The following is a 72,089-nucleotide window of genomic DNA, read 5'->3' on the forward strand; positions in this document are numbered from 1 at the left end:
CGGATCTGAACTTAAGCTCTCATAAGGAGCTTTTGTCTACCCTCGCATGGCCTATCTGCTTACAAAGATAACCATGGAATCATTCTTAAGTGACTACGCATCAGGATATGGATAACAACTTATGAGTTGGCGCCCAAAAAACGAGAAATGAATTCAAACCAAGTAAAAAAACAAACCACGGAAGAAAGTTAAGTTGCAACAAAAAAAGCACCATAGGTACCAACGACTATTGGAGATGGCAATAACGGCAGCGGTGAATTGCTCAAAAACCCGTTCCAAAGGAGCTCAAGGTTGGCATATTCATCACCAGGCACGGAAAGAACCAGGTTGACATGACCGTGCATGCAGCAGAAGAAATATATCGAGCCATCGGCGATAAAGTCAAAGAACTAGCCGAATGGATGGATCGCCGGTTAGAATGCCAGAGCATGTAGCAACCGAAAAACTGGAGATGGTTAAATCTTGATGAAATCACCATAAAAGAAGAAGTACATGAGGTGATAACAAAACAGTTCAAGGAACTTGACGTACCTCCCTCAACGATTCTGGGTCTACGAAAAGCATTCGAAGGAACAGAAACAGCGACGCTAAGAGTAACGCCGGATACCGCTACCAAGCTGCTTGAAGCAAACAAAATCCGAATAGGCCTTGTAATTTGTCGCATACGAGAGGGAGTTGCAAAAGCCCAGCTGACTACACTAGCGTCTGCTTTAAATGCGGCAACAATGAACATTAGGCCAAAAACTGCACACAAGCAGCAAACTGCATAATATGCAGGAAAAAAAAATGTAAGTGACACATGCGATGACCAGCAACAAGTGCCCAGAATACCAGAGAGCTCTGAAAGAAATACGCCAGAAATGAAGATCTTACAACTTAACCTTAACGACTGCGAAAGCGCCCAAGACCTACTCATGCAGTCTATATAGGAACACAAAATAGACGTTGCTGTACTCAGTGGCCAAGAAGGCAATGGCTGGGTCTCTGATAATACTGGCAAGTCGTCAATCTATTAAAGACCATAGACCTGTGGAAGAAGCTGGTGATTTTAACCATTGGACTGTGAGCTGGGGATGCCCGCAAACAAGTCCAAGAGGTCAAGCCCTTTTGGAAACTCTCGCCATGTTAGACATAGTCCTTATGAACACAGGGAACTAGCAGACATTCCAAAAGGCAGGAACGGGATCGATAATAGACCTTACCTTGTTCGCTCCACGAAATGGTTTGTTAGCCAGCATTATACCCGGAGTGACCATCTCGCGATAATTGCGAAATAAAGAAACATGGCGAAACAAAGCTGCATACGATGCGAGATACAGGGTCGACTCAATGGAGGCTGAGGTTATCGAAGTCATGCTGGCAGATGTAACACCCACTGGTTATGCAACTGGGAAGGCTACGCAAGCTATGAAGCACTTAACAAAAGCATGCGACGCAGCATATCTAAAACAAGGCATATCAGTGAACCCGTTTACTGTTGGAAAGCGGACATTGTGGAACTGCGTAGCGAGTGCAACAGAGCAAGGCGGGTTTATCAACGTTCTAGGGGCACGCACAGTTTCCAAGAGAACCAGCTTCAGTATAAACAAAAAAGGAAGGCCCTGAAAAAGGCAATTAAAGGGAGTAAACGACAATGTTTCCTCCAACTATTTGACGAAGTCGATAGTAACCCTTAGGGACTCGGGTATAGGCTAGTCATGAAAAAACTGAAAGTTTTCAAGCCACTCCCAAAAACGTGCCCGGCCACACTGCGTAATGTAGTTGAAACATTGTTCCCAGCACAAGATGCTCTCCGAGCCTACGATTTGGAAAAATGTTGCGATGGGGACCAAAATATGCAGTTTACAGACAAAGACGAGCTCCTGATGATCACTAAACGGATCAAAACAATAAAGTTCCTGACCCAGAAGGAGTCCCCAACGAAGCACTAAAAGTGGCAATTCGAAGCCATACCAACATTTTTGTAGATCTCTACAATACATGCCGAAAAGAAGGCACATTTCCAAATCGGTGGAAGTCACAGAAACTGGTGCTGATTCCAAAAGGATCTAAGCCCGCGGAAGATCCTACAGGCTACCGCCCCCTTTGCATGCTCGACACCGCAGGCAAAATTCAGGACCGGTTAACCGCTAATCGTCTGGAGGCTGCCATTGATGACGCAGGTGGTCTATCATCCTCGCAATTCGGATTTCGCAAGGCTCTCTCAACCACAGGTGCTGTAGCTGCGGTTAAAATCATTGCGCAGTAGGCAATCGAAGGAACTCGGTGGTTATATGGTAGCAAGGAATACTGCCTAATGGCAACGCTAGACGTAAAGAATGCCTTCAATACCGCGAACCGGAACCAGATCCTGATTGCGCTTGATTGCTTCCAGTTTCCCACGTATATACGAAATATTATCCTCAGTTATTTCACTGGCAGAACCCTTCGCTGTAATACCGATGCTGGTGTTAGGGAATATAAAATAACTGGCGGAGTTCCACAAGGCTCAGTCCTGGGCCCCTTGTGTGGAATATTGTGTATGACGGAGTCTTACGTCTCAGTTTACCCCAGGGTAAAAAAATTATAGGGTTTGCTGACGATATCGCTGTTGTAGTCGTAGCCAAAATACTCCACCAAGCTGAAGCAACCTGCAACCAGGTTGTCGGCATGGTAAATGAATGGCTGCGCAAGAACGGTCTAACTCTTGCGGATCATAAGACGGAAGCAGTGCTCATTAGCAACAGGAAGAATGTGGAGTCGGCACATATAATCGTGGGCGAAAATACCATAGGATTGAAGCCGTTCATTAAATATCTGGGCGGAAGCAACTAATTGCAGCTCATATGTGAGTTGTATGAAATCAGTGTATTGACTGAGTGCCCTCAGAGTGTGCGGCGCGTTTAGAACGGTATCAGAAGACGCCATTATGGTTATTGCAGGATACCAATAAATTTAATGGAAAAAGAGTACGCTGATGTTTACCAAAACAAAGCTACTTCAGAACTACAGACAATACGCAAGGAAGCAAGAGAGCGTAGCTTGCGTTCATGGCAGGGAAATTGGAGTTCGTCCCTGAACGGACGTTGGACGTACCTCCCTTAATAGCCAAATGAGTTAACCGTAATCATGGACAATTAGACTATTATCTGACCCAATTACTGAGGGGACATGGGTGTTTTAAGTCCCATCTATATAGGTTTAAGCACGAAGACGACCCGTACTGTTCTCATTGTGCACCAGCTGTAGAAGACGCAGAACATGTTTTCTTTGTCTGTCCGCGGTTTGTGTTCGAAAGGGAGGAATTAAACACTAGGGTGGGGAAGCCAATTTCGGCTGATAACCTAGTGGATATTATGTTAGAGTCGGAAGAACATTGGTCCGCTGTATGTAATATGGCAAAACTAGTAGTCTCCAAACTGCGTCGCGCTGAACAACAGCGCAGATGTTCATGATGAGGCAATAGGCCGCGAAGTCATGCCTAACGGTTGTCCCGCGGAGGGAGGGAAACAGAGCTGGGATTGGTTTTTAGTGGGTGAGTCGAAAGGCGAGCCCCACACTTTTCGGCTTTCAATGCTTTGTGCCACCTCAACAAAAAAAACAAAAAAAAAACATACACACACACGTGCACGCGCTCGATAGTGCGAAATTTGGTTGTGTTTCAGAAGGCTCTCGCTTTAAGAACCCTCAACGGTCAACTTAAGTGAAGATTTTTATCCGCGAATAGTGCGAAAGTGTAGATTCGTCTTGGCAAAAGAACGTTCACGTTACATGGGACACACAAAGAAAGTAAGTGCTTAAAAACAAAAAATAAAAAGCGATTTGAAACTTTTGAAAAAATTGCCCGCGAACCACGAAACAGTTGTTTAGTATTCAGCAACTCAGCGATCCACTTTTGGAGGGGTGTGTTCAAACTATCACCCTCACTTGGCTAAACGAAAGGTGGCGCTGTGAACTTAGCAACGGGTGGATCAGCTTCTTAAAAATGGAAAGTACTCCATCGGTAACCGGTTTGGAATACGTCGGAGAGGACATTCTAAATCCGTTTGAACGACGACCGCATTTAACACATTCTCCTGTGTGCTTAACTTCTTTCAATACTGCGCCCGCTCTAGGTATCACGGCCGCACTGGACACTGAAGTTGAAACAGAAAACGATGAAAATGCTTTCCTGTGCCTCGGTCACCTTATAAATGATCTGAAGGATATCATTGGCAGTGGCAAGCGCTCCATAAACCAAAATCTCAGAGATTTAGTGAAGGCGATTGCAGTTTCCTCCGATCAGGTAGCAGGAGAGATCGGAAAAGCTAAACCTCGTACAAAAGATACGAAGTATGCGCAGACGACTTCTTCTCTTGGAATAACTGCACAGCAAGCTACAAAGCGGACCCATGTACGAACACCGGGTGAGGTACTACTAATACAAGGACCATCTAGGAAGGAGAATGAAGTTCCTAAATCTATTGTCCATGTCTCATAAAAGACATCTATTTCAAATATGGAGGGGAAAAAAGCAACGGAGGGCGCATGCACAACGGTAAATAAACGGCAGCGCAAAAGGAATAAACCTGCTCGTCCTGACGCCATCATTGTCAGAAGCACGGACGAATGTTCTTATGCCGAGATTCTGAAGACAGTCAAAAATGAAGATTCTCTTAACCCTAGAAAACTAAACCTTTTTTTTAACGCTTAGAACTAAAGCTCGCCTATCAGGCTACTTTTTAAAAAAACAAAATTCTCCTCTAATTTTTTTTAAGTTTTTGTATTGAAAAACATTTTATTTTTTCAGAGTCGGAGCGTTTAACTATAATATAAAAAAAATATTTCATCAAATTGTTTTTATAAGCCAATTATGTACTTACTAAATTAACACTTAAATTTTTTTTTTGCAAGGATATCATTTAGAAAAAATTTTATAATTTTTTTTCCTTTAAAACAAAAACATAAAATTCATATTTTTCTTATAGCTATTTGTACTAAGTTTCATAAAAATAAAGAATTTCAAATATATTATTAACATTTTGTTTTGTACATAAAAATTAATTCAGACCTTTTTTCTTATATCACATGTAGCAATTTGGGGATCTATGTTCCAGGCAGTATGTTCTATTGCATTTTGCACAATAATAAACACTCATACGTTTCTTGCTTGATGGACAGTAATTGCACATTGATCTTTTCCCTTTCTTTATTTGTGGTTCAGAGTTTTCTTGCTGCTCTTCGGAGCTATGAATGGAGTCGGTTATTGCTTCACGAACACGTTTTTGCATAGATGGTCTTTCTTGAAGTCTCATTGAGAGCCAGTCACAGCACAAATCCTTACTAAGATCTTTCATGAAATCCCTTTAGCTAATTGGCTTTATTTGTTTTTGGTCACAGTTTGAAACATAGAGAATATAACTATTCAATACTGCTATATTTATCATACCGTAAAACATACATAATGGCCAACGCCTGGTTTTGCGGCTGCAGCTGGCATGACAACACATCTGATCAAAAGTGTCAACAGCACCTTTATTATAGGATTCAATAATTACAGGTTTTTTTGATAGTGAGTTAAGTGTGGGTTCGTCGTGCATAGTTGATATTAAAAAAACAGTTTTATGAGGCTTTGCTTTATAGCTAACAAGACTTAACTTATCATAGAAACCGAACATGGATGTTCCAATACGACGGGATATATTATGCTTGAACTCATCTGGAATTTCTTTTTTGTTAGTTTTGATTGTTCCAATTAAAGTTAACTTATAAGGATCCGCTAATAGCTGTTCTGCTAATGGTATGGAAGTGAACCAATTGTCTACAGTTATGTTTCTATTTGTTCCATGTATAGTTCTAGTGAGAAGCTTACAATAATAAGAACCTAACGGTTCGCCAGCTACTGTATTAAAATTTTTTCCCAAATATGGTGAAGCATCACACATATATTTAGTTCTGACATCGCAGACTAACACAATTTTTATTCCGTATTTAGCTGGTTTGTTTGGTATGTACATTCGGAATGGACATCGACCTCTAAATGCTAGTAGCTGTTCGTCTATTGTCACATATGACCCCGGTTTAAAGTTATCTTTACATTGCTGAATAAAAATCTCCCATATGTTTCGAATGGGAGCAAATTTATCGGTCTTTCTTCTATTTTCTCGTGTGTTCCGATCATCAAAATGAAGGCAATTTATAAGAAATCTGAAACGTTCCATACTCATTGTAGCAACATTTTTAGATCCGCAGAGCAAAGGATCAAAAAGCTCTTTAGTTGACAAATGGTTGTTCTTTAGTGCACCACTTAAAACCAAAATTCCAAGGAGAGCGCGAAGATCTTCTGTTCTAGTTAATGATGTGGTTGTGGTTTGTTTTTTGTAATTATTGGATTTAACTTTAATGTCTTCGTTGGTATAAAGAAGAATTTCTTCAATTGTATTTGGTGTGAAAAAATTTTCAAAACAATCTAAAGGCTTTGTAACAACCCTAAATTCTCTTTTTGATCCGGGTAAAATATGAACAATATTCCTCGCTGGAGTTCTACTTGAGCTTCGTTTTGTAGAAGACGGTTCAGTCGACCAAATGAAATTGTTCTTACCTCTTACAATAGCTTCGGAAGGCTTGATTATTAAAGAGTCATTAGGTTGGTCATTACTTTGTGGTACGTCTATAGGTGAAACTGCAACAGGAGTCAATTCTTGATTGCCTACAATTACAATATATTTTCCACTTCATCTTCAGATTCAATTTGAAAGTTTGGATCAATTAGACTATCGTCTGAATCGAAATCCTTTTCTAAATTGTCCTCTATTTCGCTTCCATTTAGCGACAGCTCCTCCAGCCATTTTTCTATTTGGGAGTCAGAAGTACACATCTCTAAACGGAAAAGCCATTAACATTATAGCTACTGTCGAAAAAAAAGGAAATATTTACAAATAATATGTAGTCAAAAAAATACCTTTAATACTAAACCTCGCCTCTCAGGCAACACGAATTAATATATCTCAGTAACAAAAAAACTTTGCGCAATGAACGTTCGCCGACAAACTCACACAAGAGACTTCTATAATGGTTTGAAAGCTCGTGCTGCCACTTGCATTCAATCATAATGAAATACGTAAAACTGACAATCTTTGCGCCTCAGAGGAGGGGTTTAGTTTTCTAGGGTTAAAGGGATGAACGGGCTAGTTAAAAAAATCCGCAAAACTGCGAATGGCGATCTACTGTTCCAGTTGACTAAGCCATCTGACGTGAACACGGCGAAACTACAAGCAACGGTATGTCTTGTTCTCTCTTAGGAAAGGCGGAGGTTAAATCGTTAACGGAAGAATCACTTCTCGAGATTCACGATGTTGATGAAGTAGCTACGCCCGAAGAGGTTCGCGTAGCAATAAACTCCGAACTCCTCAACCTCAACGTAGAGCCCTCGCAGATTCGCTCGATACGGAAGGCATATGGCGGTACGCAAACGGCAGTTGCTTCACTGCCTTCTGAGGCCGCCAAAAAGTTATTAGAAGTGGGTAAAATTCGCATTGGCTGGGTAGTTTGCCGTATTGGTCAGAAAATCCAACCTAGACGCTGCTTTAAATGACTAGATTTCGAGCATATATCAAAAAATTGCATCAACGGAACCGATCTCCAAGAAGTATCCTTTAAAGGTCATGTAGCAAAAACATGCACAAATACTACAAAGTGCTTATTATGTGAAAAAAGCGCTTCGAAAGATTAAACAGTTAGGAGATTGCCACAACTAAATCTCAACCATTGCGAAGCCGCACAAGATCTCTTGTCGCAAACAATTGCAGAACTCAAGGTTGATGTAGCCATATAGCGAACCGTATAGGGTAAGGTCAGCCAACTGGACGCAAGACGCTTGCAAAAAGGCTGCTATATGGTCCTACGGACGACATTCCTTACATCTAGAGAGCGTAGTAAAAGAAAGAAGCTTCGTTTGTGGCAAGATCTCGGATATATTTATATATAGCTTTTACATACCTCCAAGCACCCTTTTAGACGAGTTTGAGGAGATAGTAGGGAAAACCGCCTTCGATGCAATGTTAAGACAGCGATATATTTTTGCAAGCGATTTCAATGCATGGGCTATGGAGTGGGGCTCACAGCGGACTACACCAAAGGGCAGAGCACTTCTTGAAGCATTTGCATGCCTGGATATTGTTTTAGTGAACAGCGGCGGGGAACATAACTTCTTCAGAAATGGCTTTGGTTCAATAATAGACATCACGTTCGTCAGCGCTAACATCTACAGAGGGTCTAAATGGAAGCTTAGTGAGTGCTATACTCAAAGTGATCACTCAGCAATAATATGTGAGATTGACTTAAACGAATGCAAACTTCAAAAACAGCAATTAAGTTTGAAGTATCCAGGATGGAAAACCGGCACCTTAGGTATGCTTAAAGAGATGTTGCCAACAAGCGAATATACGGGATGCGCGAACGACATGGCATCCAAAATTATGGGTGATATTCGTAGAGCCTGCGGATTGTCAATGTCTCGACGACAGCAAATAAACACGTTCCTGTCTACTGGTTGAACGAGAGTATTCATTCTTTCAGGAAAGCTGCGCGACGTCAACTCAAGACAGCAATAAAGGAAAGCAAGCGAAAAAGCTTCCTTGAGCTCTGCGATGATGCTGAAAACAATCCTTGGGGGACAGCATACAAGGTGGTGAGCAAGAAAATGAAGTCTGCTAAGGAATCCATACCAACATGCACGATTTTCCTGAATGAAGTGGTAAACACACTTTTCCCCAAGCAAAGGAAGTTAGTTTCTTCAAACTCGAAGCCAATCGCCCATCAGTTTCCAAGAATCTCAGCCGACGAGGTTCTTCAAGCAGTGAATAGAATCGAAAATAATAAGTCTCCTGCCCCAGACGGGGTGCCTAACCAAGTACTAAAACTGGCCTTTGCCCAGACAACATCGAATTTCGTACGCCTATTCAATACATGCCTCGCGGAGGGAACGTTCCCATCGATATGGAAGCGACAAAGGCTGGTTCTACTGCCCAAACCCGGCAAACTTCCCATGGAACCGTCTAGCTTCAGATCGATTTGCCTGCTCGACTCGGCAGGTAAAGTACTGGAGAGAATAATCTACAACTGCCTCGAGAACGAGATCGATTCTGCCAGAGGAATATCGGACAACCAGTTTGGTTTCAGAAAAGGAACGTCCACCGTTGACGCTGTGAATACCACCAAAAAAATTGCACAACAGGCAATAAGTGGTACCCAATGGCTCGAAGTTGACAAAGAGTACTGCTTAATAGTAACCTTGGATGTAAGAAATGCATTCAACACCGCAAACTGGGTCAAAATACTGGACTCACTGGACGAGATCGGAGTATCCCCCTACTTGTGAGCAATGATACGAAGCTACTTCGAAGACCGCGTACTGGATTACCGCACAGCAGTAGGCAGAAAGAGTTATAAGGTTTCAGTCGGGGTCCTTCAAGGTTCAGTCCTTGGACCACTACTCTGGAAGATCATGTACGATGGTGTTTTGCGCCTCAATATACCCAATGGTGCCAACATTATCGGATTTGCGGAATATATCGCAGTAGTTATTACGGCGAAGAGACTGAGCGACATCGGCGAAAAAGCAAATCGGACAATAGCGTCCGTTAATTCATGGCTGGTGCGAAACGGTCTTCAACTCGCCGATCAAAAAACGGAGTCCGTTCTCATATCGAGCCGGAAAAAAGTAGAAGTGGTAACTATACAAGTTGGTAATCACAGCATCACGACAGTACCAGAAGTTAAATATCTGGGAATAGTGATAGACACGAGGTTGTAGTTAAAAATCACCTTGAGCATGCGACGAAGAAAGCATCAGTAACTGTAGCAGCCTTATCGCGAATAATGCTAACCGCCAGCGGCCCAAAACAACGGCGACGCAAACTTCTAGCAGGCGTGGTGAAGAACCAACTATTATATGGTGTTCCTGCTTGGCACATGGCTACGCAACATCCTTCCTACTTCCGCGGTATAAAGACAACGTATCGCTTATGTGCGCTTTGAGTCTGTTCCGCCTTTAAAACGGTTTCAGAAGAAGCAGCGCTAGTTATCGCTGGAATGTATCGAATAGAGGTACTGGCAAACGAAGCTGCAGTATTGGTTGACAGTGAAACGCAACGCATCGTAGCACGGGAAACTAGTACCCAAACTTGTCAGCAAAAATGGGACAATACAACGAAGGGTCGCTGGACGCATCACTGCATTCCAGACGTGCGAAGCTGGATTGAAAGGAACCATGGAGAAGCGGATTTTTATCTGACGCAATTTTTAACCGGGCATGGATGATTCAAAGCATACCTCCATCGGTTCAGACATGAATCGGATCCCACTTGCGATTACTGTGTGGTAAAAGCGATAGAAGACGTTCACCACGTATTCTTCGAATGTAAGCGTTTTTATGGCTCTAGATCGAAGCTTCAGGGCATATTTGGAGGAAACTACGACCCAGATACTTTCGTGCAATCCATGCTACAATGCAGGGAGAAATGGATGGCTGCATGCGATGTCATAGCTGGTTGGTTGGTTGGTTAGAGTGGTGATTCATCCAGAATCCAACTAGCGCTTCCGCACCATTTTGTTGCCACATCCTCGTTACCAAATTGTTTAACAGTTATTTGCAGCAGGACTATATCCAGTCTGTGCGGTTTAGGAACCTTATTAGGTTGTTGACGTCTAAGCCAGACAGCTGCTCGAGACTCTCGAACAGCGGTTTGCCCAGGGTTGACATTCTGTCCTTCCATAGGGCAGGACATTCACAGAGAAAATGGAAGATTGTTTCTTTTTTCTCCGGTTGTTTACAACTATGACAGTATGTGTTGTGAGGGATGCCCATTTTGGCGGCTTGTTCTCCGATAGACCAGAAGCCAGTTATGACTGCCGTAAGTCTACAGGTGTCCCGTCGTTTCATGTTTATTAATGTCGACGATTGCTTGAGGTTGTAGGTGGGCCATAACGCTCTGCTGATTTTGCATTTCGTCTGGTCTCTCCATCTACACTCTGCAATTCGAAGGTATTTTAGGGAAATTGCATTCTTGACCGCACCTAGTGGGGTGAGTACTGGTACTGCAAGAGCGCTATTCATGGCAGATCCCCCTCTTGCCAGTTCATCAGCTTTTTCGTTACCTTATATGTTCCGGTGTCCCGGTACCCAAATTAAGGTTACTCTATGGTTTTCACTCAAGTTGGTGAGGCTATTCCTACTTTGCTCCACCACTTTAGAGGTTGTTATAGTCGCATCCAGTGCCTGGATTGCAGCTTGGCTATCCGAAAGAATAGCGATATTGCCCTTGAAAGAGAAATCTGCGATTAGTAACCTACAGGCTTCCCCAATTGCTAGTACTTCCGCTTGGAAGATGCTACTGGTATTAGGGAGACGCACAGATTTTTCAATTCCAAGTCTCTGAGAATATATACCAGCTCCGACACCACAATCCATTTTACTGCCATCTCTATAGACTGTGGTATCGAAGGTGTTTAGAGAGAATCCCTTATTCCATTCTTTTTTAGATGGAAATAGTGTGGCAAAATTCCTATTGAACGTTACCATCGGGACGATGTAGTCAGTCCTCACCGAGGTTAACTGAGTTTGTCGCAATAATAGACTAGCGTGACCATAAGTTTTTTCTTTCCAGCGACCCGCTTCATTTAACCTAAATGCACTCATGGTTGCCGTCTTCTTGATATGTAGATCTACCGGAATAACGTGTGTCAGTGCATTGAGAGCCTCTCTAGGACATGATCTGATTGCACCGACCGTTATTGCACAGGCTGATCTTTGTATTCTGCCGAGTAATTTGGTATTGTACTCTCTCTCCAGAGCTTTCCACCAAACTACCGAGCCATACGTTAAAATTGGCCGTATAACCGCCTTATACAACCATAATGTATGCTTAGGTTGAAGACCCCATCTTCTTCCAAGCATACGTTTGCAGGCATATAAAGAAATTTCTTCTTTCCTTACCCGTTCTTCGACGTTTAACTTCCAGCTAAGTTTGGAGTCCAGAATTACTCCTAAGTACTTTGCACTGGTTGATAGTGACAGAGTTTGTCCGTTGATGTTTGGTAGGGTGAAAGTTGGTACCTTGTATCTAGTGGTGAAAAGCATAAGTTCTGTTTTACGCGGGTTTAAACTTAGCCCACATCCTGTGGCCCAAGAGTTAAGCTCGCCTAACTTCCTTTGGATGATCCCACTGATCGTATTTGGACACAGTCCCGACACCATTAGCACCACATCATCAGCGTACGCCACCACTTTTACCCCACCTCCGTTAAGTTTTATTAAGATTTTGCTGATCACACATAGCCAAAGAAGTGGAGATAATACTCCCCCTTGTGGAGTGCCCCCGTGGACCTTCTTGGTTATGTTGATATTGCCCATATTAGCTTTGATGATCCTGGTTTCTAGCATGGAGATGACCCAGTTTCTAACGCAACTGTCCACCTCCAGGTATATCAACGCTCGTTGGATGGCATCTGTCCTAACATTGTTAAAGGCGCCTTCTATATCCAAGAATGCCGCCAAGTTATAATGTTTGCTCTCTAGAGAGCCCTCTATAGTTCGGATTACCTCGTGAAGCGCTGTCTCCGTAGATTTGCCTTTAAGGTATGCGTGTTGTGCAATTGATATACCAGAGCTCTCCAAAGAGCTTCTGAGGTGCATATCCAAAAGTCTTTCAAAGGTTTTTAACAGGAAAGACGAAAGACTGATTGGCCTGAAGTCCTTCGCTGATTCATGTCCTCTTCTACCTACTTTTGGTATGAATACGACCTTGACTAGTTTCCAGCTATCTGGAATATGGCCTAAGTTTAAACACGCTTTAAAAATTTCCTCTAACCATGGTAGGATACAGTCCAACTTTTTCTTTGGTAATAATTTCATTTGCAAGATGCTGTGGATTATATTGGCTCCGCCTAATATTTCCCCTCTCACTTTCGTAAGCGCTGCATCCCGGAAAATGCGTGTTTAGCAGAAGCTCTAGCGATTCCTCTGCTGTAGCAGTCCAAGTTCCATCAGGTTTCTTGACCCAAGAAGCCATTGAGTGGTCTTTGGAAAGAACGCGGCTGAGCCTAGCAGAATCCCTGGTGGATTCGATTGACGAGCAAAATTCCCTCCAGCTCTCTTTTTTGGCGGCCCTGATTGCCTTTTTGTACTGTCTCCGACTTTCTCTGTACAATTCCCAATTTCCCGTCGAGTAGCTGAGGTTAAACGTTGATCTAGATTTTTCCCTTAGTTCTAACAGCTCACTGCTCCACCAAGGAGGGTGAGTTTTTTGCTAAATTTTATGGGGCAGGACGTTTTGTAGGCCCTACTAAATGCCTTTTCCAGTGTTATGACCCTACTCTCAAGGTTTTCCGTGAGAGTGATTTGAGGGATAGGAATCTCTCCTAACCTATTGTTTACTGCATTTTTGAACCTCTTCCAGTTGGTTCTCAAAGGATTTCGATACGGTAGGGGTGGATCTACCTTAAGATCCAAATCGTAGAGTATCCAACTGTGATCAGAGAAGGACCTTTTATTGGATACCCTCCAATTATCTACCCTAACTGAGCTATTTTCAGACATTAGAGTAACATCAATCACTTCCTCCCATCCTCTAAAGTACTCCGTACTAGGAAAGGTGAAAGTGGGTGTGTTACCCCTGTTACATACCGATAAGTTAGTATTAATAATAAAATTATATAAAGACTCACCTCGGTCGTTTGTCTCAGAGCTTCCCCACAACGCATGCCTCGCGTTGGCGTCGCATCCGAGTAGCAGGGTTTTGTTTCTGGTTCCTTCAAGCACAAGCCCACAAGCCTCCTCGGGCGGTGCTGGCCGATCATGTGCCATATAGATGGATGCAAGTGTGATGCTGACACCGTCAGCAGCTTCCACCTCAACGGCCGTCACATCCTGTGAACTGTATGATGGGATTAAAAATATGTTTAAGTGTTTTTTGGCTACAATACATGATCTAGGATTACCTTGAGTACGCTTATAGTACAGATTGTAGTTTCTTCCAGGGAACCCCTTCACCTCGTTGCTCCGCACCCAGGGTTCCTGGATTAAGGCTATGTCAACGTTCTCCTCCCCTAGGAGAACGGTTAGGTTGTCCGTTGCAGTTTGCGAATGCTGCAGGTTAATTTGGACAACCTTTAAAACCGTTTTTTATTGGTTTGCTTCCGCAGGTTCGGCGTCATTTAACTGCATGCCAGTCAGCAGTTCGCTGGTGCCGTCAACCTCATCCTGCTCCTCCTCCGGATTCGCTGAACGGAATATCTTCAGCTGGGCCTTCCGTATGCCAAACCGAAGTTTATTTTCCACTTTTTGCAGTGGTTCAAGGCTCTCATCTGTAATTTGAAGGAGGAACGACACGCTGTGCTTTTGCGGAGCCTCCGCTTTGATGATCGACCAATCGGCCATCGGCACTGCGCGGTTGTGAACCTGGAGATAGGGAATTAACTGATTGGCTTCAAACTCCATGTTTGGTATCCAGATGCGAGCCCTCGGCCTTCGTGGTATCTCGCTAGCTGGAATGAGCTTGAGCCTCAAGCCATCCCAGCTGTTCTGGATTTCACCAATCGCTTTTGTCAGGAAATGCAATGAGTACTGGTCATCGCATTTGATTACCCGGCAACCGCGAACCACTTCCACCGAGTCGAAACCTGGCGATTGACCCTCCGGGTTCGCCATGACATGGTCGACGATTATGCGAGACAACCGAGCCTCAATCTCCGACCATTTTTCCAGCACAGGTTTGCCGCGGTTGGAAGTTTCGTCCACCAGTGCCATTTGAAGATGGTCCCTTGCCACCTCACTGAATTGTTTCGTAAGTTTGGGGACAACCGCACCCTGATCTGAGATCTTGTGCTTCTTTGTTGCCCTTTTGTTTTCGTCTTGCGAACGGTTACGTTTTTTGGCCTCTGTCTTTCGGGCGGTTTGGAATACCAGATATTCGTCCACCACCTTTTGACACCTTGCCCTGTCAGCCTCATCTTTGGGATGAGCTTTACCTTCGGTCTCGTTCTTATGAATCCTGTCAAGGATAGCGAGAGACCTCTGGTAGAGCTTGTACCTTGATGGGCCTTTATTAGCGCGCTTTTGCCCCATGGCTTTAGCGGATGTTGTAGGTTCATTTATTGTTGTTGGCGTGCTGTGGCCCACAGCTTTACCCTCAACTGCTTCCTGGCTGGAGGCCAGGAGCTCATCCTCCGTGGAGGATCCGATCCCCAGTTTGTCATGGGTAACCGATTGTTTGTCCTGTCGCTTAGTTTGTGTGTCCGTTTGTCTGTCTTGTGCTGTCAGTGCGTCCGTTTGTCCTTCCGTCACTTTGTCCGTCTGTTTCTCGCCGCCATCCGATTTTTGTTTTTTTGTTTGTTTCATTGTTCTGGTTCGTACGGTCACCTGCCCCGCCCAAGGGGCTGCGCATGTCGCCATGCGCGGTGACCAAAGAGGAATTAGGGGAAATAACCGGTCGACCATGGCAGCGCCCCATACCATGGCAAGGCCACCGTTACAACCTGAGGCGGCCTGATATCAGGAGGGCTCCGTTCAAAGACAGCCTTGTTTAGTCCCCCGGCTGCCAAACCCACCCAATAGGCACGGGTCGCATCACACCTTGGGTTAAGGGAGTTTTTTTAACGAAGTTTACGTCTTCGGCCTGTGTGGTTCGCGGGAGACCAACTCTCCTACCTTCCATATCTGGGAGGTGTTCCCCTATCCACCACCTGGGGACGCGCCCTCTAGGGATAACAGGCTCCCACAAGGGGATGTCATAGCAGAGACCATGAAAAAACTAAGGACCCTCGAAAGACTACGGGGAAGGACCGGCGCCTAATTCGCCCTTCCCCCCACAATGTAATACTTGCCGGTTTTTCCGTGGGGTGCGGAGTTTCGACGAAACAACAGGCTTGTCCTGGTTTCAAAGGGCCACTTAAGGGTAGCGCGCTACCACAACGCCCATGAAAAAAACACGCATGCACACACGCCCACTTCAAAGAATGAGTTTGGAGTCTTTAAATACTGCGGAATTGACGAAACGCGGGGTCTCAATTCTTTCGATAAATCAAATCCGACCGTGCAACCTCCATAACGCTAATGCCGGCGGTTGACTATAAAAAATCATAATTGCTTCAATCAGTGCTCAGTATTGTTACTGAACAAAATTATTTTGCAAATTAAAAAAAAAAAATTTAGTACAAATAATTTCAAATTTCAAATTTTTTTTTTTTTAATTTAATAAGATACTAATGCGAAAATGCGAAAAAAGTTGCAAAAAAAATGTTTTTTCAATTCTATGTAATAATGTTTAGCCAATCTTTAAAACCAATGCAGTTGTTCCTTTAATTCTTTTGTAGAATTTTGATCAATCGGTCCGGAAAAATGGCTTAATGGATCAATTGAAAAATTTACAGAGTTATTAGTGGAACATTAAATTGTAAAAATCCCTGAAAACGTGGGTCCCCACATTAATATTTGTAGGTGAGCGATAGATTTTCTGAAAAACCGTAAAAAGGCGTTTCTTTGTGTTAACTTCGAACCAACGTTAGGGGGCGTCCATAAATTACGTGAGGTGTTTTTTTTAATTTTCTGTACCTTCCCTCCCCCCCTGGAGAGATGTCGTAAGATTTTATTCAACCCCCTCCCCCATCCCCCAATCTCACGTGAGATTTTTTAAAATGTGGGTTTCTTATGTAAACGTGTTGAATTGTTATTGTAAAAAGAAAAAAAAATTGTTTCGTGCTTTTATTTACGACTAGTTAAGACTAGTAATCAATATTGCTGAGAGTTATAAGTGTAATAAAAAGTTAACAATAGAAGACTTAAATCGTAACTACTGCGATTAAAAAAAGCATATCTACTCTAATTCAGTACATGGAGAATCATGCGCGGTTTCCAGAGAGACTATTGGGACCAACATGTCCATATGATTTTTAGTAAAATCATCTGCTCCTTCAACTTCGTTCTGATCTAGCCATTCTAAGCCGTTGACGCTTGCGCACAGTAACTCATTAGCTCGTCTTGTGACAATCCGTGAGGGTCGCACTTTGCGGAACATACGCGCTTGTTTAGCTGGTGCAATGTGAGCTGCTCTGCAGCTCTTGTAATAGATGCGAAGTAAATACCGCATGTACTGCAGCATCTTTTCTCTAAATCATCACGTATACTTGGGCAATAGAGATCATAAGGCGTGCTGATGAAGGCATTCAGGGGTTGAATCGGTAGGCGTATTAGAAATGGAGCAAATGACTTTCCGTCATGTTCTTTAAAGTCCGGAATTGTCAAACGTCCATCAACCTGAGTGATAGGGTATGGAGGTGGCAGAAAACGGTCGTGAAGAATCATATGCAGGTCACTCCGGCGTGGGCTGCAGCACTTCTGGTCATCGCATTTCACAACCTAAAAAAAAATTAAAAACAATTTCCCTTTGTAACTCTTAATAAAAATTTGTTGACATTCGCGCTCGTTAAAAAACTAAAAAATTAAATAGGCACGCATAAAAATTGTATATGAATCAACTGCAATGTACCTGGAGTAAATATTGGCTCTCTCTAACGTGCTCAGTGTACCATTCTTCGGCTGGCAGGTCTGGAACGCTGGAAGTGTCATTATTCGGGTCTATATATTTAGCGACTACTTCGTGTCCGTCAATGCACACTGCAGACCATATTTCAGCCAAAATATCCCCTGCCTTTTTGAAATTATCCTTTTCCAGACTTCATGAATAACGTCATTGAAACAACAATTTTGAATGGAAAATACTCTGGTGAAGACGTTTTAATACCGCGAATACCAATGATACCATCGGAACTCAAACGTCTTCAATTTCCTGTTCGCCTTGCATTTGCGATTACTATTAATAAGTCACAAGGCCAAACTGTATCAATTTGTGGTATTGATTTAGAATACCCATGTTTTTCTCATGGCCAACTTTATGTTTCATGCTCAAGAGTTGGTAAGCCAGCGGTATTGTTCATTTATTCAACAACGCATGGAAAAACGAAGAATATTGTAGGTATACCAAAGAGCATTGCAATAAAAAAGTAATAAAGTAAATCACTCGAACGTTTTTTAATTTCTACTACTATTCAAAACTTCTTTCATTACTATTCATGCGCGAGAATTTTTATAAAAAACACACAGTATTTTTCGGCTTAATTTAATTAGTTAATCTAGATTTTTTAAAGACGACCAGCGGAACGGGCGGGTTTTCGCAAGTTTGGTATAAAACAAATATGGTGGTTTGACAGTAGTAATGTATAACGTCGAAGTATGAATGAAATTATTTTCTTTAGACTGAATTAGTGAATGATCTCAATCATACTACGATTACACTTAAGATTAAATCTTAAGCATGTACAATCTGGATAATGGACCAAAATAGTATAATTTTTTTTTCTTTTAATCAGAAAAAAAATTGCGTGATATTTGCCGGGACCCCCCCTCTCTCCTCCGTAAGATTAGATGAGATTTGACCCGACCCCCTCCTCCCTTAAACATCTCACGTAATTTATGAACGCCCCCTTAGGGGAAAAAGGGTAAATCAGGATCTTCTAGGATATTTCTTCAACTCTCTAAAACCATTGTCTCATTTATTGTGGGGTTATAAGTTGCTGAGACATCAATGATCAAAGATAAGATGTTTTTTTTCGTAAAATGCAGATATCTCAAAGAGAAATGATCATAGCGAGAATTCAAAAAGAGCAAATTGATGATAAATAATCAGGCTAGTTGACTGTATGGCTAGTTTTAGTCGGAAAAATTTTGCCAAGCCCGTGCAATCAAAAACAAAAAGCAAAAAATTTCGAAAATTTGTGTGTCGCCCTTTAACTAACGATTTCAAAATAAGCGTTAAGTAAAAAAAATTTTGCTGCAAGACCTTAAAACTAGAAATTTAAAGCTTCAAATTGCTTTTCGTCAGAACTACGTGCGACCATTTTTCACCGAGATACAATTTTTCAAAAATCACTAAGAAATTTAATTTTTGTGAGAAGTGTACATAAACATACTTGCATGCATATACTATACATACACAGATTGGTTTTGGTACAGCCTACCGAATCAATTGCTGATAACTGTAGGGCAATCATAGTGCAAACCAAAATTATTTTAGTAATGTTGTAGGGCGAAATCATACGTTGATAATCACCGCATACAACAAAAAAAAGAGAAAAATAAAATAATAATAAAAATAATCGTTCTTTGAATTTAACAATTCTGCGGAATCGTTAAAATGCTGCAAAACGACAAAACTGCAAAGTACATACATACATTTGCGATATACATATTGCTTTTGTCAATCTGTTCTCGCTAACGGTGCAGCAGAGCCGACGAATTCTGGCGACACCGTGTTTATACCGACGCCGCATTTGCAAAGTGTGTGTGTATTGTTGTTGTTCGTTAAGCGACAACGCCGAAATGCCCGGCGCCACCGATCCGCTAAGCAAAGCTGCAACGGGCAGACGACGCTAGCACAGGAAACAGCCTTTTACTATGCGTTCATTTGCGAAAGTGATCTCGAGTGAAAAAGACATAGTTCAATTTAAAGTGTGTCTAAATTTTTTGTGACACTAAATATTTTAAAACTTATGCAGTTGCCAAAAGAAATTGACAACAACGTACAAGTGATACCTGCAAATTTACATTATAATTTAGAAACACCCACACGTTACATCAATCACGTTGTAACGTTCAGTTCATTTATTTCAATATCAAATGACAAGAAGATCTATATTCCGACCAACCACAACAAGAACACCTGCCAGACGAATTCCAAAGCAAATAAATTAAAATCCGGTTTGCCCACCGAACGAAAGCGCAGTTGATTCTAGCAACGCCTCGGAATCACTTTCCACTACTATATCGACTTCAAACGGGACGCCTACAATAAGCAGCATGGTAAACATCCCAACATCTTTAAGTCCAACTGACATCCTTGCTTTCATCAAAGAACTACCTACCTTTGACGGAACCCCTAATCAACTGCAAGGCTTCATGGTTAATGTAGAAGAAGTGATCACATTGGTTAATGGAATCGACCAAACACCATACAGCTCTCTTCTACTAAGAGCCATCAGGAATAAAATCGTGTGAAGAGCTAATGACGCTTTAAAACTGTCCGACATTAGACTCATCTGGGATGACATCAAGGCCAATCTGATTCAACATTATTGTAACAAGAAAAGTGAAGCTATCCTTATTCACGATTTGCAACACTTTCCTGATAGCTTATCTTTAAGGCAACTTTTTTAAGGTATTTTAAAAATAAGATCTCAATTAACAGACATTTTACAAAACGCTAACTGACTGAAAACGCTAAGCTGTATGACGAAATCTGCTTGAATACCTTTTTAATTAAATTGCGATAACCTCTTAAAACTTTAGTAAAATCCAAAAATCCGCAAAATATCAAGGAAGCCTGTGAACATTGCCGTGTAGAAAAGACTTTCTATTCGCAAAAAACCAAATATTAGCCGAAATATTAGAGCACAGATAACACCATATTAAAGACCCCAAAATATATAATACCCACCAAACAATTAAATACGACCCTAATTATGAATATTTACAAAACTTACATTTTTTTCTTTCAAAATTATATCAAGAGGTAAAAGAAATGTTACATACAAATACCAAAATCAATCATGATAAGCTTAATGAAGCTAGGAAATCCGCAGCACCCTTATCCACCAATGATAGCATATTTAGGAAAGAAAATCGTAGAAATAAGTTAACACCAAGATCCTCCAAACATAAAGTTTTAGAAAATAATAGGTACACTTAGCACCACACGCTCACAAAAAACCCATAAACCTAAAATAAGACGTACAACAGAATAATAATTATTATAATATTTGGTTTCAATATACATATGTGACGCATTCTACATAAACTCATTGTTAACAAAATATGATATACATATATCCTTTTTTATTGTGTTGGTTTCACTAGGACCGCTAATTATGCCCAATCCATGCAAACAAAAATCAGAGGTATTCACCTGGACAACCCGTTCCTAACCATCCGTTTCATTTTGGGGAGGCAGGAGTTACCTGGAACGGGACTCAACAACACACAAACACCTATAGATTGATTCTTTGTAAAAACAAGCAAGCACATACATATACATAAATGTAAGAAACTGAAAACAGTGTACTTGCACCACAGCTACCCATATTTTTCAGCCCACATGATAACGAATTATTCTCACACTTTGCAAAAATGAGTCACGCAACATGTTTGATTGGAAAGGGGGTGCCAGTACTGGCGTACAAAATAATTTATGTTCGAGATTGTGACTCTATGTTATTAGTTACTCAATGCTTCAACCAAATCAAATCTGTCCCAGAGAAATAATTCATTTCCAGGCACTCAGGAAGATGGCATATGCAAATACAAATATGTGAATTCATATATCATACATATGCGGCTGCACGCACTTGACATTCACACAAATGCCCAAGTAATCCAGTGCACCTTCATGGGCACAGCATTGTGCCAAAAATAATGAATTATGAAGCATCAACAATATTTCTTCTTAATTTACTTAAACTTATTTTTTGGTTTTTACTTTGGTTTTAAGAAGTAGAACATTATTATTCGATAAGTGAATTTTAATGTTCAAGAAGAAAAGTGTTTAATTAATTTTAGATATAAAACATATTTTAGAAAAATATTAGTTCAACTATTAAATATCAATCAATTTTAAATATTTGTAACTTTGGGCTTCATTCGAAAGCTGAATGTATGCACAGTAACTTCCAAATAAGCCGCGTTCTGATTCCAGTGTAAGGTTCTAACTAAGTTTAAATAAGTGTCAGTTTCTAACTAGCATATACATATGTAAGTTTTTGTGCACCTCTTATCAATTTAAAAGATAACATACTAATTAACTATCTGCCTGTTATCAGAGAACAAACAATAATTGTTTCGAAATTTTCTAGTATTGAAATGTTCGGGACAGACCGTTTTTATAAGCTATTTGTTGCTGTCCTCTGCATTTTACTGTACGCAAACGCACGCACTTGACGAACAGCAGCTGCGCAGAGAACGTTAATGTATAGAGAAGTCTCAATGACAGGAACGTATGGAATTTCGAGGGGTACTCGTTTTGCGCGCGGAATTCACCACAAACATATTATCCACCAAAAGTTAACAGAAATATACTCAACTGGTCAAATTAAACACTAGTTGAGTAAAATTCGTTTGTATGAAGGAAGAAATAATGTTCACGCTGTAGACTAGCTACAGGCACTTTATCATAGAAAGCAAATACATATGCTAAGTTCAATAGTGACTTAGAAAGAGCAAACTATCCCAAAATATATGTCTGTCTGTTGTAACTTTGTTGAATATTCCTTCAACTAAATCGAAATCCTCTATAGGAAACGCTTCATTACCAGGCACACAGGAATATGCAAATGTAAATATGTATCTAAATTTATATACATATGTGCAAATATATATGCTGTGTGTATGTTTGTGCACTGCCCATATCGCGCATTCATAGGCACAGCGCACATTCATAGACACAGCATTGTATGAACAGTAACCTTCAAATATGTACAGGAACCTTCAAATATTCTGATTTCAGAGTAAGTTTCTTACCTTGCAGATATATGCATATGTTTTGTGCATTGTTTACCAATTGAAGAACTACATACATAAAGTAATATACTAATTAACTATTTGCCTACTAGCAGTTAACATAAAATAATTATTTCGAAATTTTTGTCCTAGTATTGAAATGTCTGTTCTTCGATCGAATCTACCAGAGATTCTGCGAGGCTCAGCCGTATCTTGTCCAAAAATCATTCAATGTCTTCTTGGGTCAAGTCCAGATGGCACTTGGACTTCTACGGTAGAGGAGTCTCTAGAACTTCTCTTAAATACTCATTTTCCGGGATGTAGCGCTCACGATAGCGATGTTGGGAGAATTCGGCGGAGCCACTATGACCCACAGCATCTTGCGGATGTAATAGTCACAAAAGAGAAGGTTGTATGGGCAATCAAATCGTTTTCACCTTTTTAATCTCCAGGCCCTGACGGGATTTTTCCCAAGATGTTACAGGAAACTCTTGATAATATTCTGCCATGGCTAATGGAAATTTTCAAAGCGTGCCTAAACTTAGGTTATATTCCAAATAGCTGGAAACCTGTTAGAGTCAACTTCATACCAAAGGTGGGCAGAAGGGGATATGAAACAGCGAAGGACTTTAGGCCTAGTCTGTCGTCCTTCGTTCTAAAAATATTTGAACGGCTTTTAGACATACACATTAGAACCTCGCTGGAGAGCTCCAATATATCAATTGCACAACATGCTTACCTCAAAGGCAAATCGACGGAGACAGCGCTTCACGAGGTTATCCGAACAATAGAGGGGTCCCTAGCAAGCAAACAGTACACTATGGCAGCTTTTCTTAACATAGAAGGCGCATTTAATAACGTTAGCACTGATGTTATCCAACGGGCGTTAATAGACTTAGGGGTGGGAAATTGGATCATCTCTATGCTAGAAACCAGGATAATTAGAGCTATTGCTCATAATATCAACATAACAAAAAGAGTCCACAGGGGCACTCCACTGGGGGCAGTATTATCTCCACTCCGCTGGTTATGTGTTATTAGTAAAATCTTAACAAAACTTAATGGAGGAGGGGTAAAAGTGGCGTATGCTGATGATGTGGTGTTAATGGCATCAGGACTGTGTCCCAATACGATCAGTGGGATCATTCAAAGGGCGCTAAGCGAGCTTAACTCTTGGGCTACAGGCTGAGGCCTAAGTTTAAACGCGCGTAAAACAGAACTCATGCTATTTACGACCAGATATAAGGTACAAATTTTTACTCCACCAAGCATTAACGATCAAACAATCTCACTTTGACCCAGTGAAAAGTACTTAGGGGTAATTCTGGACTCCAAACTTAGCTGGAAATTAAACATTGAAGAACGGGTAAAGAAAGCGAAAACGCTTTATATGCCTGTAAACGTATGCTGGGAAGAAGATGGGGTCTTCAACCCAAGTATACATTATGGTTGTATAAGACGGTTATACGACCAATTTTAATGTATGGCTCTGTAGTTTGGTGGAAAGCTCTAGAGAGAGAATACAACATCAAATTACTTAGCAGAATACAAAGATCAGCCTGTGCAATAACAGTCGGTGCGATCATACTATGTTCTAGGGAGGCCCTGAACGCTCTAACACACGTTATTCCGGTAGATCTACATATCAAGAAGATGGCAACAATGAGTGCATTTAGGTTAAATTAAGCGGGTCGCTGGAAGGAAAAAGCTCGTGGCCATGCTAGTCTATTACTGCGACAAACCCAGTATACCTCGAAGAGTACTGACTACATCGTCCCGACAGTGACATTCTCGGAAAGAATGTGAAAAGGGATTCTCACTAAACAAGTTCGACACTACAGTCTATACAGATGGCAATAAAATGGATTGTGGTCTTGGAGCTGGTATAAGAATATACATAGACTTAAAATTGAAAGATCTGTGCGTCTCCCTAATGCTTGCAGTGTCTTTCAGGCGGAAGTACTGGCAATTGGGGGAGCTTGTAGGCTACTAATCGCAGATCCCTCTTTTAAGGGCAGTATCGCTTATCTTTCGGATAGCCAAGCTGCAATCCAGGCACTCGGTTCAGCTACAACAACCTCTAAAGATGTGGAACAAAGCAGGAATAACCTCACCACCTTGAGCGAAAACCATAAAGTTACCTTAATCTGTGTCCCGGGACATCGGAGCATCGAAGGTAATGAAAAAGCGGATGAACTGGCAAGAAGGGGATCTGCCATGAATAACGCTCTTGCAGAATCGGTATTCAAGAGTGCAATTTCCCTAAAATACCTTCGAATCGCGGATTGTAGATGGAGAGACCAGACGAAATGCAAAATTAGCAGAACGTTATGGCCCACCTACAACCTCAAACAATCCTCAATATTGTTAAACATGAAACGCCTGGAGACTAACGGCAGTCATAACTGGCTTTTGGTCTGTGGGAGAATAAGCAGCCAAAATGGGCATTCCTCACAACACATACTGTCACAGTTGTAAACAACCGGAGAAAAAGGAAACAATTTTCCATTTCCTCTGCGAATGCACTGCCCTATGGAAGGACAGAATGTTAACCCTGGGTAAACCGCTGTTCGAGAATCTGGAACAGCTGTCTGGCTTAGATGTCAACAACCTGATAAGGTTCCTGAACCGCGCAGACTGGATATAGTCATGCTGTAAATAACTGTTAAACAAGTTGGCAACGAGGATGTGGCAACAAAATGGTGCGGAAGCGCTAGTTGGATTCTGGAAGAATCACCACTTAAACCAACCAACCAACCATTGAAATGTCCGACACAGAACTTTTTTATAAGCTACTTATGTAGTTTTCTGCAATTCACTGTATGCTCATGCGCGCACTTGACGCACAGCAGCTGAGGTTGTCGAGCATTTAGAAAGACATATTTACATACATACATATATTGATGTATACGTATGTACGAAGCCGCGGGCACTCGACTTGACAAAAATTCAAGATTTACCAAATATTTGCAAATAATTCTATGCGAAATATTCCAATATTGACTATTTTCGAATGGTCGAGAAAATTGGCATATGGGCGGCTCGTTTTATGAATAAAAGTACCTTGCTCGTAGAAATATGAGCTCGAATGTATCAATGAATTTTTTGATGATTAGTTTTTGTTGAAACTGTTCAGCGCCGCCGCGACTATTTTAGACTGTACAGCACCATGGCAACTGGAATGATGGCCGCTACGTCTGCGCCTATGAATGCATTTTGTTCTTTTAGTCGCTAGGCATAGAATTTTAGCTTTGAACGACATACGCATTTTGAGAAATAAAGTGAGTGTCCTGTGTGTGCGGTTGTATGTACATGCATAGGTGTATATTAATAAGCATTGTTTTGCTGGAAGTTCAGAACACAAATATGAACGTACATAGGCTAGGCCATGATTCTAGTTGCCATAGTATAGCCAGAGAATGTTAATGCAATGAGAAGGTGCAAATGTTACTGTAAGCTTTTTTTAGTACAATTGAGATCTGAAAGATTTGTAATAAGGTCATTTAGCACACCGAGTTTATAGACACCTCACTGACTTTTGCCCACACAAAAATTAGAAACACCACACATCTTTCACCTCAACACACAACACATTTCTCACCTCGACATTAAACCAATTAAATTTGTACTATTTTCGTATTTTTGAAATAATAAGCGAATACGTAAAATTTATTACATAATTTTTTTTTTTTTCAATTACATTAAAAAAAAAAAAACGATTTTAAAAAATAAAATTTATAAAAAAAAGTTTGCACCGGGAATTGAACTCGAGTCTAACATGTGGCGAGGAAAAATAGGCGGTGCGTTTATTTCTTCGACTGCTTATTTTTTGACCATTTTGTTACTTTTGAAATGATAAGCGGATACATAAAATTTATTAAACATTTTTTTACGATTACATTAAAAAAAAACACATTTAAAAAAAAAAAAAAAATTGGCGCCGAGAATTGATGCCGAGTCACATGGGGAGGATAAATACGCAGTGCGTTTATTTCTGCGCCTGCGTTGTGAACCAAGGTTTTGTGCATGCGCGCGACGCGAATTAATTTTAATAAAGTTCTGAAAGTAATTCATGAAGTTTTTCATTACATACATTCATAAATGAACGTATACTCTATATCAGAGGTGGCCAAACGGTCGATCGCGACTATTAGACCAGTCGATCGTGGCAAGTCAAAAAAATATAAATACAATATACATACGTGGAACAGACTGCGCAACACTGCTGCACGCATTAAAGGTGGTAAACTATCGACACTATCGATGGTTGAGCACTATCGAGTCGACCTACTATTGATAGTTCTGCACTACTGATAGTGTTCGCTAGTGCCAAAAGAAAAAAAATACCAGTCTAACGGTTAGACGCGATAGAAGTGAAACCTTCCGTAAAACAAACTGAGAGAGAATAAGACGAAAGCAGCATTAGGAGCGGGATAATTATAGGTTCATTATAATATTGCTATAAAGTTCATATTTTATTTTCTTCATTTTATTATTATTCATCCTCAATGTTTTCAATTTCAACAAATGATACGAGTGGCTTATGATAGATAAAATATGATACAAATGCTTTGGTTTCGATGTTGTCAACATATCTTTGAAATACCGCGTCAATGGTTGTTTTTGATCGTGTTGTCGATTCAGTGCGATTGTTACACATTTTTAAATTGAATGTTGTATTGAGAACGTCAATTAAATGAACCGCTGTGTCCAATGCAAAATTTACGTTAAAATCGCCACTTAAAATCATTGGAACTTTATTGTAATCTTTTCTAAGTATCCGCGATACTTCTGGTGTATACTTTATTAAATTTTCGTGAATGAATTCCGTGATGCTATTTATTGATTTTTTTTCTGTCGATACTCACGACACTTTTCTGTATTATTTTTCGGCATAATTGCGGTAAATATTTAAAAATGAAAATATTTACGAATATAAAAATACACACGCGGTCCCCCCCAGCAAAACCTGCGTGACCGAAACTCTAACACAATTACATTTTTTTGAATGTTACAAACACATATGCACGCAGGTTTTGCTGGGGCGTGACCGAAACTCTAACACAATTACACATATGCACTCGTATTTGTTTGAAAATCGACTTTTTCTTTGGTTCTCCGTCACCTTTGGAAAATGTGTAAACAGTAAGCAAACTTATTCATATATTTTTCCTCATTTTTGCATCAGTAAAATTAAACAAACGCCGTAGCCGAATGGGTTGGTGCGTGACTACTATTCAGAATTCACAGAGAGAACGTCAGTTCGAATCTCGGTGAAAACACCAAAATTAAGGAAAACTATTTTTCTAATAGCGCTCACCCCTCAGCAGGCAATGGCAAAACACCGAGTGTATTTCTGCCATGAAAAAAAGCTCCTCATAAACATATTATAAAATAAAATAAAATAACTGTATAAAAAACTTTTTTTTTTGTGATTCGAACCAAGAATTTTGGATCGGAAGCTCACATTGCTAGCCGCTCGGCTATCGCGCCATGCTGTCGGCGCTGGCCTAAAAGTTATTTAGTTCGTCGCTACGTTTATATGTAATATTCGTAGCCAAGAGTGTCGCTTTTTTCGTTTTACTTCTTCTCAAATCACTGCCAACGATTCTAAAGAAGTTTTCACTTCAAAAATTTCAACAATTTGTAAACATCAAGGATTATGTTGAGAAACATACTACTTACAATTTCATTCCTGACAAGTACACGGCAAAAATTAAGGCAGTGGTATCAGACTTCGAAATTCGCTTTAGTGATTTCAAAAAAATTGAGAAGTTGGTCGAATTCATCAGTTATCCGTTTAATAATTCCATTGATCATAGTGATATCTATAAAATAGCTACAAAATTTGCAGATACATTTCAAGTGGACCACATGATACTTCAAAACGAAATTATAACTCTGCGCTGCGACATATTTCTAAAAGCAAGATCATGCTCAGGTCTAGATTTCTGGGCAGTGGTTTCCAACGAAAAATATCCAAATTTGAAGAAATGTGTTGAACAATTGCATTCGTGTTTTGGTTCAACATATTTATGTGAGTCAACATTTTCGTACTTAAAACAAACAAAAAATAAACATCGTTCTCGCTTGACAGACGCTCATACATTAGACTCTTTAAGGTTGGCAATTTCCAACTACAAACCTGATTTTGCTAATCTAGTAGAAGATGCTCAGACCCAATGCTCACACGAATGCTCAACTAAATAAGTAGTTTTTTAGAGTAATTTTTATGTTTTTCTTCTTAATAAAATAAAAAGACTACATAATTGTGTACTGAACTATGGTGTTTTATTAAGGTTTAAAAGAAGTATGTAATTGGTAGATCCCACAGGGTGTCGTCAGTGAACAGTAGATCTTGGGTCTAATCAAGTTGGCCATCCCTGCTCTATATGTACATAAATGATGGTATATGACAATATACATATGTACATACATAATATGTATGTACATGTCAATAGGAGGTATTTGCATTAAGAAAAAAAAACGGTTTAAGATAAATCAACATGTTTGGTTATGCCGAAAGTAGCGCAGTCAGCGCAACCAACATAAACGCGGCACTTGCCCTCTCTCATGCACTCTAACACCTGTATATACATACATACAAACTTTGGGAAATTTCTCTGCGCAGCAATCAAAGAAAGTATATATCTACGCCCAACTGCAGGGCAAAGTCAGTCGCAATTGGATCGTATACCACGTCCCGCAGATTAATTCGAGGCGCCGTGCCGTAATTTTCTATTTACCTTAACTTCGAATATATGTATATACATATGTATATAAAATAAATTGTATTTTTTCGGAATAGCGTGTTTTTGTTTTCGCTTAAAGAACAGTTAACGAAAATGCTCGTTGACTACACATTTTGGTGACCCCGACGTGATCGCGATTAATATAATCCTATTTAAATTCTCGTGGAATAAATCTATTGAAATAAATAAAACAAAAAATAGTTGAAATAAATAAAATAAAAAATAGTTGAAATAAATAAAATAAAAAATACAGTTGAAATAAATAAAGCAAAATACAGTTGAAACAAATAAAAAAAAAATACAGTTGAAATAAATAAAGCAAAATACAGTTGAAGTACAGAAGCACACGTACATAACTAAAGTAGCATATGTACGAACTTAAAAAAACAATAAAAACTCTATTTTCATACGGTATTCCGGTAGTTTTATCTTCCAACGGTATATCCCGCTAACTTCAACCTGCTCATACCGCTAACCTCAAACGGTATATACTGCTAACTTCAACCCGCGCATAAAATTTTAATATATATAGTATAAATATATTATTTTTCGTTAATACGTTTTTAATATTTTGTATGATGGCAACAAACGAAGCTTCTCGGTTGTCACCTGAGGATATGGTGATTTTTTACAAACGTAAGGCGCAATCAATTTATGCACAAGCGCAATCGATTGAACGGGCAATCGAAGGCGAAAAAATTAATTCATTCACCGAAGTAGATTTAAAGGTACGGTTGGAGTGCCTCGAACATATTTCCAGCACGTTTAACTTGGCTCATGACAGCTTAGAGGAGCTCAATTTTGACGAAATCGGCGGAGCACTGCGTTCAAATTTTGAAGAGCTACTCCTTTTACTTCGGTGTCGTATACGGCGTGAGATTCATAAACGTCAATCTCAAATGCCATCCTGTTCAACCATGCGGCACGATCCGGTTTTGGAAGGGCAAACAGTTGTTTTGCAAAGTCGACCTCGTTTGCCTGAGCTCAGACTGCCTACATTCAGTGGAGGATATACGGAATACACAGATTTCTTTTCCTTGTTTTCAACCGTTATAGACAAGGATCCGGACCTCACGGATGTCGAGAAGTTGCAGCACCTGCGTTCAAATCTGAAGGGACCAGCTCTGGATGCAATTCGTTCGTTGGAGATGAGTGGCAACAACTACTCTGTGGCTCTAGATTTGCTTAACAAAAGATTCAATAATAAGCGTCTTATTTTTCAGGCACACATCACTGAGATTATGGGCATCAAAAAGGTGGACACTTCTTCAGCGGTGAAGCTTCGTGAATTATCCGACAAGGTAAATGCAAACCTGCGCGCCCTACGCACCATGGGGACTTCGGAGCAAATAGCGGGGTGTATAATCGTACACACTCTTCTGCAAAAAGTCGACAGCATCACGCAGGCAAATTGGGAGGAAGCTGCGCCGTTAGATCTCATACCCTCATGGGAGCAGTTTACAAGTTTCCTGGAGAAGCGTTGTCAAAGGCTGGAGAATGTAGAACATTCCATGGCAGCGTATACTCGTGGCTCTCAGGTGGGAAAAAATAGTAGAACTATTAACCATGGTAGAAAATCATTTATTGCTACTAACAATACAAACAATTCAACCAATGGCTGTGTTTTTTGCGACAACACAGACCATGCTGTATATTCATGCACCCCTTTTTTAAATTTATCTCCACAACTCCGTCTTAAGGAGGTCAAAAGGCTTGCTTTGTGTTTAAACTGCCTCAGAAAAGGCCATCAGCTTCGAACGTGCAATGCTGGTCTATGTCGTACGTGTGGATCCAAGCACCACAGTCTGCTACATATCGACTCCTCTTCTTCACTAATGTCGTCACAAGGTCCTGCATCTTCAGTGCAAGCATCCTCCCAATTAGCACCTCCAAACACCTCTAAGCTTGTTTCAACTTCAGTCGCACACCACACCTTGGCTGCAATCTCACGAACAACGTCAATTGTCACATCTGCTCAGAATCTCAGTCCTGATGTTGTGCTTCTAGCCACTGCTGTCATCAACGTTAAGAACAGCGCAGGTACATGGGTACCATGTCGTGCACTGCTCGACTCAGGGTCCCAGTTGCATATTATTACGTCTCGTCTTGCTCATCAACTGCAGTTGCGAAAAACCAAGTCATCCACCTACGTATCGGGTCTTGGTAATGCAAACTTCGCCTCTGATGGTTTGACTGTCAATATTAATATTCAGTCTCAAAACTCAGAGTACTCTACCTGCATTACAGCGTTGGTTGCTCCTAACATAACGGACAATCAACCCTCTTTTACTTTGGATATTTCTAAATGGAAAATACCGTCGAACATTTGTTTAGCAGATCGAGGTTTTTTCAAGTCGCAACGAATAGACATGCTTATTGGAGCCAGCCTCTTCTATGATCTCTTATGCATTGGACAAATAAAGTTAGCTCACGGTCTACCGTGCCTACAGAAAACTAGGTTAGGATGGGTTGTAACAGGTGGTGAATCGCAGCGGCAAAGGGGAGCGATATTGGCCGCACAGTCATCACTTGACATAGGTTACGAATCCAATGTTCAAATCGATCAACTAGTACGTAGATTTTGGGAGGTTGAAAGTTGCTGTGAATCTGTCGCCACATACTCCAAGGAAGAGTTCGACTGCGAGGCGCATTTTAAGGCCAATTATTTGCGTTTGTCTACAGGGAACTATTCGGTCCGGCTACCAGCAAAATTTAATATTGACCTCTTGGGTGACTCTTATCAACAAGCGTTTCGTCGTTTTCTTAATCTAGAGCGAAAATTGGACCGCCCCCCACAGCGGAAGGCCCAATATGCAGCATTCATACGGGAGTATTTGAATTTAGGACATATGTCACTGGTTACTAAAAACAATCTGCGGTATTGCAAATACTTTCTGCCACACCACTGTGTTTTGAAGGAAGAGAGCACAACTACAAAACTTCGCGTTGTATTCGATGGCTCTGCAGCTTCATCTTCTGGATACTCGTTGAACGACTTGCTTATGACAGGACCCACCATCCAACCTAAGCTGTTCAACACATTGCTTCGGTTTAGAACCTTTCCAATCGCTTTGACGGGTGACATATGTAAGATGTATCGTTGTGTACGAGTCTCAGAGCCCGATAGTTATCTGCAGTGCATCTTGTGGCGTGACTCCCCACAGCAGCCGGTCAACGTCTTTAAACTTGACACAGTCACTTATGGTACAAGACCAGCTTCATTCCTCTCAATTCGTTCGATGCACCAGTTAGCCATTGATGAACAAACTGTCTACCCCATAGGCTCAAAAATATTAAAGCGCGATTTTTATGTCGATGATCTTATTACAGGCGGTGAGTCCATTCAAGAAGTCAAGGAAATTATGAGTCAAACTACAAAGCTGCTGGCAAAAGGAGGATTCAAGTTAAGAAAGTGGTGCTCCAATAATCCTGAATTGTTGCAGACGATACCACCTGATGATCGAGAAACACTACTTAAGTTCGACGATGGAAGCGATATAACTAAAACACTCGGTTTAACTTGGGATCCTGCATCAGATTGCCTATTGTTCGCGTTCTCACCAATGCAGCCTTCATCAAAACATTGCAAGCGGTCCATTTTGTCAACTATTGCTCGTTTTTATGACCCACTCGGTCTCATCGGCCCTATTATTTCGAAGGCCAAAATCTTTCTTCAACAAATCTGGAAAGAAAGGCTTGACTGGGATGAAAGTTTGCCTTCATCACTACATTCATCGTGGCTTAGTTTGTGTGCAGATTTTGGCCGCATACCGCAAATAAAGTTTCCCCGTTTGTCAATCCAGCAGAATGGCGCCTATGAAATTCATGGTTTTAGTGACGCCAGCATCGAAGCATACGGAGCTTGTCTTTACGTCGTGTCAGTCAGTCAAGGAAGAAACCAGGCGCAACTGCTATGTTCAAAATCTCGTGTAGCGCCCTTAAAAACTCTTACGGTTCCAAGGCTGGAGTTGTGCGGTGCCTCCCTGTTGGCGCAACTCATGCATGAAATAGCTCAAATGAAACTTTTCTCGTGTCGATATTATTGTTGGTCTGATTCGGCGGTGGTGTTATCCTGGATCCGCGACGAACCTTCAAGATTTCAAATCTTTACAGCTAATCGCATAGCCACTATACAGGAGTTGACTGCGGGTATGGAATGGCGCTACGTGCCTACGAAGTTTAACCCAGCTGATATTTTATCCAGAGGTGCAACCTCTAACGACCTCATTAACTCATCTCTATGGCTGCATGGACCGGATTTTTTAGCTCAAGATAAAAACAATTGGCCAAAGCCTTGCAGTCAAGTCAGTCAACTTCCAGAAATGCGCAAAAGGGTGTTATTTGCGACATCTGAGTACGTCGACATAACACTCAGGTGTAAATTCATAAATTCATTTGAAAAATTACAGCATGTCTTTGGTTACATTTATAAGTTCCAAAATCGCTTGCGGCTTTCTGGATTGACTGTTGATTGCATACGCCGTGGCACAAAACTACTCCTGCGCACCATCCAAAGGCTTCACTTCAAAGAGGATCTCAAATTCCTTCAAGCCGGTCAAGGTGTGAAGGCATCTAGTTGCATTGCGTCGCTCTCACCGTTCATCGATAGTTGTGGATTGCTTCGTGTGGGTGGACGACTGAAAAATTCAGCTCTCGACTTCGAGGCGCAGCATCCAGTCATACTGCCGAGGCGTCATCCTGTCACTCAGGCAATCATTATGCATTTTCATAGGCGCAATTTGCACGCGGGTCCTCGTTCCCTACTAGCATACATTCGGCTGCAGTATTGGCCTATTGGCGGACGAAAAACTGTTTCGAACGTTGTCAGCAAATGCACTCTATGCTTTCGAGCTAAACCGCACTTAGCGGAACATATTATGGCTGATCTTCCGGAAGATAGGGTAAACTCATCTTATGCATTTATGGTCACAGGCGTCGATTATTGTGGACCATTCCATTATAAAAACGAAATACGCAACAAGCAGCCCATAAAATGTTACATTTGCATATTCATATGTTTCGCCACGAAAGCTGTGCACTTGGAGCTCGTAGCAGACTTATCAACGAAGGCATTCTTAAATGCACTAAAGCGGTTCATCCTAACGCGTTGTCGCCCCACTCGTATATGGTCGGACAACGCAACCAACTTTGTGGGCGCTAAGAATGAGATGGCAGAATTAAAACGTTTATTCCTGAGCGATAATCATGTGCAAGCAGTTCATGAATTTTGTCTAGCCAATACCATAGAATGGCATTTCATTCCACCTCGCTCTCCACACTTTGGTGGGCTTTGGGAAGCGGCCGTTAAAACTGCGAAATATCATTTTCATCGCTCGGTGGGCTCGTCATTATTAAACTTCGATGAACTGCGCACACTTATTTGCCACATAGCGGCAATTATTAACTCAAGACCTTTGTTTCCACTTTCAGAGAATCCGGCTGATTTAGACGTTCTAACTCCAGCTCACTTCATTGGCACTGCTCCTATCTCTACTTACGTTGAACCAGATGTCACGAAGATTAACTTTAATCGTTTGGATCAATGGCAGCGCGTATCATACTACCAGCAGATATTTTGGGCACGTTGGCGTGAGGAGTACTTAACTACCTTGCAGCAGCGCTCAAAGTGGCGCACACAGAATTTCGAACTCTGCATCAACGACATAGTTTTAGTAAAGGACGAAAATCTGCCTCCTCTCAAGTGGCCCCTAGCAAGAGTCACTGAACTAATATATGGATCAGATCGTGTGGCACGTGTCGCTGTACTAAAGACTGCAAATGGAGTCATCCGAAGAGCCGTCCGAAAGCTATGCCCATTGCCAAAACAGGATGAGGTTGAAAGCCCGAGTCTTCCAACGGGGGGAGGATGTTTGGTTATGCCGAAAGTAGCGCAGTCAGCGCAACCAACATAAACGCGGCACTTGCCCTCTCTCATGCACTCTAACACCTGTATATACATACATACAAACTTTGGGAAATTTCTCTGCGCAGCAATCAAAGAAAGTATATATCTACGCCCAACTGCAGGGCAAAGTCAGTCGCAATTGGATCGTATACCACGTCCCGCAGATTAATTCGAGGCGCCGTGCCGTAATTTTCTATTTACCTTAACTTCGAATATATGTATATACATATGTATATAAAATAAATTGTATTTTTTCGGAATAGCGTGTTTTTGTTTTCGCTTAAAGAACAGTTAACGAAAATGCTCGTTGACTACACACAACACTTATTTTATATTGTATGCCAATTTATAGTTTATGTATTCGACAGCATTTACATACATACATATGTAGGTATGCACATTTGTATATGAAAAACAATAATGCACAAGCGCAAGAACATCATCTTCCTTTCATACATATGTACATATGCCCAAATAACCTTGACTTATGTATGTACACAAGTCACAGCACATCACATTCTTACAAGACAAATACACATACGCACTAGCGAGTTTCTTCCTAACAAGTGCAAAAACAATTCTGCTCTATGTATGTATATATACCGACTTTATGTCCTAGCATATATACATACATACATATATACCTACTTGCCTTCTAAACTTCCTACAAAATAATTGTATTCATATGTTCTACATCCATGCACGTTCATACATTCATGCATATGTATATGCGCGAGCACAGCGCTCCCTTCTTGCTTCCGTGTACTTTTGTCTTTCACCAGTCGATATTCCTAATATTGTTCTTACAAAAACACGATATGTACTTTGATAGACGCAAAAGCAACAGCAAGCGCAACGCCATGGCCGCTTTGCCACCGCACATTCTAAAATGTTCTAGAACACAACAAAAACACATACCTCACATGCGCATGTCGCCCAAAGCTAAAATCTAAGCCTAGCGACTACAAAAACAAAATACATTCGTAGACGCAGTCGCAGCGGCCATGATTCTATCAGCGACGGCGCTGAACAATTTAGAACAAAACAAAAAGTTCATTCATAAGTTAGAGCTCATATTTCAATTTCATTCATAAAACGAGCCGCCCATATGCCAATTTTCGCGACCATTCGAAAATAGTCAATATTGGAATATTTCGCGTGGAATTATTTGCCAATATTTGATAAATCTTAAATTTTTGTCATGTCGAGTGGCCGCGGCTCCGTATGTATGTATGCACCCTTATATGTATGTAAATATGTCTTCTAACTGTGCGACAGTCGCGAGTTAATGCGACTTCCAGCGAATCACACATTGCTGTCCGCAAAGCCGCATATATGTACCTTATGATCAGAAAGTACCGGGAATGTTTAAATAAAACAAAACAGAGTTAAATTTAAGGAAAATTTATATTATCTCCTTCAAAATATGACCCGTCTGAAGGAACACACTCGTGCCAACGCTTAACCCAGTCCTCCAAACACTCCCGGCAGGCCGATTTGTATTCTCTTTGATCAGTGCGATGGCGCGTTATCACCATGCAAAATCTGAGAATTGTTTGCTCACATTTCCGGCGGTTTGCAACACACAGCATCTCTCTAAGGTTTCAAAACGGATAAATAATATTCTCTATTGACTGTCTGGCCCGATGGAAGGTACTCATGGACTATGCCTTGGCAATCGAAGAAAACACTAAACATCACCTTCCCGGTTCTTTTTGCTCATAGGGTATATATATCCCATCTTTTCACTGACGGACAAGAAGACGGTCGCAGTTGTTGTTTTTTGTATGCATACATTTTGCGTTCGTTGAAGGTTTGCATATATTTATATACATATGCGTGTATGCGCGTTTGGCTTTCTGGATGCATCCATGGATATTAGAATATTTTCTCATCAATATGTGTATGTAAGTAGTTCAGATTTGACTGAAGAGATTAAATATAGGAATGCATATTCATATGATTGCGTTTATGGCTGTTTTACATATAAATTAATTCAAAAGAAGTATGAATAATGTTATATAGAAAATAAATTTCTAAATAACAGGTATTAGAAAAACCTTTATACACTATTTTAAATCAATTTCAATTAAACCAAATATAAAAAATGAAATAAAAATATCGAACAAAAAACTGTGCACAGGATTTGAACCTGAGTCATATATGAGACGATGTACTGCATATACAACACGTCTTTCACGATTGCGCTAATCTACAATTATTAATACTCTTTTCTAAATCACTCATTTATTCGATTCGCAGTTTTATATGCACATATTCTGCGTTAGTTGAAAGTTTGTATGCGTAATTATATGAATATGCATGTGTGTATGCGCGTTTGGCTTTCTGGACGGATATTAGAATGATATTTTCTCATCAATATAATTTGGATTTGATGAAATAGATTATAGATATATGTACATATTTTCTGTTTTGATTGATTTATATAAAAGTCAGGTCATATCCAGTATGAACTATTTTATACCGAAAAGAAATTTCCATTTATAAAATACAAAAAAAAACAGTATTTTAAAGAAATTTTAATTAAAATAAACTCAAAAATTTTACCAAACTTTCCTGGTTTGAATTGTAAAAAAAAAAATGTGCAAGAAAAAAATATGACTTCAGGACTTGAACCTGAATTAAATACGTGCCAAAAAACAAAACGAATAATTCCGCCGACTTTAGCTTCTGCACCACAAACTAACTGCCGCGCGGCCTTCTTAATCGCAAATTTATTCGCTTCGATTTCCTTAGTAGTGTGCCGAAAAATCTTATGAACGTCCTCAGTAGTATGGTAAACGCAGAAAATATCTGAATTACTGTCCAAGCGTGGTAAGTAAATATAGAAACCCTCCACTCGCGTGGTAAATATCTGCAATTCCGACCTCTTCAGGAAAGTTGAATTTGAAATGACCTTATTATGAATCTATAAATTAGAACTCGAAAAAAGCTCATTTAACATTTGCTCCTTCTCATTGCATTAACATTCTCTGGTATAGCATATGTATATAAAATTCACAGATTTAAATTTGCATGTGCCATCTTCCTGTGTGCCTGGTAGTGAAGCGTTTTCTGTAAAGAATTTTTTGATTTGATCAATATGATGTGTACATACATATATATGTCAAAACATATACATATGTATATGTATATACGTTATAGGCTAGGGCATCAAGTATGCATACGCACATACAAATACGTACATGCATATGCAAAAGAAATTGTTTTAGCATTTATTAGGCAGGAATTTGATCATTCGGATATTTACTCCCTAATTATTGCATGAAATATAAGGCGATGCGCGTGAGGTAGGTCATGGTTGCTCACATACATGCGTGCAACACTATATTTAATAAAGATGCAATTGCACTTGTCCCATATATGCAAATACGCTTCTTTGAAGTTTTCCTTTATTTATTTCAAAGTTTTTACTATCTAGAATATGCATTCATTCAAATGTATGTCCCATATATGCAAATACGCTTCTTTGAAGTTTTCCTTTATTTATTTCAAAGTTTTTACTATCTAGAATATGCATTCATTCAAATGTATGTATATTATTCCCTGTAATAAAATGTAAATTGAAAAAAATTTCGTTTGCCAAAGGCACAAATAAATGCATATTCAAATGTAAATATGATAAGACGATGCGTCGTGCAAGTGTGTATGCACATACATATGTAACACTATAAGAATTGAAGATCCAATTGAACTTTTGCACAAACATACATAACTAATATAATACATATATTTACATACAAACATATGTCAGTATACCAAAACACTTGTATGCTCTATGAATTAATTTCGGCTCAAAAAATTAGTAAAAATTTTCATCAAATTTGTATAGTTTTAAAATTACTAAAACGCACATACCAAGATGTGAAAGGTCGTTTTATAATGCATTTTTTTAAATTAAATCAAAATATTAAAGTAACTTTGATTTGAAATGTTGGCGCACATAATAAATATTCAGTATGTTTGTTTGAAAATATAAATTGAATAAATTTTCGTTCATCAAGGGAACATAGAAATTCACAATCAAATCCTTTGCAAAATGCTGTCGGCTATTCGTCAATTTGATTTCCTACAGAAGCCAAAAACTGTGCAGAGCCAATATACTAAAGAGAGAAATCGCTGTAAACAGCTCTGTAAAAAGTTTCACTACATCCCGGCGGTGGTTAGACTTCATTTTTGACAATTCACACTATTCGTAGCTCGTGAGACTTCTCTATACATTAACGTTCTCTGAGCTGCGGCTGTCGAGCATTTAGAAGACATATTTACATATATAATGGGTGATTTTTTAGCTATTATCTTTTTAAACAGTTGGTTTTGACAGCTGAAACACGTTCGTGTTTTGTTTCACTATCAAACATCTTCGGTTTGGTCTATAATTTAACCATGAATCGTCCTACAAACGAACCTCGCTTGCAAATCATTGAATTTTATTATAAAAATGCGTGTTCTGTTAAGAAAATTTAAAGTCGAAAAATTGTGTTCAGCGACGAAGCTCATTTTTGGATTAATGGGTACGTAAATAAGCAGAATTGTCGATTTTGGAGTGAAGATCAGCCAGAAGAATTGCAAGAGCTACCAATGTATCCAGAAAAGGTCACAGTTTGGTGCGGTTTATGGTAGGTATCATTGGACCGCACTTCTTCAAAGATGCTGCGAATCGTAACGTAACTGTGAATGGTGAGCGCTACCCTGAAATGATATCCAACTTTTTTTTCCCAAAATGCAAGAGCTTGACTTGCATGACATGTGGTTTCAGCAAGACGGTTCCACAAACCACACAGCACGCGTAACAATGGACTTGTTAGGAAGCGAGTTCGGTGAACATTTTATTTCACGTTCGGGACCTGTCAATCTGCCAATTGGATACCCAGATCATGCGATATAACGCCTTTAGATTATTTTTTGTGGGGCTATGTTAAAGCTCATGTCTATTCAGAAAAGCCTGCTTCAATTAACGCATTGGAAGACAACATTAAAGCATTTATATGTGAGATACCGGCCGAAGCATTGGGAAAATTGGACTAAGCAGATGGAACATTTAAAGCGCAGTCGCAGTCAACATTTGCATGAAATAATCTTCAAACATTAAATTATATGGACTGTACTATCGATTTAAATAAAAATTTCATGCATTTTGCTGAATTTTTCTTGTGTTTTTTTGAAAAACTTTCCTATAGCTCTTAAAAAAGCACCCTTTATATGGGAGCAAACATATATAAGGACCATTCGACATGACAAAAATTCACTATTCACCAAATCTCTCTTTAAGAAATATTCCAGTATTGACTATTTTCATTTGATTTCTTCAATCTTATATATACATTTGTGGCTCGTTTTATGAATGAAGCATTTTGTTTCTAGAAATATGAGCTCGCACTTACCAATGATTTTTTTTTGTTGTGCTGTACAATAGTTGAAACTATTCAGCGCCGCCGTGACTATTTTAGACTATTCAGCGCCTTGGCAAGTAGAATCATGGCCGCTCGGCTGCGCCTATGAGAGTATTTTGTTCTACAGTGCATAGAGCTTTAGCTTTAGGTAAGTCGAGAAGTAGCATTCTCCCTCCCGATGTTTTATAAAAACAAAAAAATCACGGTACTTCGGGATCGGGCGACTAAGCTGGGCTCTAAGCTAGGTTGCGGAAAGCCGTCAGGCATGTAGTAGCAGGTTAGTAGCGAGTAAGTTTTAAACAAAGGAACAATCCCCGACAATAAGGCGTAGGAACAAAGGATGCAGTATAAAAGCTAGCAACTCCGAGACGTTCCTGTGTCCAAGGCGAATTGGCACTGCCTTATTAAATATGTGTCAAAAACTCCACGAGCGATGACAGCTTGCGGCTACCAGGTGAGCGTCTGTTCCCCATGTAGGGGCGGCTGTTTGCTAGTGGATATTAAGACCAAGTCCGGTAAGGTCTTAATTACGATATACTGGGCAATGTTTGGAACATACCTCCACGAGCTGACGGCTGCACTATTCTGTTTCTGTCATTCAGATTAATGATGCAGCTGCCCCCACCCCGTTGAAATATGGCAAATCTCTAAGAACGCTCCTTATTCCGCCGCCATTAAGATAACCATGAAATCATGAATAAGTGACAACGCATCGGGATATGGATAACGGCTTACGATTTGGGGTCCAATAACCATGACAATGAATATCAACATCACAAAACAAAATACGGTATATGAAGCTGTAATAACAGCAACCGTTCCATCTTTGGTTCTATCAACACAGACTTCAGACGCCAGTAACAGCAGCAGGGAGATACTAAAAACCGCTTTCAAAGGAGCTCCAGATTGGCTCACTCGCCTCCTCTGACTGGAAGAGCCAGATCACCGTGTATGCAATACAGCAGTGTCGCAAAGGAGGGTACAACAGAGGAGCTCAATTTCAGCATCAGTGCTAAGATTAAAGAGTTAACGGAGATGATGAGACTCCCAGCGGAACATTAACCAGCCAATGCAGGATCTGGTTATGAGCATTTCTGAACTCCACCGGAAGTTGCTTGCCATCTCCCCACCTTCTCATGTACAGCCTCACGCTTTAAATGAGCAGCCTCCCATAAAGAGATCATGAAACTCACCTATAAAGTCCTCAACTTTGTCAACCACCAACAAAAAACAAAAAATAACAACGAACTTGAGCCAAAGCAAATTATCAAACTACTGGCTAAGCGGCGATACAAAGTCCACAAACAAATTAGCATCTCTTGCTATTGATGACGAAAATGAAAACAACGAAACAAATACACAAGCGAACAGTGGGCAAAACTCCGTTACTAATGCTCAAAATTTAAATAGCGAAAACAATAAAAATATTAATAATAAACCACCACCAATATATGTGCAAGGTGTGGAATGCATCAAGACACTAAAAAATGCTTTAAGTGAAAAAGCAAATAGCAATTTGGTCCTAAAAATCCTAAGAAATAATCAAGTACGAGTACAAGCAAATGACTTAGGAACGTACACTCAAATACATCAAATGCTAAAACAAAAAAGAACAAAACTGCATACTTTCAAACCAAAAAATGAGAGGGGGCTTAAAGTACAATAGTATTACGCAACATGCATCCTTCTGTGGACCAAGAAGAAATAAAGAGTGAATTAAGAGAAAAAGATCATAAAGTCACAAATATATTTAGTATAACACAAAGAACACCAAAAAACCATTACCACTATTTTTTATTGAACTGGAAACAAACACTAATAACAAAGACATTTACGACATAGACAAATTAATGCACTGCATTGTATCGTTTGAGGCGCCACATCATAAACGGATAATTGCACAATGCACGAAATGTCAGAAGTATGGACATACAAAGAATTATTGCACAAGAGACTCAGTATGTGTAAAATGTGCAGGAAAACATTTAAGGGGGGAAGCTGGTCTAGAGCGCAAAAAATGGGCATATTTTATGAATTTATTTTGACTCAACAAAGGAATCAATCGAAAATCTGTGAAATAGGTTTAATAATATAGCTTTCATGGTACAAATACAAAATTTTTCGTCTGAATTAATTTCAAAATGGCCGCTGTCCAGCAGTTCTCCTAAGGCGCCTTTTTTTCTAGTGGGTCCATTGCCGAAGACGTAAACTCCTTAATTTTTGTCCTGGATCAAAAAATAAATTTTTTTTAGTTTCTATATAACAACAGAAAGAGACGTACGTAGGATTTTTTCGATATTTTGTTTTTTCGCGAAATGGTGCACGTTTGAACAAAAAGTTACAATTTTCACTATAAAGAACGACATAAAATTGTTGATTAAAAAAAAAACTATGTAATATAAATAAAAAATCCTACGTACGTCTCCGGAGAAAGGTATTTCGAATGTATTGTCAAAATTTCGTAAGAATCGGTAAAGATTTGTTCGAGTCATGTCTTCGGCCAGTTTAAAAAAAGTGATTTCGAGAAAAACGCGTTTAAAGTTGTAAGTAGCGTTCGGGGCATACCTGCGAGGCACTGCCGTCGAATGAAAAATTTGGGCATTTAGACATTTTTGCTGGCATCCCTCATTTGGTATATTATTTCTAAGACCCTAAAGCACCTTTTAAGACAAAAAAAAAGCTTCCCCCCTTAACAAGCGAATGCAACAATCCAACCATTGGAGGGAAATGCGCACTATGTGGAGGTAATCATACCGCCAATTACAAAGGCTGCGAAATATATAAAGCCATCAAAATTCAACGATTCCCACCTTTACGCAAAAAGGAAGTCCTAACAAACCAAAACACTAACATCACAAAATCAACAGTAATACCAGGTATAAGTTATGCTGATGCAATAGCCTCATCAAATCCACAGGTACTAGAACCAGAACTAACTATCAAACCTCAAAACAACAAAGATATTGATGAACTCAAAGACATGATAAAAACTTTAATCACCCAAATGACTAATATGATGAACATAACTACAATGTTGTTGTAATAAATAACTCGAATGGACGAAAGTAATAAAACAAAAATTCTTCTCTGGAATGCAAATGGACTAACTCGGCAATATTTAGAGCTGAAGTGCTTTTTAATTGACAGAAAAATTGATATTGCGTTAATTGCAGAAACACATTTCACAGACAAAAGTTATTTAAAATTTCCCGGATATAAATTATATGCAACTAATCATCCCGACGGAAAAGCTCATGGAGGAACAGCCATTATCATCAAAACAAACATAAAGCATACTGAACGACTGCCCTATGTTTCACCTCACATCCAAGCAACGTCTGTACAAATTGTTGACAACAATGGACCCATATCAATATCTTCTATCTACTGTCCACCACGACACTTGATAAAGATGGACCAATATGATGATTACTTTAAGACACTAGACAACAGATTCATTGCAGGAGGAGACTTAAACGCAAAGCATACTGACTGGGGTTCAAGGTTGACTAATAAAAAAGGTATATATTTAATTAACGCAATCCATTAAAAAAATTGCAGGTTTATAAGTACGGGTGAACCAACTTACTGGCCTACGGATGTTAAAAAAATTCCAGATTTAATCGACTTCTGTATAACAAAAAATATTAACCATAACCAACTGAAGCTTAACCCAAGTTATGAACTATCTTCTGACCACTCGCCGATAATACTTGACGATACAGAGATAACACCCCAAATATTTACAAAGAGGACTGACAGGGATGAGTATCGAAAACACATCTCCCAACAACTTATTCTAAGTACACTCTTGAAAACACAACTTGACATTGAGCGTAGCATCATACATTTTAATGACATAGTTATTGACGCAGGATTCAGATTCACACCGCAGCAAAAATATAGCGCACAAAACACTTCAAATGACATTTCTATTAAGAACCAAATCAAGGAAAAAAGAAAATTGAGAAAAATATGGCAAACAACCAAATCTCCTGCAGACAAACAGAGGTTAAACTTAGCTACAAAAAATTTGAAGGCTTGCTTATGTGACATAAAATATAAGGAAATTGAAAAATATCTAAAAAATTTAACTCCTACACATGACACAAGTTATTCCTTGTGGAAATGTACAAAACAACTTAAAAACCAGATAAAGCATCAACCCCCACTAACAAATGATAACTACAAATGATGAAAAAGCAGCGACATTTGGGAAATTACTTTGAAAATGTCCTATCGAACGATGAACATAAACAAATTGACACGATTAGTAATTTTAATACTGATAGCATCACAAAACTAAGAAAAACAAGCACACAAGAAGTGATATTATGCATCAAAACTCGAATCAAACATAAAAAAGCACCCGGATATGATATGCTGGCAGGCAAATCACTTACGGAGCTACCAATTGAGGCTTACTTATTTCTTAGAAACGTATTTAATGCAATGTTTCGCTTAATATACTTCCCAAAAGTATGGAAAGTCGGAGAAATCATTGCGCTACCAAAACCGGGTAAAAACCCAACAGCTTTAACTTCATATCGACCTATAAGCCTACTTCCGACTATATCTAAAATTGCAGAAAAACTTTTACATGGCAGAATTACCCCAATACTTGACACGAAAAACATCATTCCAAATCATCAATTCGGTTTTCGAAAAAAACACTCAACTATCCAACAAATACATCGAGTTACACAAAAAATAATTTCAGACATGGAAAATAAACGATATTGCATTGCTGTATTTTTGGACGTCGCAAAAGCTTTTGACAAAGTTTGGCACAAAGGCCTCTTACATAAAATTAGGACAATATTACCACTGGACTATTATTTAATTATCAAGACCGAAGCAATTACTGACCGAAGCTTCTACATTAAATACAATGACAAATACTCACATATACATCCAATAACAGCAGGAGTTCCTCAAGGTAGCGTTCTAGGACCACTGCTATATGTCTTATTTACCTCTGACATACCACTCCCAGACGACACTAATTCTATCATAGCAACATTCGCAGACGACACAATTTTATTGTCATCTGACAAAAAACTCTCAACCGCAACAACAAAATTACAGATGTACACCAACAATGTAAAGAAGTGGTTAGACAAATGGAGTTTAAAAGTAAACGAGGACAAATCTGTACAAGTAATATTTACGACAAGAACAGAGATTGCTGTTAGCCCGATTATGCTCAACAATAAAAATATACAAATTGAAACATCTGCAAAATATTTTGGAATCCATCTGGACTCAAAATTAACTTAGAAATATCACATCAAAAAGAAAATAAAGCTAATAAACAAAAAAATTTCGACAATTGCATTGGCTAATAGGCAGAAATTCTAAGCTAAATATTTCCAACAAACTTTTAGTATACAAGGCGGTCATTAAACCAATCTGGACCTACGGACTTCAAGTGTGGGGAACTGCAAAAAGAACTCACATAAACAAAGTACAGCGACAACAATCAAAAATCTTACGTATAATAACAATGTCCGACAGGTACTCAAAAAATGATGACATCCATACCACGTTCAATATACCATTAATCCACGAAGAAATAAAAGCGATATCAACAAGGTATTTTAACGAAATAAACCAGCACAAAAATAGAGAAGTCAATACACTCTCACAACTTGAAAGAAGAACTTTACGACGTCTGAAGAGAAACGGACCAATTGACCTATCAAATTAAATATTAATTCTCGTATGCTAAAATAACTGTTCTATATAAAATGTAATTGTTTTCCTAAAATGTAATCGCTTTATTCGTCTTGGCACTGGCCATGATGAAATATATTTAATAATTTTCCTAACTAATTGTTAAAAAATGTACTAAATGTTAGTATGACAGATGTATGATTAATGTAGGAATAACAAAATAAAAAAAAAACACCGGAAGTTAGAAAAATCCATTCTTACTTTTAGAATAAGGATGCTAAAAGGAATAAAAATTGTTGTTGATAGCGAAGTAAAAAACGCATGCACGCAAACATCGCCTCTTATACGAGTATAGCGCTTCACGGAGAGCACGCCAAAGAGGACTATAGACACCTTCGCTGCTTGGAAAAGTCCTGCGAAGAAGAGCAAACACGACTGTGTTGAAAGTCTGAGGGCAACGGCGGTATCAACAAGTGAGCAATTTAGTTTCGAAGGATAGACCACCGTAATTGCTAAGAAAAACCGTAAAGGAATCACAAATAAATCTCCAAAACCGGACGGGAAAAAGCAGACGAAGCAAATAAGAGAGAAAATCGCAGGCGACTGAGACCCCTCTAAATGTGCCCTTGTCTGCAGTCGTTAATTTGCGAAAAGTTTATGATGGGACGCAAAGGCGACCTTAAAAGTTACTCCAGATACTGCTACTAAGCTTACAGCACCAGGCCTAGTTATCTGCCGTATTATAGGCAAATTTCATCGGCAGAGGTGCTCTAAGTGCATGGAATACGGACATATCGCAGCGAAATGCAAAAGCACGGGCGACTTTACCAAATCTTGCTTTAAATGCCGCAGTAAAGATCACCAGGCGAAGGGCTGTACCCAATCAACAAATTGATTCATCTGTAAAAAGAAAAAATAAGCGATACCGCACACGCGATGACTAGCAGCAAGTGTCCTTTATATCACAGAGCACTCAAGGAACTGCAACATAAATGAAGTTTCGCCAACTGATCAAAGACAAAATGTTTTTTTTTTTCGTAAAATGCAGATATCTCAAAGAGAAATGATCATAGCGAGAATTCAAAAAGAGCAAATTGATGATAAATAATCAGGCTAGTTGACTGTATGGCTAGTTTTAGTCGGAAAAATTTTGCCAAGCCCGTGCAATCAAAAACAAAAAGCAAAAAATTTCGAAAATTTGTGTGTCGCCCTTTAACTGACGATTTCAAAATAAGCGTTAAGTAAAAAAAAATTTGCTGAAAGATCTTAAAACTAGAAATTTAAAGCTTCAAATTGCTTTTTGTCAGAACTACGTGCGACCATTTTTCACCGAGATACAATTTTTCAAAAATCACTAAGAAATTTAATTTTTGTGAGAAGTGTACATAAACATACTTGTATGCATATAAGGGTGGTCCAAAAATGCATGGGAAAAAATTTATATTAAAATTTTTATGCCTCCGCCCCCCATAATGGTAAAGAATGAAAAATAAAAGGACCCGTATTTTTTCTTTTTTTTAATCAGACCATATTTAATGGTGCCGCCGGGGCTTTGAAATATCCCATGTATTTTGCATGGGAAAAAAATACTTTTTCGTAGATTTCATGTAAAAACCTGGAAAATGAATATATTTTAACCGGATACCTCAGTTTCTCTTCATAATTGGTCAGGGAATAACAACCAATTATGAAATAATTAATTTTTTTGTATTAACTATTTTTTATAGAACCCCAAAAAGCCCCTATAAAACGAAAATCTAAGAAAAAATCGAAAAACAATATTTTATATTACTTTTATGAAAATAGTTAATACAAAAAAAATTAATTATTTCATAATTGGTTGTTATTCCCTGACCAATTATGAAGAGAAACTGAGGTATCCGGTTAAAATATATTCATTTTCCAGGTTTTTACATGAAATCTACGAAAAAGTATTTTTTTCCCATGCAAAATACATGGGATATTTCAAAGCGCCGGCGGCACCATTAAATATGGTCTGATTAAAAAAAAAAAAAATACGGGTCTTTTTATTTTTCATTCTTTACTATTTTGGGGGGCGGCAGCATACAAATTGTTTTTGGACCACCCTAATGCATATACTATACATACACAGATTGGTTTTGGTACAGCCTACCGAATCAATTGCTGATAACTGTAGGGCAATCATAGTGCAAACCAAAATTATTTTAGTAATGTTGTAGGGCGAAATCATACGTTGATAATCGCCGCATACAACAAAAAAAAGAGAAAAATAAAATAATACAAAAAAATAATCGTTCTTTGAATTTAACAATTCTGCGGAATCGTTAAAATGCTGCAAAACGGCAAAACTGCAAAGTACATACATACATTTGCGATATACATATTGCTTTTGTCAATCTGTTCTCACTAACGGTGCAGCAGAGCCGACGAATTCTGGCGACACCGTGTTTATACCGACGCCGCATTTGCAAAGTGTGTGTGTATTGTTGTTGTTCGTTAAGCGACAACCCCGAAATGCCCGATGCCACCGATCCGCTAAGCAAAGCTGCAACGGGCAGACGACGCTAGCACAGGAAACAGCCTTTTACTATGCGTTCATTTGCGAAAGTGATCTCAAGTGAAAAAGACATAGTTCAATTTAAAGTGTGTCTAAATTTTTTGTGACACTAAATATTTTAAAACTTATGCAATTGCCAAAAGAAATTGACAACAACGTACAAGTAATACCTGCAAATTTACATTATAATTTAGAAACACCCACACGTTACATCAATCACGTTAACATACATTTTATTTGATTTCAGTTCATTTATTTCAATATCAAATGACAAGAAGATCTATATTCCGAACAACCACAACAAGAACACCTGCCAGACGAATTCCAAAGCAAATAAATTAAAATCCGGTTTGCCCACCGAACGAAAGCGCAGTTGATTCTAGCAACGCCTCGGAATCACTTTCCACTAATATATCGACTTCAAACGGGACGCCTACAATAAGCAGCATGGTCAACATCCCAACATCTTTAAGTCCAACTGACATCCTTGCTTTCATCAAAGAACTACCTACCTTTGACGGAACCCCTAATCAACTGCAAGGCTTCATGGTTAATGTAGAAGAAGTGATCACATTGGTTAATGGAATCGACCAAACACCATACAGCTCTCTTCTACTAAGAGCCATCAGGAATAAAATCGTGTGAAGAGCTAATGACGCTTTAAAACTGTCCGACATTAGACTCATCTGGGATGACATCAAGGCCAATCTGATTCAACATTATTGTAACAAGAAAAGTGAAGCTATCCTTATTCACGATTTGCAACACTTTCCTGATAGCTTATTTTTAAGGCAACTTTTTTATGGTATTTTAAAAATAAGATCTCAATTAACAGACATTTTACAAAACGCTAACTGACTGAAAACGCTAAGCTGTATGACGAAATCTGCTTGAATACCTTTTTAATTAAATTGCGATAACCTCTTAAAACTTTAGTAAAATCCAAAAATCCGCAAAATATCAAGGAAGCCTATGAACATTGCCGTGTAGAAAAAACTTTCTATTCGTATAAAACCAAATATTAGCCGAAATATTAGAGCACAGATAACACCATATTAAAGACCCCAAATTATATGAAACCAACCAAACAATTAAATACGACCCGAATTATGAATTACATAACTTAAATTTTTTCCTATCAAAATTATACCAAGAGGTAAAAGAAATGTTATATACAAATACCAAAATCAATCAGGATAAGCTTAATGAAGCTAGGATATCCGCAGTACCCTTACCCACCAATGATAGCATATTTAGGAAAGAAAATCGTAGAAATAAGTTAACACCAAGATCCTCTAAACATAAAGTTTTAGAAAATAATAGGTACACACTTAGCACCACACGCTCACAAAAAACCCATAAACCTAAAATAAGACGAACAACAGAATAGATGCTTTCCATTTCAATTCAACCGGGCTATTCGGGTCATGTTCTTCGATTTCGATGTAATGTATGTTGCTCTCTGGTCAAAATAATGAGACACGTATTTTTTTGTTCGCCCGAAAAAAATCTTTTTCAAATCGATTTTTTTTAATTACACAGGGCCCACCATCTATCGTTACGGATTTGAACTAGGTATTATTTGAAGAATGGTAACACTTAGCTGTCATCTGATTTGACAGAAAATTAGTTTTATTCTTCCGCTGAACGAAAATGGTTGTGTATACGCTCAAAGAACGCTGGGAAATATTGCGACATTACTTTTAAAATCATGGTAATGTTGCAGAATGTGTACGAAAATTACGTACGGCAATGGGAAGAAGAAAAGCACCGAATGAAGCGTATGTGCGTTACTTTGCGAAAAACGTAAGAGAAACTGGGTTGCTTATTGACAAACCAACGCGTGACCGATCAAAGACCGTGCGTACACCCGAAAATATTGCTGCTGTGGCCGAGAGTGTTCGTGAATCACCAGGAACATCAGTTCACCGTCGTTCTCAACAATTGGACATTTCGGAGACATCATTGAGACGAATTTTGCGTAAAGACCTTTTTATGACGCCGTACAAAGTCCAATTGGTTCGGCAGCTAAAGCAAACCGACCACCCAATGCGTTTTCGCTCCGCTACATGGGCTTGGGATCGCATTGTCTTCGAAGATCGCATTATAAGCCGAAATTCTGATATCGTTTGGCCGCCTCGGAACTGCGATTTGACGCCGTTGGATTATATATTTGGGGTGCCGTCAAAGACCAGTGTTATGCCAAGAAACCAGCAACAATTGATGCACTGAACACCAACATACGCGATGTCATAGCTGAAATACAGCCGCATATAATCGAAAATGTGTTGAAAAATTGGACCGATCGTATGGGATGGTGAATTTCTTGGAGTTTACTCCTTAAGGAACGATATATAGGGTTATTCAATAGGTGCGCTTCAACTTTTTTCCGATAGGGAGGGCGAACAACGCAATATTTTTTATTTTTCGCTTGTCATTTGTAAATTTCATTAGTATACATTTCATCATGGAACGCTACACACTTGAGCAACGATTGCAAATCGTGCAAATTTTTTATGAAAATAATCGTTCTGTTGCTGCTACTTTAAGAGCATTACGGCCAGTTTACGGTCCATTTAACAAGCCGTCCCGTTTTGGGGTTATGTGAAGTCATTGGTCTACAGTAACAAGCCGGCGACGATTTGTGAGCTCAGAGCCAATGTTGAACGCGAAATTGCTGGAATTTCGGCCGATTTATGCAAAAGAGTGGTCGAAAATTGGGTTCAACGATTGGACTTCGTAAAACGTGCACGCGGTGGTCATGGAAACATATTACGCCTCTGTTAGCTATCCTACATAAAAGTAAATTTTGGTAACTGTGCATGTTAATTATTAATTGCGCAGTTACCGTGTAAAGCAAATTATACTTTAGAACAGCCATTTTTCATACGCCGCCGGCCAAGGCATCCACACCAGAGCAGCAATAGAAACTTGGTTAAGAATTTGCGCTAGCTAAGCTGCGAACCATTTCTGGTTCCATTTTGCAAAGACGCTACTACAGTGCACATCAAACAATGGACGAGTAGGTAGCAGCACAACGTACCGGAAATTTTACCCAATGCACGTTTTAAATGAGTTTCTGCAGAGAATGTTAATTAACATGCAAGAGAATTCTGCATTCTGTTGCATATAATTAACATTATCTGCTGCTACAAACCTTTCAAATCTCAATTTTACTAAAAATAGTTAACAGTAAAATTTGCGCCTTCTCATCTCATTAAGGGGGAATACCACTGTGATTTTTCAAAAAAAAAAGAGGTGTGTGTGTCAGCTCCGACACGCGACTGGAGTTTACTGTTGATTTATTGGTAATTAATGGATGTGTGAACGTATTTTAAGCTCTCTGGAACCTTTATTCTTAAATATCACGGTAATCGTTCTTAAGGAGTAAACTCCAGTCGCGTGTCGGAGCTGACACTTACCTCTTTTTTTTTTTAAATGCTCATAACTTAGTCAAAAATGAACCAATTTTAATGATTCTGAGTTCAAAAGGATCGTCATTACTTACACAAACGACTTCATGTAGAAACTATTGCAAAAAAATAGTTGAACATTTTTTATTTTCCAAAAAACAAAAAGTGCGAAACAGGTTTTTTAATCAATAATTCATTACTCAAAAACAACTCATTTTAGTTACTGGGCATTCAGCTCAATTGAAGTTTGAGGTGTCCTCTTGATTTGGAAAAAGTTATAACAAAAAAATACACTTTTTGATACATTGAATTTCGAAAAAATTTCAATTTTTTTCGTTTTTGCTAAATAAAAAATGTTCAACTACTTTTTTGCAATTGTTTCTACATGAAATCATTTGTGTAAGTAATGACGATCATTTTGAATCCAGAATCATTAAAACCGGTTCATTTTTGACTAAGTTATGAGCATTTAAAAAAAAAAATTTCTTATATAATTAAAAAAAATTGATTTTGAGCCGAAAAACAAAATTGCCGATAACTCTTAAAAAAAGTTTTTTTTCGGGCGAACAAAAAAATACATGTCTCATTATTTTGACTAGAGAGCAACATATTTGAGTTACAACGAAATCGAAGAACGTGACCCGAATAGCCCGGTTGAATTGAAATGGAAAGCATCAATAACAATTATTATAGTATTTGGTTTCAATATAAATTATGATTAAAGCACTATGTGCTTATTAAAAAACGAAAACTGTCCTTAAAGCACTATGTGCTTATTAAAAAGAAACCCGGAGGTTTTTGTTTGTAGCGCGATGCGCTTTTCTTTATTTCGAGTCAAAAACGGAACTGAACTTAACTTATAAATTAAAATCTAACTTGTCCCTATTCTTGGCACAATTATTTTTCTGGCAAATACTTTATTGTTGTTGTTGGTGGAATTCCAATGTTGTTGTTGTAGTTTGCATAGGTAGCTGAATATGGAGTTGTTGTTGTAGTCTGCACTTGCCGGTAAGTATGAATATGATCCCTACCGCTGCAGTTGTGCGAATTTAATTGTAGTTTGCATAGGTAGATGAATATGTAGTTGTTGTTGTAGTCTGCACTTGCCGGTAAGTATGAATATGATCCCTACCGCTGCAGTTGCGCGAATTTAATTTGTGGGATCATGAAAAGTTTAGCTTTCCCACGCTAATGCAAAGTAGCTAAGTCTGCACTTGGTATTCATATGTCACTCATGGGAGTCATGTGTTAACTTATACATATGTGACGCATTCTACGTAAACTCATTGTTAACAAAATATGATATACATATATCCTTTTGTGTTGTGATGATTTCACCAGGATCCCTAATTATGCCCAATCCGCGCAACAAAAATCAGCGGTATTCACCGGGACAACCCGTTCCTAACCATCCGTTTTATTTTGGGGAGGCAGGAGCTACCAACCGAACACCCTTGCCACTAGTTCTCTGGAACGGGACTCAACAACACACAAACACATATACATTGATTCTTTGTAAAAACAAACAAACACATACATACATATACATAAATGTAAGAAAGTGAAAACACTATACTTGCACCACAGCTACCCATATTTTTCAGCCCACATGATACCGAATTATTGTCATAGGTACTTTGCAAAAATGAGTCACGCAACATGTTTGATTGGAAAGGGGGTGCCAGTACTGGCGTACAAAATAATTTATGTTCGAGATTGTGACTCTATGTTATTAGTTACTCAATGCTTCAACCAAATCAAATCTGTCCCAGAGAAATAATTCATTTCCAGGCACTCAGGAAGATGGCATATGCAAATACAAATATGTGAATTCATATATCATACATATGCGGCTGCACGCACTTGACATTCGCACAAATGCCCAAGTAATCCAGTGCACCTTCATGGGCACAGCATTGTGCCAAAAATAATGAATTATGAAGCATCAACAATATTTCTTCTTAATTTACTTAAACTTATTTTTTGGTTTTTACTTTGGTTTTAAGAAGTAGAACATTATTATTCGATAAGTGAATTTTAATGTTCAAGAAGAAAAATGTTTAATTAATTTTAGATATAAAACATATTTTAGAAAAATATTAGTTCAACTATTAAATATCAATCAATTTTAAATATTTGTAACTTTGGGCTTCATTCGAAAGCTGAATGTATGCACAGTAACTTCCAAATAAGCCGCGTTCTGATTCCAGTGTAAGGTTCTAACTAAGTTTAAATAAGTGTCAGTTTCTAACTAGCATATACATATGTAAGTTTTTGTGCACCTCTTATCAATTTAAAAGATAACATACTAATTAACTATCTGCCTATTATCAGAGAACAAACAATAATTGTTTCGAAATTTTCTAGTATTGAAATGTTCGGGACAGACCGTTTTTATAAGCTACTTGTTGCTGTCCTCTGTATTTTACTGTACGCAAACGCACGCACTTGACGAACAGCAGCTGCGCAGAGAACGTTAATGTATAGAGAAGTCTCAATGGCAGGAACGTATGGAATTTCGAGGGGTACTCGTTTTGCGCGCGGAATTCACCACAGACATATTATCCACCAAAAGTTAACAGAAAAATACTCAACTGGTCAAATTAAACACTAGTTGAGTAAAATTCGTTTGTATGAAGGAAGAAATAATGTTCACGCTGTAGACTAGCTACAGGCACTTTATCATAGAAAGCAAATACATATGCTAAGTTCAATAGTGACTTAGAAAGAGCAAACTATCCCAAAATATATGTCTGTCTGTTGTATATTAACTTTGTTGAATATTCCTTCAACTAAATCGAAATCCTCTATAGGAAACGCTTCATTACCAGGCGCACAGGAATATGCAAATGTAAATATGTATCTGAATTTATATACATATGTGCAAATATATATGCTGTGTGTATGTTTGTGCACTGGCCATATCGCGCATTCATAGGCACAGCGCACATTCATAGACACAGCATTGTATGAACAGTAACCTTCAAATATGTACAGGAACCTTCAAATATTCTGATTTCAGAGTAAGTTTCTAACCTTGCAGATATATGCAAGTTATTTCATTAGTTTCTTCGTTTAGTAAAAAAAACATATTATTAACATTTTTCTCACCTTTATTAATTCATACATTTAGTCTGAAGCTTACAATAGTCCGTTTAGCACTACCTTCATCTGTTTGCAAAAAGCATAATTATACCATAAAGTCACGTTGCATTCAAGAAAGGAATGCAGTCACATTGTGGGAACGAAAATTTGTCTAGTTGCTACGTTAGCAAAAATTCGTGGGAGCTCAAAATATTTTGCGAGATCAGAATGATATCTGATATCTTAACTCCTCCCCTCGTAAGATCAATCGTCCCGGTTGTTAGTAGACCGGTAAATCATTAATGCTGCGGAATCCGCATTTAGTCTTGTGACAAGAGGGTTCATCAGGATTCAACGCCTTCGGCTCTGATCCTTCGTTAACTATATTTGTTATTTCAACTTTTGACTTTGGTTTGGTCCTCAACTTGTAGAACATTGCGGACACACATAAAAGTAGTATTACTGACATGATCAAATTAAATGACAGTGTTAAATTTTCTTTAGTGGATATTGACTTTATTTCTTCTATATTATTTAAGTGAAGTTCTTTCATCATCCCCAAAGAGAGGACTTCTTCAATATTAGATTTATTTGCTGTCAATTGCAATACTGCTGGAAGTGGTTTCAAAGATGAAATTTCTCTTGAAATGTAAGTTCTGTTATCTATTGTTACGGTTTCATTGTGAAATTGAAGTAGATACCTTCCCGAAAGTTGGTACGATTTATTCCTTGAAATTTCTACGAACCCTAGAATTGGTTCAAAAAGATCGTTCCTTGAAAAAGCTCTTGTACTGAAGGTACGTGTTGGTTGTTTATTATAGTGCAATTATGATTTTTGCTGTTCAAAATCCGTTTCACACAATTAGAATTACTTACTTCTAGTAAATTATCAAATTATCCCTATTACAAATAGTCAATTCGTTAGCTTTATTACATTGTTTTTTGCTTTCATATAAATCATTATTGTATTTTAAAAAAATATTTTGAATCAATTTTCAATATTGTATTATTTCGTTTTACAGGCTTAATTAACAATTTTGCACAAATTAATTGCTCTATTGCTGGCAAATTTATAAATAATATATATTAACATATTTTCATTCGTAGCTATTCTTATACTAGCGAAACCTAATGTTTCTTCTAAATTATTATAGGGGAATTTTTCGAAATCTAGAAACGTTTTTGCTTCTCCCATTTCCTTTTCTGATAATAAAAAAAATTTATAACTCCTACTTTAGCCCACTGTAGAGCGTATTCGATGTTGACTATTTCGTCTTTCTATTGTTCTTCTAACTTTTTGAAGTGATTATAACGTCCTCAGTATATTGTTAGTTCTGTTAGTTAGTAAATTAATTTTGTCGATGGTGTCCTTGTTAATTACTTTCTGTCGTTCGTTGTTACCTAATAAACCACAGTGTGATCTTCGTGATCAGGGGTGCCAACTATCCATTTCCACGCTGTTCCAAGGATGTCAATTGAACGTTTCTTCCGTGGAGTAATCCTTTTTAGAGCATCTCTAAGCTGCTTTATGTCATATAAAAGAAAAGGCAATACGGTGCTGTTTCCCAGTACTTTTTCTAGAATTTCAAGTTCTATGTCGTCAATAGTCCTTTTGTACTCGGTCAACTCTAAAACATGAATAAGCTTAAAGTTTCCGTTTTGTAGTCGCGCTTGTTCGAGGTGAATTGAAATTAGTTGTGAATGTGAGTAGTCCAATATTTGAACTTCCGAATTGCAGATATTGCAAGAAGTTTTACAAAAACGTTCGTCATTTCCTGTAGAGGAAGGAATGGTAAAACCTATTTAATATTATCCTTAGGAATTATTCTGTCACGAAATTGTATTTTGACTTTGTTGCCTAAATCTTCTTTGACTTTTTGTTTCCTGTAACGTGGCAGTAGTTTATTCCTTTGTCCTATGATTTCTTCGTAAATAACATTTCCTGGCTGGTAAGTTTTTATATTGCTTGGATTATTTTTTAAAATCATTTTGTCTTGTGCTTTTTTCAAAATTTTAACTAAATTGTGTGGGGTCTTATTAAAGAAAATGTCTACGGGTTCATTCTGTGTAACTGAGTGAATTGTATGACTGAGTGTAACTGCTCTGTAGAATGTTTCAACATTGTCTGCTAGATGGAATTCTTCTTTTAGACATCTAGCTATTTCTGCTAAAGTTGAGTGGGCTCTTTCAATTTGGCCATTTGTGTTACTATGTCGTGGAGTACAATAATATAATTCAATCCGTAATCTTTACATTAGTAATTTAAATTGGGCACTCAAAAGTCCTGGTTCGTTATCAAGTGCTATTTTCTTGACATTCGGAAAACTTTGTAACACATCTAAAACCTTTTCTCCTAAATTTATTTTTCCTTCTATATTTTTAATAACCATGAATTTTGAATATGAATCGATGCAAGTTATAAATTTTGGGTTTTCTGCGAAAAAAATGTCTATGTTCAAGTGCTCCCCCTCCTTCTTTGGAATCGGAGCTTCTCCAATTGGAACTCTCTGTGGGTGACGATTATACTTGTTCTTATTACAAATATCGCATTGTTTAATGTATTCTTTAAAGTAGTTTAGCATCTTTGGCCAATAATATTGTTTGTAAATTTGTTTATGATTTTCTTTGGAATTTCGATGAGCTCGACAATGGGTTTGTTGTACTATGTCCTGTCGATCATCCTCATTTGTTATGTCCAAAGGAAATATTCTGGTGTAAACAAATTTATTTGTGAAAACTCCTTTAACAATTTCTCTGAAATCGTAAAGATCTTTTGGCGTACAGTGCAAGGCGGTAACCAGGTTTGGTTGAACAAACTCTAAAAGAATTGTTTTTAGGTTTCCTCTGGTGTCGAATTCAATGATATATCTTGTCCTTCCAAATGTCACTATAATTTCATGAATTGTAAAATTGGATTTGCTCAAAAGTATTTGCTGTTTGAATTCATTTAAAGGTTTGGATGTTTCAGGGATATTAGAAAGATCACTGGATTCAGTGGAATGTTGGGTACTGCGGATTGAGTCTTCATCAGAAATGTTGTTTAGGCACAGGCGCGAAAAAGCATCAGCAACAACATTGCTTGCGCCTGGTTTGAAAACCATTTTTGGTAAAAATTCTTCAATAAATGAGCGCCATCGTTTAAATTTTGCACCTGTTAATGGTTGGTGATCTGTATGAATTTCAAGATTAGTTGTACCGTAAAGGTAGTTAGTTAACGTCCTTAGAGCCCAGACTATCGCAAGAAGTTCCCTTTCGTTTGTTGCGTACTTTCGTTCTGTTTCATTTAATGTTTTTGGAGTTTACTCCTTAAGAAACGATATATAAGGCCCACGGTATGAAAAAAAAGAGGTTGTCTGTAAAGTCGGTTTACTGACGATAGTTTAGCGTGATAACGTCATAAAAAAATACTGATTGAATGGTTGCATTTTTCAAAAGAAAATTTTAATTTTATTTGTTTGATAGATATTTTGTGTGGATATAGAGAATGAGTTAACATTAACATAACATAATATACTTTAACATAAAATAACATAACATAACATAACATAACATAACATAACATAACATAACATAACATAACATAACATAACATAACATAACATAACATAACATAACATAACATAACATAACATAACATAACATAACATAACATAACATAACATAACATAATATAACATAACATAACATATCATAAAGCATTCACCAACAGCTTTCATTTGATACCCATATTGTACATACACGTCCGAAGGTTACCCGGGTCCACGTTTTGACCTATATCTCGAGACCCTATCTACCAATAGGTATTCAAACTATACGGAAATCATCTTCAATACCTACTTAACAATGTGTGTAAGTTTGGTTTAATTCGGTTCAAAGACACGGCGGGTCCACGTTTTGGCATATATTTCGAGACCCTAGTCATCAATAGGTATGAAAATTACCCCGTATTAAAGCACTTATCAACAGCTTTCATTTGATACCCATATTGTACATACACAACCAAAGGTTACCTGGGTCCACGTTTTGACCTATATCTCGAGACCCTAGTCACGGAGCGGCATGAAAAATACTCTGTAATAAAGCATTCACCAACAGCTTTGATTTGATACCCATATTCTACATACATGTCCGAAGGTTACCCGGGTCCACGTTTTGACCTATATCTCGAGACCCTATCTACCAATAGGTATTCAAACCATACGGAAACCATCTTCAATACCTACTTAACAATGTGTGTAAGTTTGGTTTAATTCGGTGCAAAGACACGGCGGGTCCACGTTTTGGCATATATTTCGAGACCCTAGTCATCAATAGGTATGAAAATTACCCCGTATTAAAGCACTTATCAACAGCTTTCATTTGATATCCATATTGTACAAACACATTCTAGGGTCCACGTTTTGGTCTCTATCTCGAGACCCTAGTCACGGAGCGGATGGAAATACTCTGAACTAAAGCATTCACCAACAGCTTCCATTTGATACCCATATTGTACATACACATCCGAAGGTTACCCGGGTCCACGTTTTGACCTATATCTCGAGACCCTATCTACCAATAGGTATTCAAACTATACGGAAACCATCTTCAATACCTACTTAACAATGTGTGTAAGTTTGGTTTAATTCGGTGCAAAGACACGGCGGGTCCACGTTTTGGCATATATTTCGAGACCCTAGTCATCAATAGGTATGAAAATTACCCCGTATTAAAGCACTTATCAACAGCTTTCATTTGATACCAATATTGTACATACACAACCAAAGGTTACCTGGGTCCACGTTTTGACCTATATCTTGAGACTCCAGTCACGGAGCGGCATGAAAAATACTCTGTACTAAAGCATTCACCAACAGCTTCAATTTGATATCCATATTGTACAAACACATTCTAGGGTTCATGTTTTGGTCTCTATCTCGAGACCCTAGTCACGGAGCGGCATGAAAAATACTCTGGACTAAAGCATTCACCAACAGCTTCCATTTGATACCCATATTGTACATACACATCCGAAGGTTACCCGGGTCCACGTTTTGACCTATATCTCGAGCCCTATTTCCAAAATAAAATATAATCCATGTTACTCGTGGATGATGTAGCTTTCGAATGGTGAGAGAATTTTTAAAATCGGTCCAGTAGTTTTGAGCCAAACAAACAAAGTTTTCCTCTTTATAATAATAGTATAGACAACATATCTTATCCAGTTAACTGTGGCGCTCCCATTTAAAAGTGCGCACAGTTTTGTGTCGCTAGAATTGAGCTATGACGAGTAATATATATTCGTCAATCACAGAGTAAGTTGTGCTGGTAAGATATTGGATGAAAAAGATAGTTGGATAGTTGCTCATTTTGGGGACAAATGAACTAAAAATAAAAAAATAGTAATTTACAGAACTTCTGGACAACTTTATAATATTTACGCACTTGAAATTCTTACGTTGCACTGTACTTATTTGATAAGAACCGCCGACACTTGGTAAGATATGCACTGACACACACGTGTTAGCTATCTAGTTTACAAATCCACTTTTTGATATTTGCCTTTGCTCCTTTTAGGTTAACATCTAAAAAACGTTATCATCGCACATAAATACATTCATTATGGGAACTGGTGAACTTTTTCAACCAGAGCATACGGGGAAGCATGACATTATCTCAAACTGTTTATATTTTCTATTTGTTTGTTTTATTCCGGCATAGCCTCAAAATATTCTAAACATCTTGAAATTTGAGAATATGTGTTGTTTTTCTCAAAAATTGTAATTTAAATAGCCAATGGTCACTAATTTATACGCATGACGAGTATACTCGTCAATACACAAAATTTTGCCACTTCTCCACGACGAGTATACTCGTCAATCACAGTTAACTGGTTATAAGGTATATGGTAAATATTACCATACATTTTTTCATTCATATATAATAAAAAAATTAATAATAATAACATTAAAACCACAGGTATTATTAACAAACTTGGTTTTATTTTAAATTCTTCAAGTGAATCAAATTATTAATAATCAATAAGAAGGCATATGCAAATACAAATACGTGAATTTATATATGTACATATGCGCATATACATACATATATACGCTCACTTAAGTAGGAGAGAGCAAGATGTCGAACGTTGCCGTTCGTTTGCTTTGTTTGCTTTGTCGTTCGTTCCGCGCTTTCGCTGCAGTTCATTCAATGCAATGAGCAAGGTAACGACACATTTTTTCGTGCGTGCAGCCTGTTAAATCGAATTATAAGATGTTATCACGTCAATATGGGTAGTAAAATCTGGCGTACGCTGACGGAAGTGACGCATTGCCCTTTCTCTATGCCCCTTTTCTCTTTTGGTTTGTGTTTTTGATGGTTTATTTAGTTGGTAAGTGTTTATTTTAAATTTTTTCAACGAAGACACAAACCACCACTTTGAATATTTGAATATTATCTGCGCATCACAATAGTGCAACAACAAACCATACAGCAGCTACTCAGTGTTTTTGCTACTACATTCACCTCAAACTGTGCATGTGTAATTGTGCCTGCGAATGTTTTGTTACAATGGAGAAACTACTCAGAATGTTTCGCTGCTACATTTGACATCAAACTGTGGCTCATCATCATAAATGTGTGGCTTACAAAGTATATTCACTAATTTTGCTAATAGCAAAATTGCATAGCATGGAGGATGGTTCCATGTGTAGAAGTCCGCGCAAGTGGGGAAAGTTACTGATCGCCATTCACTTGGGAGTGGCCAGGACGATTCTTATACATATGGTTCAAGCAGCTCACAACGTCCGGGATTAGCCCACGTATCCTCTGGTTAGCTTCCGAACACCCGTTCGGGAGTGAGCTAACGTGAGAAGGCGAAGCATCCCAGCATAGCTGGTTGTGCGCTGGGTTTGGGACCCGCCACTTAAAAAGCCCCCCCAATGAAAACAGCAACAAAGCCTCGGATGAGAACTTCCAACACTGATGACGACCCCTGCAAACGAAATAAGGAATACGATTTGAGGGCATGCACCTGGAATGTCCGGTCCCTTAATGGGGAAGGTGCCTCTGCCCGGCTGGTTGATGTCCTCGTGAGAGTAAAGGCTGACATCACTGCCATCCAAGAGATGCGATGGACGGGGCAAGGTAAGAAAAACATAGGACCTTGCGACGTCTACTACAGCTGCCATGTAAAGGAGCGCAAATTCGGTGTCGGATTTGTTGTGGGAGAGAGACTTCGTCGCCAAGTACTGTCGTTCACTCCGGTGGACGAGCGTCTCGCAATAATCCGCATCAAAGCGCGATTTTTTAACATCTCGCTAATTTGCGCCCACGCCCCGACGGAAGAGAAGGACGATGCGACCAAGGATTCTTTCTATGATCGCTTGGAACGTTCCTATGAGCGCTGCCCCCGCCACGACATAAAAATCGTGCTTGGCGACTTCAACGCCAGGGTGGGCAAGGAGGGAATTTTTGGTCCCACAGTCGGAAAATTCAGCCTACACAACGAAACATCCGGTAACGGACAGAGGCTGATCGACTTCGCCGGGGCCCGAAACATGGTAGTCTGCAGCACCAGATTCCAGCATAAAAAGATACACCAAGCTACCTGGCTGTCTCCTGATCGAAAAACGCGAAACCAGATCGATCATGTTGTGATAGATGGAAGACACGCTTCTAGTGTATTAGATGTACGTACGATCCGAGGAGCCAACATCGACTCGGATCATTACCTTGTTGCAGCCAAACTGCGCACACGCCTCTGTGCAGCAAAAAACGTACATCTACCTACGCAAAGAATGTTCGACATCGAAAAGCTGCAATCACAACAGACAGCCAGAAGATTCGCCACTCGACTCTCACTCCTGCTCTCGGAGAGCACCGCCCAACACACCGGCATGCACGAGCAATGAAGCAACATTTCTCGTTCCCTACGTACCGCCGCCGAAGAAGAAATCGGATTCCGGCGAGCCCGAAAAAACAATTGGTACGACGAGGAATGTCATGCTGCCGCCGAAAGAAAAGATGCCGCCTATAGAGCCACGCTGCGATCGGGCGCAACGCGAGCCATGTGGGATCGCTACAGAGAGCTGAAAAAGGAAGAGAGACGTATTATCCGACAGAAGAAACGAGAGGCCGAAATACGTGAGTGCGAGGAGCTTGAGATGCTGGCCAATAGGAACAACGCCCGAAAATTCTACCAGAAAGTTCGGCGGCTTACAGAAGGTTTTAAGACCGGGGCGTTTTCCTGTAAGAACAAAGACGGCGATCTGATGACTGACGTACAGAGCAATCTTAAATTATGGAGGGAACACTTCTCGAACCTGTTAAACAGTGACAGCTGCGCATGTCACAGAGAATGTGAAGATCCCGATACCCCAATCGATGACGACGGAATTGTAGTTCCGTTACCCGACCATGACGAGTTGAGAATAGCAATAGCACGGCTAAAGAACAACAAAGCCGCGGGCGCCGACGGACTGCCGGCTGAGCTATTCAAACATGGCGGCGAGGAGCTGGTAAGGTGCATGCATCAGCTTCTATGCAAAATATGGTCGGATGAAAGCATGCCTGCCGATTGGAATTTAAGTGTGCTCTGCCCAATCCATAAGAAGGGCGATCCTGCAATTTGTGCCAATTACCGCGGGATTAGTCTTCTAAATATCGCCTATAAGGTTTTAGCGAGCGTATTGTGTGAAAGGCTGAAGCCCACCGTCAACCAACTGATTGGACCTTATCAGTGTGGCTTCAGACCTGGAAAGTCTACCATCGACCAAATATTCACAATACGCCAAATCTTGGAAAAGACCCATGAAAGGAGAATCGACACACACCATCTTTTCGTCGACTTCAAAGCTGCATTCGACAGTACGGAAAGGAGTTACCTGTATGCCGCTATGTCTGAATTTGGTATCCCCGCAAAACTAATACGGCTATGTAAGATGACGTTGCTCAACACCAGCAGCGCCGTCAGAATTGGGAAGGACCTCTCCGAGCCGTTTGATACCAAACGAGGTTTCAGACAGGGTGACTCGCTGTCGTGTGACTTCTTTAACCTGATGTTGGAGAGCATCGTACGAGCCGCAGAACTTAATCGCTCAGGCACAATATTTTATATGAGCGTACAATTGTTGGCGTATGCCGATGATATTGATATCATCGGCCTTAACAACCGCGCTGTTAGTTCTGCCTTCTCCAAACTGGATAAAGAGGCAAAGCGAATGGGAGAGAAAGATTCTGCGTAAGATTTTTGGACCTTTGCACGTTGGCAACGGCGAATATCGTAGACGATGGAACGATGAGCTGTATGAGCTTTACGACGACATAGACATAGCGCAGCGAATAAAGATCCAGCGGCTTCGTTGGCTGGGTCATGTCGTCCGAATGGATACAAACGCTCCGGCTTTGAAAGTATTCGATGCGGTACCAGCTGGTGGTAGCAGAGGAAGAGGAAGACCTCCTCTGCGTTGGAAAGATCAGGTGGAGAAGGACTTGGCTTCACTTGGTGTGTCCAACTGGCGCCGGTTAGCACGAGATAGAAACGACTGGCGCGCTTTGTTAAACTCGGCCAAAATCGCGTAAGCGGTTATCGCGCCAATTAAGAAGAAGAGAAATTGCATAGCTGGAAACATAAAACGCCTCTGTTAGCTATCCTACATAAAAGTAAATTTTGGTAACTGTGCATGTTAATTATTAATTGCGCAGTTACCGTGTAAAGCAAATTATACTTTAGAACAGCCATTTTTCATACGCCGCCGGCCAAGGCATCCACACCAGAGCAGCAATAGAAACTTGGTTAAGAATTTGCGCTAGCTAAGCTACGAACCATTTCTGGTTCCATTTTGCAAAGACGCTACTACAGTGCACATCAAACAGTGGACGAGTAGGTAGCAGCACAACGTACCGTAAATTTTACCCAATGCACGTTTTAAGGGGTAACACCACTGTACACGCGTAAAATAAACACGATTTTTAAAGAATTTTTTTGTATAGAAGGAAAGGGGAAAAAATCACTCTGATTTGGGAAGTTATTACTTATATACTAAAATACAAAACTACAAAGTTTGATCGAAAAATTTTACAAAATGGCGGCATTGGAGACATTTTTGTAATGTGGTTTCTCTTGAAGGAGCTCCGCGGCACGCAGCACAGAGGGTGCAAATTTTAATCTGGAACAAAGAAACATTTTTTTTCTTAATCTAGATAAGAATAGCTAGAGAAACACGTAGGCGATTTAAAAAATATTTATTTTTGTGGAATTAGCAAGCATTTGAAGGAAAAAACTCTATTTTGGACTAAAAAAGCGGCACTTAAACAATTATAACAATCGTTTAAATTAATCTACAGACGTAGCGAAAAACCTGATTAAAAATATTTAAAATTGTTTGAGTTATGCTGCGTGCCAATTCCAGAAAACGTGTTTTGAGAAAAACGCGTTTAAAGTTTGGAAATTTGGAGAAGTCGTTAGGTAGCAGTCGCTAACGCTTGGTTAAAAGCTTAAAATATTTATGAAATAGACTTCGGTAACGTATAAAACTTTTTGTTCTGTATTTTAAAAGGTTCAAAGAATTTTTTAAGCTTATAAAAAAAAAATCAATTTTTTGAAATTTCTACAGTGGTGTTACCCCTATGAGTTTCTGCAGAGAATGTTAATTAACATGCAAGAGAATTCTGCATTCTGTTGCATATAATTAACATTATCTGCTGCTACAAACCTTTCAAATCTCAATTTTGCTAAAAATAGTTAACAGTAACATTTGCGCCTTCTCATCTCATTAAGGGGGAACACCACTGTGATTTTTCAAAAAAAAAAACAAGAGGTGTGTCCGACACGCGACTGGAGTTTACTCCTTAAGAACGATTACCGTGATATTTAAAAATATATTTAATATGCAAAAGGAGTAAATGAAGACCTTTTCTATATTACTGGAAAAATATAAATTTATTTATTAGCAGCGAATTACGCAATTAAATTAGCTAATCCTTCTCCTTGTCTTTTCATCATATCGTAAAGATGAAAATAATTAAACAAAGCAAAAACACCGAAATATTCCACCAAAATAATTTCTATGAAGAAAAACCATTCACAACAGTATTGATAGCTGATTGTCAATTTTGCAGGTATCTGCCATATGTGAACGGGTATATTATTATAATTTTGTTGATTTATTGGTAATTAATGCATATGTGAACGTATTTTAAGCTCTCTGGAACTTTTATCTTTAAATATCATGGTAATCGTTCTTAAGGAGTAAACTCCAGTCGCGTGTCGGAGCTGACACACACACCTCTTTTTGATATAAATGTTATTGGCTTACCCTCTTGACTGAGAACAGCTCCTATTGCGGCTTGCCGAAGCATCAGTCGTTAATGTGAATTTCTTATTAAAGTCAGGTTGGGTCAGTTCTACCTGTTCGGACAATAAAATTTTTAATTTATTATACCTTCTTCGTCAAGACGTATTTCAATTTTTTGGACATATATTGCGATGCTTTGCCATTATTGCCTGCTAAATATTTCGTCAACGGTTTGGCTATACCTATTTGCGTAGTTTTTAATGAATTTGCGATAATATCCTACAACTCCTAGAAAACTCCTTAGTTGTCTTAAAGTTTGAGGTAACGGATAATTCTGTATTGCTTCTATTTTTTTTGGGTCAGTTTTAATTACCTTATGACCTACAACGTAACCTAGAAAGTCGATTTTTTTGGCATAAAATTTTGATTTTTCTAAAGAAATTTTCATGTTAGCTTCTTTGAGTGTATTAATTATAATTTCAAGGTGATTGAAATGATCTTCCAAAGTTCCTGAGTATACGATGATGTCATCAATGTAGACATGACATATCTTTCCTATATATTATCCATGGCTCTTTGAAAAATACTCGGCGCATTTTTAAGTCCGAATGGCATCCTGAGAAATTCGTATTTCCTGTTATTGACGGAGAATGCTGTTTTTTTTTTTTGCGAGCCATCGTCATTAGTTCCCCTTTTTTGGAACTACCCATATTGGTGAATTAAAAGGGCTTTTACTAGGACGAATTATCTCGTCCTGCAATAACTTTTTGATCTCATTGTTAATAAAACTATTTGCAGAAAGCGGGTAGGGGTACTGCTTGCTCCATATTGGCGCTTCAGCAATTGTGCGAATTTCCGTTTTGATGTCCGTCCTAAACGGTAAATTTAAATTTATATTTGCATGTAGTTCTTCTATATTCTTAACTACATTTTCTTTTAATATTTTCAAGGTTTCTTCACTTTCACTGGTAAAAATAATTTGTTCATTATTACCATATTACTCAAAAAGTTTTCGCTAGCCAAAGATAGATGCTTCATAATAAAAGTTGATGATGGTGAAACCGTTGATGGTTTTTACCCCCTTCTTAATAACTAACTTCTTTCTGATTGTAAGGACTCCAGGGCTACAATAGCAGCTAGTAACACCACTATCAATTAGAATCTTACATTTTCTTCCTGATGAGGCTGTCTTCCAAATGTAGGGCAGCTCGATCCTTCTTCTAAAAAAGCGTCTTCATTCAGATTATTTATTCTTTGGGCTTTAACCTGAGGTTGATAGCTTAATTGTTTACTACCTGGAAATTGGCGTTTTATGCCTTGTTGAAAATTGTTAAAATTTGGCCTATTGTTGCTTGTAAATGGTTGTCGATAGTTTCCGTTCGAGAATGTTTGATTGTGTGCGATTGGCCGGAAATTACTTCGGAATCCATTATTTTGGGGAGGTTTCTGAATTATGTTGGCAGAACTTCCTAATTCCATTAGCTCAGGTTTTGCTTCAATGCGTATCGGTTGGTTACTTTGTATTCTTGGGAAATTATTTTGGGGAGATCTTAAGTGATTTTGATTTTTATTCAAATTATTTCTGTTGAATTGGAACGCGAAATTTGCTCTTACATTATTTGCATCTAACTCCTGTGCCTTAGCTAGTGCGTTCGGCAAATCGCTTGGGGATAGTGAGAAAATAATATTGGCAAGTGGTGGATTCAGCCTAGTAATAAAAACTCTAAGCGCATAATGCCTGTTTTTTTTTATTCAGCTCATTTGTGAGCTCCGACCGTGACCCGTGAGTCATAATTGTTTTATTAATAAGTGAAGTCAGTTTTTTATTGACTTCATTGTAATAATCGATTATGGAAAGCGACCCCTGCCTCATTACACTTAATTCCTGTTCTATTATATGCAATGGTCTTTTGTCCGCATAGGCAAAGTCTAATCTACTGAGGATAGCGTCAAAGTTGAGGACTGTCCCATGATTAGTCAGCATGTCATTAGTCTCTGCTATAATCTTATTCCTCAAGATTGTTAATGCGGCATAATATTTCCGACTTCCTCTATTATATAATAGCATACTGCTGTTAGCAGCTTCGCGCCAACTGACATAAGAATTTTTTCCATCATACCTATATAGGTAGTGATTTAATCACATCTAACGTCTCGTCACATCTAATCGAATCGTCAATCGATTGTGTTTGATATTCGCAAACAGTGTTTATGCTGGTTAATTTCTCTAGTTCCCTAGTTAGCTCCTCTATCTTATTTTACAAGGGGCCTATCGGCTTTCTATTAGCCTACTTATGACTTCATGACCTACAGCATCTAGTCACAAAAGAGAAGGTTGCATGGGCAATCAAATCGTTTTCACCTTTTTAATCTCCAGGCCCTGACGGGATTTTTCCCAAGATGTTACAGGAAACTCTTGATAATATTCTGCCATGGCTAATGGAAATTTTCAAAGCGTGCCTAAACTTAGGTTATATTCCAAATAGCTGGAAACCTGTTAGAGTCATTTTCATACCAAAGGTGGGCAGAAGGGGACATGAAACAGGGAAGGACTTTAGGCCAATTTGTCTATCGTCCTTCGTTCTAAAAACATTTGAACGGCTTTTAGACATACACATTAGAACCTCGCTGGAGAGCTCCAATATATCAATTGCACAACATGCTTACCTCAAAGGCAAATCGACGGAGACAGCGCTTCACGAGGTAATCCGAACAATAGAGGGGTCCCTAGCAAGCAAACAGTACACTATGGCAGCTTTTCTTAACATAGAAGGCGCATTTAATAACGTTAGCACTGATGTTATCCAACGGGCGTTAATAGACTTAGGGGTGGGAAATTGGATCATCTCTATGCTAGAAACCAGGATAATTAGAGCTATTGCTCATAATATCAACATAACAAAAAGAGTCCACAGGGGCACTCCACTGGGGGCAGTATTATCTCCACTCTGCTGGTTATGTGTTATTAGTAAAATCTTAACAAAACTTAATAGAGGAGGGGTAAAAGTGGCGTATGCTGATGATGTGGTGTTAATGGCATCAGGACTGTGTCCCAATACGATCAGTGGGATCATTCAAAGGGCGCTAAGCGAGCTTAACTCTTGGGCTACAGGCTGAGGCCTAAGTTTAAACGCGCGTAAAACAGAACTCATGCTATTTACGACCAGATATAAGGTACAAATTTTTACTCCACCAAGCATTAACGATCAAACAATCTCACTTTGACCCAGTGAAAAGTACTTAGGGGTAATTCTGGACTCCAAACTTAGCTGGAAATTAAACATTGAAGAACGGGTAAAGAAAGCGAAAACGCTTTATATGCCTGTAAACGTATGCTGGGAAGAAGATGGGGTCTTCAACCCAAGTATACATTATGGTTGTATAAGACGGTTATACGACCAATTTTAATGTATGGCTCTGTAGTTTGGTGGAAAGCTCTAGAGAGAGAATACAACATCAAATTACTTAGCAGAATACAAAGATCAGCCTGTGCAATAACAGTCGGTGCGATCATACTATGTTCTAGGGAGGCCCTGAACGCTCTAACACACGTTATTCCGGTAGATCTACATATCAAGAAGATGGCAACAATGAGTGCATTTAGGTTAAATTAAGCGGGTCACTGGAAGGAAAAAGCTCGTGGCCATGCTAGTCTATTACTGCGACAAACCCAGTATACCTCGAAGAGTACTGACTACATCGTCCCGACAGTGACATTCTCGGAAAGAATGTGAAAAGGGATTCTCACTAAACAAGTTCGACACTACAGTCTATACAGATGGCAGTAAAATGGGTTGTGGTCTTGGAGCTGGTATAAGAATATACATAGACTTAAAATTGAAAGATCTGTGCGTCTCCCTAATGCTTGCAGTGTCTTTCAGGCGGAAGTACTGGCAATTGGGGGAGCTTGTAGGCTACTAATCGCAGATCCCTCTTTTAAGGGCAGTATCGCTTATCTTTCGGATAGCCAAGCTGCAATCCAGGCACTCGGTTCAGCTACAACAACCTCTAAAGATGTGGAACAAAGCAGGAATAACCTCACCACCTTGAGCGAAAACCATAAAGTTACCTTAATCTGTGTCCCGGGACATCGGAGCATCGAAGGTAATGAAAAAGCGGATGAACTGGCAAGAAGGGGATCTGCCATGAATAACGCTCTTGCAGAATCGGTATTCAAGAGTGCAATTTCCCTAAAATACCTTCGAATCGCGGATTGTAGATGGAGAGACCAGACGAAATGCAAAATTAGCAGAACGTTATGGCCCACCTACAACCTCAAACAATCCTCAATATTGTTAAACATGAAACGCCTGGAGACTAACGGCAGTCATAACTGGCTTTTGGTCTGTGGGAGAATAAGCAGCCAAAATGGGCATTCCTCACAACACATACTGTCACAGTTGTAAACAACCGGAGAAAAAGGAAACAATTTTCCATTTCCTCTGCGAATGCACTGCCCTATGGAAGGACAGAATGTTAACCCTGGGTAAACCGCTGTTCGAGAATCTGGAACAGCTGTCTGGCTTAGATGTCAACAACCTGATAAGGTTCCTGAACCGCGCAGACTGGATATAGTCATGCTGTAAATAACTGTTAAACAAGTTGGCAACGAGGATGTGGCAACAAAATGGTGCGGAAGCGCTAGTTGGATTCTGGAAGAATCACCACTTAAGGGGTAACACCACTGTACACGCGTAAAATAAACACGATTTTTAAAGAATTTTTTTGTATAGAAGGAAAGGGGAAACAATCACTCTGATTTGGGAAGTTATTACTTATATACTAAAATACAAAACTACAAAGTTTGATCGAAAAATTTTACAAAATAGCGGCATTGGAGACATTTTTGTAATGTGGTTTCTCTTGAAGGAGCTCCGCGGCACGCAGCACAGAGGGTGCAAATTTTAATCTGGAACAAAGAAACATTTTTTTTCTTAATCTAGATAAGAATAGCTAGAGAAATACGTAGGCGATTTAAAAAATATTTATTTTTGTGGAATTAGCAAGCATTTGAAGGAAAAAACTCTATTTTGGACTAAAAAAGCGGCACTTAAACAATTATAGCAATCGTTTAAATTAATCTATCGAAAATCCCCTACGCTCTTCTCTTAAGAAGGTTATTATACAGACGTAGCGAAAAACCTGATTAAAAATATTTAAAATTGTTTGAGTTATGCTGCGTGCCAATTCCAGAAAACGTGTTTTGAGAAAAACGCGTTTAAAGTTTGGAAATTTGGAGAAGTCGTTAGGTAGCAGTCACTAACGCTTGGTTAAAAGCTTAAAATATTTATGAAATAGACTTCTGTAACGTATAAAACTTTTTGTTCTGTATTTTAAAAGGTTCAAAGAATTTTTTAAGCTTATAAAAAAAAATCAATTTTTTGAAATTTCTACAGTGGTGTTACCCCTTAAACCAACCAACCAACCATTGAAATGTCCGACACAGAACTTTTTTATAAGCTACTTATGTAG

The 72,089-nt window shown here is 38.9% G+C and overlaps 1 protein-coding gene across 1 annotated transcript; it reads left to right on the forward strand.

Moving 5' to 3' along the window:
• Window positions 1-29,888: 29,888 nt before the first annotated feature.
• Window positions 29,889-35,222, forward strand: LOC129250087 (uncharacterized). Its single transcript, XM_054889729.1, has one exon. It carries the CDS (start codon window positions 29,889-29,891, stop codon window positions 35,220-35,222), a length of 5,334 nt encoding a protein of 1,777 aa, XP_054745704.1.
• The last annotated feature ends 36,867 nt before the right edge of the window (window positions 35,223-72,089 follow it).

The sequence above is a fragment of the Anastrepha obliqua genome, chromosome 6 (assembly GCF_027943255.1).
Source record: "Anastrepha obliqua isolate idAnaObli1 chromosome 6, idAnaObli1_1.0, whole genome shotgun sequence".
NCBI lineage: Eukaryota > Metazoa > Arthropoda > Insecta > Diptera > Tephritidae > Anastrepha > Anastrepha obliqua.

Excerpts from the sequence above, each read along its gene's own strand:
- LOC129250087 (XM_054889729.1), top strand. The coding sequence starts at position 29,889 with ATGGCAACAAACGAAGCTTCTCGGTTGTCACCTGAGGATATGGTGATT.